Genomic DNA, 72,089 nt, shown 5'->3' with positions numbered 1-72,089 from the left:
TTGAGTTGTATTAAGTATTTAGTTTAAGTTTGATAATTTCATTTATGACTCTAAGAATTGAGATATGAGATTTTGATAGATTGATTTGAGCTCAAATAGAATATGAAATTCAGTTTATATTACTGTTTACAGATTTTTTTTTTTTTGAATTTTGACGGATTGATCTGTTTAACATGCAGCCCATAGCAAGTCGGGTCGGATTGGGATTTTTCCAATCTGCCAGTTAAATAGGCCAATCTGTCCCGACCTATTTAGAGGCAGATCGGGATGGGTTGGGATGGGCTGGCCCATCTTGACAGCTCTAATCCTTCAGCTAGTTACATGTTTTCCACATCACCCGCCAGCCATTTTCTGTTCATTTTATTTGTGCATGCATTGCTCTTTCCATCTTCCCCGAGGAAGAACATCGCATATATCTGTCTTTTGATTCTGAAATCCTCTTTGAATGACATTAATGAAAGGTATGTATTTCATCCACTTTGGTGTTCCATAGGGTAATAAGTTGGTGATTCTGGTCCTTTTGAAAAAGAATGTTCTAAGGTGAATGTTGATGATGAGCATCGGAAGTGAATCTTGGATGAGATTGTTTTAAGTGGATTCCTCTGTTAGTGGCTACTGGAGTGTGGGCCTTGTGGAACTTGTGGAGTTGTTCATGATCACATCAGTGAGATAATTATTTCAGTAACAGTAAACAGATGAGCATTAGATGATCAGATGCATGTTCCTTGCTTCCAGAAGGTTGAAAACCTTTTGAAAGCTTTAAGTTTCGTGTAAGGAAAATTCTGATATTGTCTTCTCTCTGAGAGAAGGAAAGTTCTGATTCTGTGCATGACTACCAGGCATGTCAAGCAAACTTAATTCTATTACAGTTAGAATAACTAGAAGAAGCAGCACGTCTGAAAAATTATTCATCACACACATTCTGCCAGCCTACTATTGTTTCACGGGTTTGGTTAACTTGTTTCCTTGCTGTGCTGCTGCACCTTTTGTTAATGTAATTTGTCTCAGATTTTGTTACGTTCTGCACAGCACCTAGTGGCATATACCGTCGAATATTAGGGGAAAGAATTGTCTTTTCTCTCTTTTCATTCAAAGTTACCCCCATTTTGTGGTTTAATAATTTGAATTTAAGAGTTCCTTGGCAATTTTTTGTGAATAATTTATGAATTCTTGCAGATGATTTTTAGATTATTTTGATTGCTCTGTGGATCTTGCTGATTCTGTTTATTGATTGGGATGGTGTTGCAACCAACCTAGACTCTCTACCATTAAAAAAAGAAGAAGGATTTGTTGAATTTTTACCAAGTTTTCTTTGAGCAAATAGATTTAGTCATCATTGCTGTCTCTTGTGATTTCTTTTTTTCTTAAGCAAAACTTAATGTTCTTGTTCAAATCAAATATCTTTCGATTCATGTTTGGCTGCACTTTCATCTGGAACTTGTTAGCTCAAAATATTTGTTGATGTTAGAAATCTTTACATCATATTATATAGTTGTAGACACATTAATTTCAGGATGTTAGTTTTGGTGAGAATTAATGATAAAGAAGGATCAACGAGCATCATAATACTTTACCCAATATGAGCTACCTGACCATTTGAATGTCTTCTTGCAGTCACAGGGACTTTGAAAGGATATGACCAGCTGCTGAACTTGGTTCTTGATGAAGCAATAGAGTTCCTTAGAGGTATTTGATTCTTGAAGGATGTGTTTTGACTATGCCACTAGTCACACTTTATCTTATTTCATCCATTAAAAATTTTTTAATTCTATATCACTAGTAATTGTCTCAGTGGGTTTTGATGGCGGCCACAAGCTTTGCTTTGATGCCCAGAAAAATAATACACGCTAACCCTTGTTACTCTTACCATTTTTTGGAGAAACATACTTGTTATGGAGATGACAAATAAATGGAAATCCTTGAACCCTATTCTGTTGATCTTCTTTGGCATGTTGCAGATAATTGACTTGACATTATGCTTTTCATTCCTCAGTTGTAAGTTTATATATATATATATATATATATATATCATGTGTAATGTTTCCTAGAGTGATGAGTTTCATTTTCCCTGCTAGTGTTGACAGCTGTACTCCGATGAGTTAGCCAGCTGCAGCATCTTCCAAGCGTTACGACCCCAAATAAGTACAGAAGACATTTTAATTGCCTTTTAAGATCCTAACTTTACTCAGAACTGTCATTTTTACGTTTACTCAGAAGAAATTTCTTCTTCAATTCTTTGCCTGCTATGTTTCACAAAACATGTTTCCTTTTTTTCTGTCATTCAACGTTTCCTCAAGTTTCTTTTGGTGTAGATATATATTGCAAAGTTCCAATACTAAGTGTAAATTTGAAAGACGTGATCTCATTTTTGCCAACCATTCTATTGTTGCAGATCCTGATGATCCATTGAAAACTACGGATCAGACCAGGCGTCTTGGCTTAATAGTATGTTCTTTCATTTTCTCAATTCTTCTGTCCTTTTTGACTTCTTTTCTTCTTCCTAGCTTTTAAAAATCTGTTTTGATGTAAAAATGTGATGTGACCATGTGGGGCATCTAAGGATTTTGTTGTCGTGATGACTCAATGCCTCTGTAACTACCTTCCTGGATTTGAGAGGCTACCGAAAATCATCAAAATTCAAGATTCTTGAATTACAAATTTTTTTCCCCTTATCTTTTTGATGATCATTTGAGTCCTCTTTTACATGAAGCTGAGGGGGAAAATGATGTTTTTGTGATAATGCTCTGTTTAAAGCACCTGGTTATTCTCCTTCAAGTTTGTAGGGGAACTGCAGTAATGCAATTGTATCACCAACTGATGAGATCGCCAACCCCTTCATCCAGCCAGAGGGGGCCTAAGCAGTTAGCTCTGTTATTCTTAAACTAAATGGCATGTAATCCTACATTATTTTGGCAGTGTGTTTGCTTGTGTTGGTTTAAGTATGCTGGAAAAGTTTGCCGAGAGTTTTGTTCAAATACCTAGGCTCCATTCGTTGCATTGGAATGTCGACACTATCAACATATATCTTGGATAAACGTTTCTTTTTGGTATTTCTTCCCTGTTACTCTCTTTATGCTTGATGTTTCAAAATATGAGTGACCACTTCAAATTGTTTTCCTGTACATTGCCTTTGGCATGCGTGCTGATAGCTCCTGTTGAAATTAGATTTGGTTAAATTGAATTCTAAGACATCCATAGGCGGCTGCGCGGGTGCAGGTGTGTAACAATATTGAGCTAGAAATATTGGGAGATATCTATGGCCGTCCAAACACGTTATACATGTTCACAAATTGGGAGACATATATTCATCGATACAGCTAGAAATATTTTGTTGCCTCTATGAAGAATCACTAATTATCTGGTTTCAGGGCCGGTGGGACAATTTTTTGCTGGTTGTTGTCACATCACATCGCACAGTAATCAGTGAGGTTAACTATTAGGAGCTACTGTAAAAGACAGGAGTTCAGGTGACATGCCAATAGAGATTGCTGGACTCAAAAATGGTGTGCTTTTGAACAGTGAAATTTGGCGTAGACCAGACTGGGTTTTTCTTTGCCCCCATCCTTTCGCTGTAAGACAAGCCTGACTGGGTTGTCTATTTTATAGATGGTAAAACTTTTTTTTTTTTTTTTTTTTTTTTGAGAATCTATCGATGGTAAAACTTACGTCGTCTGTATTCTGACTCTGATGGATGTATTTATACAAGAATGATGGAATATATCTAGCTTACCAAAAGGAAAAAAATGTTTATGTCGAGATGTTTTATGCTTCCTCCTTTTGCATGGAGGAGATTCTTGAGAAGAGAAGGGCTTGGCAAGAAAAACAACTGCAATGGTGTGGTCGGATGCGTAATTCGACGTCAAACAACATTTTCTTAACCTTCATTCTCAGTGCCAGGGGAAGCATATGAGGTGACTGATCTATCAGGAAAGGATAAACACCTGGGTCCTCGCTGCTATCTGAAGTCCATTTCATTGCATTACACTGTGAGTCCAGAGGTGGGGGTCTTGATGCATGTCTTTGAAGTGTCGTCATGTTCATGACAGCAGGGTAACTCAAGTCATTCTTCGATCCGTTCTGATTGAAAGAAAATGTTGTTCTTTTGTGGGAGATGCTGATGTGTCATCACTTTTAACAGTTTATTCTCAGCATTAGCATTGTAACCTGTGGAACTCTATAGTGGAGTTGCTTCCCTTCACAAGATAAATTAGGAACAGAGGGCCCAAGGGAGCATTGTGGGCAACTGGAGGGTCACAGGCCAAACAAAAGGGTGGCAAAAACTTCCAAAAGAAGAGATGCCAAGCTAGGTCTGTCAAGATAATGGGGATTGAGGCAGTTCGATGTTTTGCTGGCTAGTGAGATACGAAGGGCTCATCTCACCTCCATATATTCCTCCAATATATATGATTAGGGAGTGGAAGAAAAGCAGGGCTCACAAGGGGAGCTCCCTGGGGGTTGCCTCCGGGGCCCCCTAGCTTTCCCTCCCTCCCCTCTTATCCTCCCACGTAACAAATGCAAGAGAACAAAAAGATGCGAGGGCACCGCATTTCTTTTGAACCCGGTGGATATAGGACACCAAGAACGATGAGTCACGAGGGGATCTATCGGAGGATCTGTCCTCTTCTAAGGGTGCTGTGCCCTCAAGTGGTTAACTTGTTTTTTTATTTTTATCTCTACCGATCAAACCGTGGCACGCCGTGACACACCTCCATTGTCCATTTGCCTGTCTATTCTCTGCTTTCGAGCAGCGTGCCCCCGAATGATTAGAATCTGTTTTTTGTTTACTCCTCTTTTTTAAAACTTCTATGTGATTAGAGATGGCTCTCTGTGCATCCTCTTTGGTCCGTTTGCCATCCCCACCATTCCCAACCGGACTCCTATTTTGTCTGTTCTTCTAGTATCTATAACTTGTTTTTCTAGTTGGAAATGGTTTTGTATGGAACCAGAGGTATATATATATATATTGAATATAGCATGGAACAAGGGTTAAACCTTCAGACTTGCTGTCTCGACAACATTCAGTGTACAGAACGTTCACTTTTTTTTGATGGGAAATGTACAGAACGGTCAGTTGCTCTTTTGAATTCCTTTTGACACATTTACCTGTCCTCGGTAAGCCGGGTGTGATTTTTCAACTCAAAATAAGTTATACCGGCATTACCAAGAACTCGTATGGAACTATCTTTGTTTTATCTTTAGATCTCTATCATAACTTTATTGCTGCCCAAACTTAACCCTGCTGTCAAGGTTACGGCAGTGCCCGTGTTCTTTGGCTTTGAGTTAATTAGTGAGAACGCGAGCCTGTGCGTTCCGTAATCATCAAACAAACTTCACCTGGTGGTTACAGCAGGAATAGGAAGTCTATCATAAATCACTCTTGCAGGTGATGTTCTGCAGCTCCGATATGATGCTATGCTGTCTGCTACACTTCAACCGACCACACTGTGGTAGATTAAGACCATGAATTGATCATGCAAATATCAAGTAGTTAATAACAGTATATAACTGTGAAGTTATTGCAGACGAGTGAATTGATTATGTGATATTTAATCGTATAATGTACTATATCTCATAAATTAAATAGTAGATTAGAGTCTTTTCTCAAAATACAAAGACAGTAGGGGCGACTTGCCGTGTACTTTTTACTTAGGATTTTTTACAACTGTATCTTTTATATATATCTTTTCTGTGTATGTCACCAAATATGCACAATATCCACAAATAATACTGTCCACCACACACAAGTGTTTGAAAAGTAGCTGTAAGATATCCACTTTAATTAGTACGCATGCTTTTTCTTCATATTGGATGAAATAATCCAACCGTAAAAACAGAACGAGAAGAGGGAAATTTAAGGACCAGATTTCATCAAAATTAAGAGATCAGCTCACAGCAATTATCAAGATTTGTCCATCTAAACGCTACCCGCTGTAGTTGTTCATTCCAAAAGACGGGGAGGAATATTACACACAACATGCTTGGCCCTGGAAGAAGCCAGTCCACACACGTGCGCTATCGCACGCGCCTTCTCAAAATTGTGTGAGATAGACCCTAAACATTACCCCTAATTACAACCGCCGCCCCCTCTAACGAACTTTCCCCGAGTCCCCGTCCCCGCACGTCTCGGCCGCCCTTCGTTTATGTACACCCCAATACCGGGAAAAAGTCCTCCCTTCTCTAACAAACAAACGAAAGGTTTAAAACAAAAAAAGTAACGAACTAACGGTTACCGTCAGAAGTCCGAGAGAGACACCGACGACGACAACGGCGACGGCGCCGCCGGCGAGGCCTGCTGCTGCCGGAGCCGCTTGAAGTAGTCCCGGATGTCGAACCCCTCGACGGCGTCGGCGGTCCCGTCACAGCTCGGCGCGAGCACCTCCTCCTCAAGGTCCTCCAGCGGCGCGAGGAAGGGCGGGCGGTTGACGTCGGCGAGCAGATCCCACTGGACTCCCCGGAAAAAGGGGTGGGCCTTGACTTCCTCCGCCCCGCCGGCGTACCCCAGCCGGCGGGCAGGGTCCTTGGCGAGGAGGCGCGCGATAAGGTCGGTGAGGTCGGTGCGCTGCCGGCCGGTGAACTCCGGCTGGCGGGTGAGGACGTTCCGAAAGGTCTCCTTGCGGTTGCGGCCGCGGAAGGGGGTGCGGCCGTAGGCCATCTCGTAGGTGAGGATGCCGACGGCCCACCAGTCGACGGCGAACTCGTGGCCGTCGCCGCGGACGACCTCGGGGGAGACGTACTCCTCCGTGCCGACAAAGGAGTGGGAACGCTCGCAGGAGGCGACACCGGCGGAAATGCTGGGGCGGCGGCGGCTGACGGGAGAGACGCGGGCGGACTTGGCCTTCTTGAGCTGGTGCGGGAGGTGGCCGGTGACGTCGGGAGATCCGCCGCCGGGACTGGCGTGGCCACCGAAGAAGATGCGGGTGAGGTTGCGGCGGTGGTGGTGGTAGCCGCGTCGACGCCGATGATTGTTGTCGGGTGGGGAGGGGAGGGAGATGGGATTGATGGAGGAGGGGGAGGAGGGGAGGGGTTTGGGGGCGAGGTGGCGGGAGAGGTCGAAGTCGGTGAGGGTGACGTGGCCGGAGGCCTGGAGGAGGACGTTCTCGGGCTTGAGGTCGCGGTAGACGATGCCGAGGGAGTGGAGGTGGGCGAGGGCGGAGACGATCTCGGAGAGGTAGAAACGGATGGCGGCGGGGGAGAAGATGCGGTCGGAGAGGGAGTACCGGAGGGCGTTGAGGTCGCCGCCGGGGCAGAAGGGGACGGCCCAGGCCAACAACTCGGGGGTCTCCAAGGAGCCCAGCAGGGAGGGAAGGAAGGGGTGGGGCCCGAGGCGGGAGAGGACGGAGAGCTCCCAGCGGGCGCGGCGGTCGGCGTCGGGCTTGGCGGTGGGGGAGTGCTTCTCCACCACCTTGAGGGCGAACACCGGCGGCCGTGACGGGTGGGCCGACCGGTCGGTGACCAGGAAGACGGTGCCCATCGCCCCCTTCCCCAGGACCCGAACCGCGGTCAGCTTGTCCAGGTCCAGCTCCATATCACATTAATCCAATCAAATGATGAATTCTCTACTCCCTTTCCCTCTCTCTCTTATCTCCTGATATCCTTTCCTATTCCCTCTTCTCTTGTTCGTGAATGTAGTTATAATGGTGGCCTGGGGATTTGGGGGATGAGGAGGAGGATTCTTGAGAGAGGCCTGTTCCCAAGAGGAGGGATATAAGGGAGGGAGGAGGAGGGGAGGAGGTGGGGGAAGGAAAAAGGTGATGCGTTGGCTCCTGTGGGGTTGTTGCTTGCATTATTTTTAGAATTTATCTTTTATTTTCCCCTTAAAAGATTTAAGAGTTGATTATTTATTTATGTTGTGTAGTTGTCTCTGTATTTATTATTATTTAATTATTTAGCTGTCTCTTGCTTTTATTAGTAGGCGCTCTTAGCTTTATTTAGTTGGAATCCGATGACCCGTAGGTGGAGTGAATAGCTCGCCTAAGTTTTATTCTTGCATATGAGAATTGCCGGGTGAGATTTGTCTGGCCAAACACGGTGATTAGACTTTATATATATATATATGTGTGTTTTTTTATAGTAGAAAGGATCTTATGCAACTTTATTATCATTTTTTTTTTTTTCAAACTGTCAGAGGTTTTAATCCCATACGTAACTGCTTTGAAACTCGAGGCTCAAATTGTACCATCCAAAAGATGTTCGAGCATTGACGTAAAACAATAATATATATAATTAACTTGGTCAAATATCTTTATTTACATAGATACATCATTAATGTTCATGATGTGTTTCTTGTGTTGTCACATCACCTAATATCTGTGGTGTTAGACGCCTGTATCTATATATATTTTTGATGGATATTATATGCCATTTCAATTTACTTGCTGGGGAAGACGTTTCGACTTTTGAAGATATGGGAAGATTCAAAAAGTGTGAAACAAAAGATTGTAGAAAAAGAAGATGAATAAATCTCAAAGATAAATCAAAAGCAAACAAACAACACTCAAGCTTCATTTACAATATAAAAACATAAATGGGCTAAAAGTTGTGATTAGTTTCTCTGGTAATCTAATAGAAAGCGGCCACTCTTGGCCACAATCCTCTGCAATGGAGTTCGAGTACAATTTCAAATAGGTGCAACTCGGATGGTATTTGTTCAACGAAATTTGTTGTAACATATTTACTCATTTATTTATTGTTGGATTAAATATTTAAATTTGAGGCTTAATTAACAAGGAAGGGAATTAGAGCTAGAAGGAAGGTAGGGTAAACACGTGCGGGGGAAAAATTTAGAATGTATAAATTGGGAATGGTTAGGTTGGATTGGACGGGGAGGAGGATGAGAAAGGGACAAAAGTACGGTTTTTTTGGGGTAGGCGCACATGGGAAGGCTCCAGAGTACCAGATCCCTAAATACACGATGTACAGCGCTCATCAAACGGTTTACTTCGAAATGAAAGGCACCAGATAAGACTCAAGGCTCGCTTGTGCTTTTGCTAAGCGTCTTGGTCCCCATGTGGATCCATCTCTCCAGCTTGATCATCAGTGGGGGCCAATCAATCTCTCTATATAGACCCCATTCTGGCCTGTTGATTGGATCAGTGCAGCCGTTGATCAAAGCCATACCTGCAAACACTATTTAGGGAAAGAGAGGATGTAATTATGTGAAAAAGTACAGAATAAACTGCAAGGAAAGAATGGTTGAGAATAGATAACAAAGGAATGATTGGGTAATGCACACTTAATTGAAGTGTTTCCTTAAGGATGGTGTGATTTTCCCAAGAGATTCAGATGTTTAGTTCTAAGATATAATGTTTAATACCTCCATGATCTCCAGGGCTCATAATCCTTGAGAACTGTGGCTTGAAATTTTAACCGGAGAAAAAAAAATGCTGCATGCTTGCTTCTGATATTATTTGCATTTACCTAATATAAAAATTAAATTATTGAATATTAAATTAATTAACTTTAAGTGCCTTGAAGAAAAAAAAATCTTAGTTGAACTAGATCCACCTCTCAATTAATAGATTAGTCCAATTAAGAAATAACATGCACGGTAGTATGTTTATTGTACTTTTTTCTGTTTTGTATGTCCATCTGTCTGTTGCTTTGCGATTTTACCGATCCACCGGCTGAGCGATGGATTTGATTCAACTAATAATCACTTCAAACGTGGGATTTTGTTTGTATTTTTTCTTTAATCCTCTAAAATGTTATAAAAGACATCTCGTACTGAGATCGACAATTTGAAATGATGAGTTGACTTCTATATATCCTATCATTAACAGCCTACGAGTAAAATCAGCATGATCCAAAACAAGCAAAGTCGTGGGTCTTCACCTAGGTTTTATATTGGTTTTCAGATGAGATATTCTGGCAATCATTCTTCATTCATGGTTGCCAAATAAATGAACAGCCCATGCTGCATTGCACACTGCTTGGCTGCTTCTGAACATTTGACACTTCCAATAGTCATCTGCACGCCTCTTGTCTCATAAACTAGTGTTAATTGAATTAGTTTGCTTGATTCAGATACCAAAGAGTTGGTGGATGATTGGTCTTCAGCACCCCAACAAATAAATCAAGCAGGGCCTCGAGACAAGATCTAGATGTCACCTATCAACTTGAAGCCAATGTACTAGTGACATCCAGTAGCAGGTTAAAAAGTGCTCTATTTTATTCGAGGATATGGATTTAAATTTTCACACTAGAGGTGGAAAGGAACGCAGGAGCACCACCTCTTTTGTTTGAGTCATTTTTAAAACAGTAGAGATCTGGCAACCGTGGCTCATTATTAGGAATAGTGAGCTTGACTTGGCCTCAATTTGATTCTTGGCTACCATTTAAGCACAGCATTGCAAGTCACTTTCTGGTGGTGGCCTTTTTCTAATCATTTTATAATTGCCCCTTGATTTCAGGCTGAGATTGGGTGATCTCCTCTTAATTTATCATCATCCTTTTCTTTTAAAATTTTCTTTTGTCATGTTTCTTCTTTTCATGAACTGTAGGAATTGATGGATGATCATCTAACAATAGCTACTGGGACCATTTCTTGAATTGCTAGAATCATTCTGTGGCGGGCACTGTGGTGTGACCACTGGCCGATGACCAAAACAGAAGATTGATATACTCTGGGCAATACTGGGGATTCTATGATCTATTATGAGGTAGCTGTGTTTTCTCCACGTTCCGTCTCTTTTTGACTTTATGGGGTATGGTTTCGAATTTCTGTGACAAGTGATCTGATTTCCAACTTACAAAGTATTGAGTATACCTTAAGTTTACGAGCTTTTAGAAATACAAAAAAAAAAAAAAAATCTTTTTCTAGAGTAGAGTGAAGGGCAAATGATCCCGCGGATGGACAATATCTGTTTTATTTAGGCCACATGATTAGTTAGCCAAGGATGTGGAGGTAGAGCACCTAAGTGTCGGACTAATCTGATTATTGTCGGATATTGATTTCAGCTCGAATCTACTTACTCTATTATATATGTATATATTTTTTTCATCCTAAAAGAAGAAAGCAATTGAGTATTCTAGATATTAGATATATTGAGAGATAGGATATGAGAGAGAATCTTATATTTTATAATCTTCAATATTTTATAGTAAAATTTTTGCATCATTTCTATTTATGAACGAAGGTCTATAGATTGAACCACATAAGTATTGAATACTCCTGTTATTTTTCTCTTTTTTTTTTCCTTTCTTGTTTTATTTTTTTTTTCTGCCTAGCTCAATAAAAAGATTAATGATAAAAAAAAAACTCAAGAGAATTGGAGTATATTAATTAGAAGCTTAACGTCAGCTTATACAGTGGAGAGAGGAAAGAAGCTGTCTCCGTGATGTAATAGGTTCATGCACCTTGGTTGATCAAAACCACCGACCCTAGAAATTTATACAAAGTATTATAGATTCATACACGTGCAAAAAGTATATAAACAAATTCTTATAGATAATGGGGAACTACCATGCGTTTGATATAAGATAAGTGTTTATTTTGACGGCTACGGAATGCTTAAAGAATACAATTGTCAAGCAACCGCCCAACCATAATGGATAAATAAAAATTTAATGAGATGATGGTAAGAGAAAGAGACAATCAAACAACAAAGCAAAAATTAGTGAATTAATTGTCTAACTCTTCTTCTTTTCCTGAGCTAATTGGAGTGGATTCTGGAACCTTTAAGACAACCAAATTGGCTCTTGACTTCAATTAAACTAATATTAGCATTTTCCACACATATGCAACCAAGAATAATCTAACAAAACACACTTTTTTGTCATACAAAATAACTAAACTAGATAAAATTGGATAAATTTTAAAAACCTTCCGAGAGTTTATGTTTATTACATATGCATCCAATAATTTGTAAAACCTACACGTACATCTAGTTAAATTAATGGCGTTGGTGAAACCATTTTTTTCATGTGCAAAGTTGAAGTTATCTTTAAACGGAGAGAAGGATGCATATATTTTCTTATATATGTAAGTGGTTGTTACATCACTTAAAATTATTTTGGTTATCTTTGAAATTTTTCTAACATGATATTTGGGTTCCATTTAGGTTAATGATTTGATTAATACTCTGTTAAGTTATTGATTAAAGTGTTCAAATGGATTATATAAAAGCTTGAGGAATGTATGGGTTATCCCATATGTTAATCATCACTTCATTATAATTACCTTTCCCTATATTACATCATTGTACTTCAATCAGGCTCAAAAACTCTCATCAGTGTCTTGCACCACTGCAGCATGAACTAGCAGCATTTATGCATGGCCTTTAAATCAAAGATCATAACATGGTGCCCCACTGTGGCTGCAGTTCACCATGGGATGTGTGAATAGGGTGAGACATAGGCACACCAAAGGCCTTTAGCCCATCACTGTTGTCGAACATGCCGACCCTGTAAGCATCTATTTTGGCTCCACGTAATTAATTCTGCTCACACATTGAGCCAAGCGGGCATCACACTCCTGGACGCTTCTCAGAGAATCAAATGACGTTATACTTGGAAGGATAGCATTTAATCTTAATGTAGGCATACGGCCATATATAGTGGCCTACAAATTGGCACATGAAGCTATGTGGGGTGTCATGCGCATTCCGTATGAAGCCATGTGATGGTCAGTTTTATGCTGTTGGATCGTAGCGTGCTTGCAGTCCTTGATTATTAGTTCCATATATTACATGTATGTTATGAGCTTTCTATATTTGCAGATTGTAGATTGTTGTCTTTGTTCATCCAGTTATGTGATATAAGTAAAGCATATTTTAGAAAGAAGTTATGAGATGAATTGTTTCTAGCAAGCTAAAGCACTGGACTGTTGTTACACAAATTGTTTTGGGGAAATGATAATTAATTTGGGAGTTAATGCATGGTATCTTATGCTTGCTTGCCTTTCCAGCCATATCATCCTCTTGCCAACTGTATTTCAATGTTTCACCCGAAGCTGGTCTCTTATATGGCTGAAAGCAGGGACAGTACTGAAAAGCTTAGCTAAGAGTTGGTTTGCTTGGCTGGTCGCAGGCTTTAGTAGTAGTTGATCAGCAAAATACATAACCACAACTAATTAATTGTTGGAAAATTTTCTGATTTTTTTTTTGCCCATGATTTTCTTCAGAATCTCCTTTCAAATTAAATGTTGCAGTGAGAATTACATAAGAACTACCATGACATTAGAAGAAAAGTAGGGGATCAATTAGTGACGGTAATTTGCTTGAAGGTTTGGAAGGAAAGAAATAACCGAATTTTCTTAAAGAAGAATGGCTCTGTTCTTTCAGTTTTGTCCAACATTCTGCGAAGTTTTCAGAGTAAAAAGCATATTTATTTTTGGAAAACTATTGATGATCATGAGAGGATCTGAAATGCTATTTGTTATCTCCTGTGATGATGCAAGGATCAGCACCTGGCCGCATTTAGCTTACTCTATCGTGCATTTAGCTGTTTCTTTGATAATACTTCTCTTGTAACTTATTCTTTACTACAATAAAAAGGGGTAGCTTCCTGCTACCCTCTGTTTACCTCAAAAAAATGATCGTTACTTTATGCTTCTCATTAACAATCAAGATGGACTGTATTGGCTGCATTGCACGATCAGAATTTCATCCTTACTATTTTTATTAGCAGCTAAATTGCATTATCAACATTTAGTAGTATGTCATGGAATGTGCAAAATATGTAGCTTAAAGCTTTAGAAGATATTGCTCCTTTTTCTCCTGTTTAATTTCAAAATTTTCTCTTGTGAAATGATTTCCACAAACTGTCTTGTGACAACGCCTAGCTAGCAGACAAAAGGTTGGGTAACTTGTTTTCATGGGTCTTCTAACTTGCTAACATTTGTGGCTTACCCTATAACATGATCCGCCTTTATTTCATGACTGCCTCGATGAGTTGCAAAGCCTTCCAAGTGACTTTCATGTGCCTCTTATTATTCATTTGGTCAAAATCATAGCCACTATAGTTACTAAATCATATCTCCCTACCCAATCAACCCATCTCGACATTACAATCATAGCATTATGAAGGATAAGATCAACACATCCACTTTCCCTGACGCATATAATATGCATTTTGGTGATAACATTAAACCATCACCTAGAAAAATTAAATTAAACTCACTGTTATGTGCCAAGCACTAAGAGAGGCCGCTCATCCAACCAAAGAAACACTAATCATGGAGCCTCAAGTTAAACTCCATATTGACTGCCAGAATCCACAGGCGATTATGAAGCTAGAAAGTTCCAAACTCAAGTGTTAAAGTATGCTGGTGAAGCTCATAAAAATTAGAACATGTCCTGTTTGTTTCTATGAGAAGGCCATGTGCATGACTAGGCCTTGCTGAAGTGTGGATGCCATTTAAAGCTTTCTTTTAGATGGTTTTGGGGAACAACCTAACATGTTTATGATGCCTATTCCAAGCCTTGTCAAAAGGTCCAAAGTGCGAATCCCTTCTCTCTCTGGTCCGGTCCAAAAAGAAAAGAGAGATGGAGAAAATAAGATGAAGAGGTCCCCAACCAAAAGTTCCTGTTGCACCACTTTAGGGTACATGAAGACTAGCCTAGTGTTCTCTGCTTCATTCCTTCTTTTTGGCTGTTTGGCATGACATGTCCACAAGAATATGTTCTTTTTAGCTACACAAAGATCAGAAGTTCGAAGTCTCAAAAAGAGGTGGGGCTTGGTCGGCCATCATTTGGTCGTGTGAAAACCTTAAGTTCCACTTCTTAAGCGGGGGCAAAGCTGCCTTAGTTCCCTTTGTGTTGTTCCACCACTGCATAAAGACGAAGGCAGCAAGTATGATGCGCTTTAAAGCAAAGGGAGGAGGATTTCTTATGACCGACATGGTCGGCCATCATAGTCTGGTGACGATGGAAAGAATGGCTCTTGTTTATGATTTGAATATTGTTCCTTGATGATACAAAAGGGAGACATACATTGAATGAAAGAAAGGTATAGAATAAAAATCAAATCATTTATAAATGTTATCCTTTCTCTCATGCCATCGTCACTCTCGTGCGAGAGCAATCTTATTGTTCTAATTTATCAATTTAGCCGTAATAGAAGAAGAATTGCGACCATGTCATTCTCTAAACTTCTATGACTCCTACTCGGTTGTTAAATATTTTACACGCTGACTCTCATGATCTTATTTACGCAAGAATAATGTAGTAAATATATGGTTTTATCAAAAAAAAAATAATAATAATTGTGACCATGTCACTGACTTTGTTTTGGAGATATATTAGTTGTCCAAAATCAATGCCCCTGCGGTTGGTATGATGTCCAAACTAGGAAGACAGAATGCCCTTTACGTTTGCATTTTTGTTGGTCAGGTCCAGTCCGATCTACCTAACCCTTCAAAAATTGGTTCGGTTCTGGGTTTGCTATTAGGGTTGGTAGGTTTTGTTCTTATATATGTAAGATTTATGTCACAAACCCATATTTCTTAACTATAGTATTCTTTTATATACTTCGTTTTGTGGAAAGTCGATCATTTGGACTTGTGAACAAACTTAACCCATCATGACTTCGACCTTTCTGGACAAGCAATCTTTATTCCTTTTCAAAAAACTGAAGGTAATGCAGTTCATATCACACCATGCTTTCTTAGTGCACACTCTTGCGGAGATCTTCTGGACCAAGCATGATCACCTTTCATGTCTGTGCCATTGCTTGCTCAAGTGTTTTCCGATCATTCTAGCTTCATTTGCTAGCTTCTCAACAATTGCATATCCTTCTCTATAAATGTGAGCAACTCTCTGTATTGAAAAAAAAAAAGAAAGAAAGAAAGAAAAAGGTAATCAACCGTCAAACTCCTCAAATTCTCAGGAACTTGGTGGACCCTCCTGAAGACTTCTCTTGCACTCACATTACCAGAGAAAGAAACCGTGGTCAATATTTTGGCTTCTCCAATAGCGTGGATTCGATCATCTAAAATATGGGTTCATAACTTTCCTCAACCTCTACGGCTAACTATATTAGAAGACGGTCTAAGATGTAGAATTTTGAATCCAAAATATCGAAGTATTGTGCCCTTTTCATTGAGGAAAAAAAGGCATCAGCTACAGCACAAAACCTTGGCCCTATGTCATCCCAATGGCCATCTCCCAAAACCTTGAACCACGTTGATGGCGTTCGAGCACTCGAACTTCTAGTTAAATAACAAGTAGCCTAGTCTGGATCAATTGGCTATATCCAACGGTGAAGGTTCTTTATCCACATCTTAGAAGTTTTTCTCAAAATTCTCCATACAACTAATTTTTCAATCATTTTAATTTATGAAATAACTAGTAATGTTAGTGTTCCTTTCCTTTTCTTTCTCATTGAATGGTGCATGATTCAATCTTCCATCATTTTGACGAAAAAAATGAACTTTTTAAAAGATAAAAAGAAGGCTGGATTCGTAAATCCATGGAACCCTATAGCTTTAAACTAGATGCATGGTTCACACATGAAGAGCTCACGGCATGGAGATGTAAAGGCCGAGAACTGCACCACTACCCTGACCGAGTGCATTTCGTTCTAGATGTGATGTTGTTACTTGTAGTCAAACATTCCTCCTGTAAATTATTTGATGCACTAGCTACCACTCATTGGAGATGATGATCATTAGATATCATTTGCCACCTAGGCTAGAAGTCCACAATCGACTGAATTCTAGAAGCCCATCATTGGTGGGTCCACTGCCGAGAACCGTCCGATGGATCCATCGGCCTACCAATAAGTCACAACAATTGGATGATCAGTTCTAGGTATCCCATCCATCATTTTTCTAGTGGAAGCTAACAATGGTCCTCATGTATGGGCCACAGCTGAAAACATCGGAACCGTTGCAGTAACAACAATTCAACTAGGGCTGTTATATATTCAGAACTAAGCAAAAACTATGGAATTCTATGGAATTTCTTCTTTTTTTCTTTTTTTGGCAAATATGGAAGCTCTTTAAGAGCTTGAACTAATGAATGAAAGTTTACTACCATACAATCCCCCTTCTATTGATTAGGTATTCTGCCAGTTGATGATCATTGGTGCAATATTTGAGGGGCTACAGAAGTGTCATATGGGAATAGACCCATAGGCCGTTCATCAGGTAACATATTCCAGCATGAAACAGACTAACAAAGTGGTGCGTCCTATATTTTATGATTTTAAAATATAATGTAAGCAATTGAATACTACCGATATATGATATATTTACATATATCTATTCATCCACGAACAAATATTGAGAAAACACTAATTATAATGATTTTTATAAAAAATGGATTTTGTTGATAACGAATAGTATTCATCTTGAGTAAGACTTTAAAAGGAATTTTCTCTAGAGTGGAGCCTCGCAGGTTGGAATATTCTGATTATTGTAGCACATCAGTTTGAGTTAAAATCGACTAGTTCTATCATAGCAATTTTTTATAAGCCTAAGGAAAAAAAAAACTAATTAAATATTTTAGATATTGAATATATTAAAGATTTCAATTTGTGAAAAAAATTTATATTTTATAATTTTAAAAATTTAGAGTGAAACTTTAGCATTATATATCTGTAAATATACATCAATAGGACGAATCATATAATTTTTTTTTTTTTTTTGTTATTTACACCACAGTCCGCAACAAAAAGAAAGCATTGTTTATACCCAAAGGTCACAGATGGAGTTTCAATTAAATTAAATACCAATTTAGACATGGGGTGGTAATCCACAGAGCGTTGGTAAAAGGTTTCTTCATCAAGAACAAATCATATTTATTGGATGACATTTTTTTTCATCTTTCATAATTAAATTAAATATATTATTAAATCAAGAATAATCCGTCAAAGATCCAGAATTCATGAATTATCCACTAATTCTCAGATCCTTGATATCCTCAAAAAAAATTCTCGCCTCCTGGAATAATAAAAAAGAATAATTCAAGTGCACTTGGTGGAAGGCTCTGACAGTGATCTTAATATATCTTATCCACCGAGTGGTGGCTTCCACAATGGATCCCACTGGCAACCCCTGGTGATTGGACGTATAGAGTGGTCCATAGTACAAGACACTGTAGAGGCCATATTTTATCCACGTTCGGTGCTCGACTAAGATTGCGGTATCTCCATGTTGCACCGCCGGAGTGCAGGGCTCACGCCTTCTCCTTCTCCGCCCTAACCCTGCCAAGTTCCCACTTGGGATCCATCAATGATTTGGAACGGCAAACCATCATCGTCCGTGGGCCCTCTCCACCACTTCTCCCAGGTACATGGAAAAATATTTTGGCAGCATCACAAGTCACGGTTTATTGCTAAGTTTTTAATGTTATTTTTGGATCATCAAAAGAAAAATATTCATAATTTTTTCAATAAAAATTAGCACGAATCTTTTGGTTGGAAGGAACGCTGAGAAAAGCTCAACTAGTTGATTTTAATCCTTCAACATAAAGTGATCACAAGTAATGGAAGTGAATTCCGAGATTTTGAGTCCATGATGATTTATTTTAATGGCTAATCATTAACTTACCACAACCAAGTATAAAGAACTATATCCTTCAGCTTAATTGAGTCATCTCGAGACAAATCAAAAAATAGCCCAAGAGTTGCATCTCCCCTCCATTTGAAGCAAAATTATATCCTATACCACGTCCATGATCATGGTGTATCACGCCAAATACAGATGTTCATCTTTGCTCAAAAAGAAAATAATAATAATACAAACATTCATTTCTATAGGCCAATTATGGGGACAAAAGCTTAATGAATAAAGCATAGAAACAAGCATATATGATTGATTTGATGCATTGTCACGTACTCATGTAGTACATCTGGTATAGAATTTTTTTTTTTTTTCCGGAGCTTATACCCCAACCTTAGCAATATATATTTTTCGTACAGTTTTGCATGGAGCACTCGCCGGTTTTTTTTTTTTTTTAATTTACCCAGGGTTTTTCTTTAGGGGAGGAAAAGAATGGCACGATCGATAGCAATGATTAGCTTGAATAATCAGTATTAGAATTTTGAGGGAAAGTGAAGGATTCACACTGAAACCCACAGCCTCCGTTACTAGAACACTACCGTCAAAGTATTATTAATTGGAAAGAACCGTGCTGCTACTTTTAAGAAAGTAGGCATTGTATCAATAATAAAGCTGGTGGAAGTGTCTCACCTCCTCCTCCATCCCTTAAAGAGAGAGAGAGAGAGAGAGAGGCCAAGCATTTGCTACCGTAAGGTACTCCATCCGGGGGGACCAGGACCAACAGGACGTCAGCATCAGTCTGCATCGGGTCAGCACCATCAACTCACATAACATCATGAAACTACCCTGGATCATGCAACAGAACTTCTGCAAACTAATGATCTTGTTTCCTCTCATTCCATCCTCCATTCACCTGCAGCCCCGTAACCCTGCCAATATGTTTCGGTAATTCACGTACTCTAATTCCGTTCAAGAAAAAGATCAAACCACCCCATGGATATCCACTGTATCAAGAAGAAAAGTTTTAAACACCTCTTTCTGCTTTCCTCGTGGTTAACTTTGATGATAATATTTTAAATAAAAATAAATTTGATGGAAAAAATTTTATTATTAGAAATATGAATGGTATGGAGGTCACGATTGGAGATGTTAGTGTTAAAAAAATTATTATTTATTTATACATATTTATTTTTGCTGTGCTGTCTCAATTCAAATAGTTCTAATTTTTAAAAATTCAGCTATTTTATTTATGCAGTATTATTACTTAAAATTTAAGAAGAAATTTTTACACATTAGTTTCTATTTTGATGTTCTTTTGTTATGTATTTGTCTATAAAAATATACGTTAGTTCTTATTTTGATGTTTTTTTGTTATGTATTTACCTATAAAAATTACAAAAAATCTGAATAAATGTATCAATGAAAAATATTTTTTTTATCCAATTTTACTTTACACCTCTGCTTATTTTAACTATCAGTGATATCAGAGATAGAATAACTTCTGAAAATTATGTAGCCAACCATTCCACGCTTTAATGGTCACTATGACCATTGGAGCATGCTAATGGAAAACTTTTTGAGATCTAAAGAGTACTGGTATATTGTTGAATCTGGTGTAGCAGCACTTGTTGTCGGAGTGGTACTCACAGAAGCACAAAAAATAGAATTGTAGGGACTGAAGTTGAAAGATTTGAAAGCAAAGAATTACTTGTTCCAAATCATTGATCGATCTATCCTGGAAACTATTCTTAGCAAAGAAACTTTCATGGATATTTGGGATTCAATGAAGAAAAAATATCAAAGTTCTTCTAGAGTAAACCATGTATAGCTTCGAGTCTTGAGAAAGGATTTTGAGACTCCACAAATGAAGAATGATGAATCTGTTACCAGCTATTGAGTAAGAACAATGGCGATAACCAACAAGATGTGATTCCATGGTGAGAAGATGGAAGATGTTGCCATTATTGAGAAGATATTGCGATCCTTGGCGCCGAAGTTTGATTATGTTGTTTGCTCAATTGAAGAATCCAAAGACATAGACGCACTCTCCTTTGATGAACTCTAAAGCTCCTTGTTGGTTTACAAACAAAAGCTGAACCGAAGTTCAACTACAAAAGAGCAAGCTTTAAAGGCTTCTACTCATTCCTCAAACTCTAGAGGAAGGAGTAGAGACAGAGGAAGGGGAAATCGAGGCAATAGAGATGGCAGCAGGCATTTCAAAGCCAATGATGATCAATTTCAAGACAAAGGCAGAAGATGGGATCAACAATTCGATAAATCTAATGTAGAATGCTTTAGATATCATAAATTCGATCATTATCGTTCTGAATGTCATACTAAGCTGCCTAACGACAAAAAAAAAAAAGAGAGAAATCAAATTTTGTAGAAAAGAAGGAAGAAGAAATTTTGTTAATGGCAATTCAAGACAATGAGACACCTCAATCAAACTTTTGGTACGTGGATACAGGCTGCAACAACCACATGTGTGGAAGTAAGTATTCTTTTTCTTACTTCAATGAAGATTTTCGTTCTATTGTAAGTTTTGGTGGTTGTTCCACCGTAAATGTACTGGAAAAGGATGATATTAATATAAGAACCAAGAATGGTTTTGTAAAAATGATTTTCAATGTTTTTTATGTTCCTGACTTGCAAAGCAATTTATTAAGTGCTAATCAATTGCAAGAAAAGGGTTATGTAGATATATGATCCTTCTAGAAGAAATATTACTGTTGTTCAAATGAGTTCAAACAAATTGTTTCTTTTGAAGATCGAAAGTACTCAACCTTGCTTGCTGACTAATGCGAAAGACCCCTCATGGCTTTGGCATTTTTGCTATGGCCATTTGAATTTCGGTGGATTAAAGACTCTTCAATAGAAAAATATAGTAACCGATCTTCCCCAAATTATCATTCCTGCCCAAGTTTGTAAAGAATATGTTGTTAGCAAACAACATCATTCTTAATTCCCTCAAGAAAAGTCATGGAGAGCAAAGAATATCCTGGAGCTGATTGATTCCGACATTTGTGGGCCGATAAAACCAACTTCTAATGGGGGTAAAAGATATTTAATTACTTTTATTAATGATTACATTCAAAAAACTTATAGGAGAGTTATAATGCATTTAAAAGCTTCAAGGCATGTGTTAAGAATGAAATAGGAAAAACCATTAGAACCCTCCGCACTGATCATGGTGGAGAGTACTGCTCAAAAGAATTTAAATTTTTTTATGATGCTCATAGCATTCGAAGAGAGCTCATAGCTGCTTATACACCACAACAAAATGGTGTATCAAAAAGAAAAAATAGAACCATCCTCAACATGATGAGAAGCTTGCGAGCAAAAGAGAGCATTTCAAAGAGTTTTTAGCTGGAAGCAATGATTTGGAGCATCCATGTCTTAAACAAATGTCCTACTTTTGGTATCCCAAATATGGCACCAGAAGAGGCATGGAGTGGGCAAAAATTAGCTGTAGATCATTTCAGAATTTTCAGTTGCATCGCTTATGCATGTCCCAAATGAGAAAAGGATGAAGCTTGATGACAAAGATGAAAAGTGTGTCTTTCTTGACGTAAGTGAAGCATCCAAAGCATATAAATTATTCAATCCACTGACAAAAAAGATTGTAACCAGCAGAGATGTTGTTTTTGACGAGGAGGGTATTTAGAATTGGAGTGGGCAGCAGCCTATTCTAATCATTTTTGATAACGAATCTGAAGAAGAAAGGCAGCAACTCCTGCACCAATAAATTTTAGCAGCTTGTATATCTGAAAATCCACCAAATGTAGCTTCAACAGCCCCTAAAACTTTAACAACAGCAGCAGAAGCTACTAATGCAGTAGTTGAATCACATCTTCACCATGTTTGAAAGAGGCTGATATGATATTAGACTATGAGGTAACCGGGATTGACCAAACTAAAGATCCAATCATCCACTTTGCTTTATTTTTAAACTGTGATCCTACAATTTTGGAAAGTACTGTCAAAGAATCAAAGTGACGAAAGGAGATGCATGATGAAATTGAAGCCATTGAACGAAATGATACTTGAGAGCTATCTTATCTCCCAAAAGGGCACAAAACCATTGGTTTGAAGTGGGTCTTCAAGACAAAACTACGAAAAAATGTTAAAGTTGATAAGTATAAGGCGTGATTGGTGGCTAAAGGATACAAGCAAGAGTATGGGGTTGACTGTAAAAAAGTTTCACTCCAATTGCAAGACATGATACAATCAGATTGATGATCACATTGGCAGCACAAAATTCATGGCCTATCTTTTAGTTGGATATCAAATCCACATTCTTGCATGGAAACTTGGAGGAACAGATATTTGTTGATCAACCTCCCAGTTAAATTAAGATTGAAAACGAACATAAAGTGTATAGATTAAAAAAGACTCTTTATGATTTAAAACGAGCCCCACGAGATCGGTATTATCACATTGAGGCTTATTTTTTAAAAGAAGATTTTCAGAAATGTCCATATGAGCACACACTTTTTGTTAAAGTCAGAGATGAGGAAAAATGCTCATTGTTTGCTTATACGTAGATGATCTTATATTTACTGAAAATAATAGTGTTATGTTTGAAGAGTTCAAGAAATCTATGATGGTTGAATTTGAAATGATTGATCTTGGTATGATGCATTACTTTCTCCATATAGGACTAGTGTAGTGTGCTAATGGAATCTTTATTTTTCAAAAAAAATATTTGCGAGAGATTTTGGATAGATTTTAGATGAATGATTGCAATCTAGTAAACACTCCAATTGAGTTTGGCTTGAAGCTAAATAAAGATCATGAAGGAAAGAAGGTGGACAACACACTTTACAAGCAAATTATGGACAGTCTGATATATTTAACTGCAACAAGACCAAACATAATATATTCTGTGAGTCTATTAAGTAGATATATGGAAAATCCAACTGAGATGCATCTATTAGCTGTTAAGAGAATATTTTGCTACTTGTAAGGAGCTAAAGATTTTGGGTTGCTCTACAAAAAAGGTAACAAATTAGATTTGTTCGGATTTCTTGACAGTGATTATGCATAAAGTCAAGATAATAGAAGGAGCACTTCCGATTATGTTTTTATGATGGGTATAGGTGCTATTTCGTGGTCATCCAAGAAGTAATCAATTATCACCTTGTCAACTACAGAAGTCGAATTTGTTACAGCAATAGCTTGTGCTTGTCAAGCAATCTAGCTGAGAAAAAATCTTGAAGAGTACATTTCAAGCAAGTGGGAGCTACTACAATTTTTTGGGACAATAATTCAGCTATTAAGCTTTCAAAAAATTCTATGCTATATGGAAGAAGTAAGCATATTGATGTGAAGTATTATTTTTTAAGATATCTCAGTAATGATGGAGTGATTGATATGAAGTATTGCAGAAGTGAAGAACAGTTGGTTGATATATTTACTAAATCGCTCATATTTTTTTTGTTCTAAAATCTGAAAAGGTTGATGAATAAACTGAAGTCCGAAAATTTTTAGTTTAAGAGAGGGATTGTTAAAAAATTATTATTTATTTCTGTACATTTATTTTTGCTATGCTGTCTCAATCCAATTAATCCTAATCTTTAGAAGTTCAGTTACTTTATTTGTGCATAGTTGGTACCGATGCTTTAGGAAGAAATCTTTATACATTAGTTTCTATTTTGATATTTTTTTGTTATGTATTTGCTCATAAAAATGCACCTTAATTTCTATTTTGATATTTTTTTATTATGTATTTGTCTATAAAAATTACAAAAATTTTGAATAAATATATCAATAAAAAATATTTTTCTCTTATCCAATTTTACTTTACACCTTTGCCTATTTTAGTTATCAGTTATATTATTAATTTTACTATAATTTCTATAGCAAAAATGTATGCAGGGTGAGAAGGCATATCATATGCAATTAAAATTTGAAAAGTTCTCGTATCAAGAGAGACTTCTGTCAATTATCAAATAATTTTTTTATTTAACTTCCTCATATATCAATTTTTATCCTACAAGACAGGATTGTTTGAAAATAAATAGATCTATTCAGCTTTATAAAATAAAACACATTTGTAAAAACATAAATAATACTACAGATTGGATGGTATCATATAATGTTTATTAAGATTTTGTATCCCAACGAAACGAAAAGTGTTCCGACTATCGCATCTTATTTTTATGAAAAAATAAAATTAAGATAAATTAAAAATTTTGAAATCGATCTATGCAAGAAGAAAAGATAAAAGATGAAAAAAGAAAAGGAACAGAAAAAAAATAAAAATAAAATGATAGGAGAACATAAATAAGAAAAAAAAAGAAAAAAAAAAGAAAAAGAAGAAAAGAAAGATAGATAGAAAAAAAGATAAGAAGAAAATGAGAAAAAAATTTAAAAAAATAAAAAATAATAAAAAATAATAAAAAATATCTAATAAAATATATAATAAAGATTGTTATTGAGATGGGATAATAAGGCATCCTATGAGAAATTGAGATACGTCCGTTCTATTAGATTTAAAATTTTATTGCGTATTTGCAGACAACCGTGGCATATATTTATTTTGAATTGTTGGATTTTTTTTTTTTTTTGATACCCATCCGTGTAATCGCTCGTGGATTAATAAATTTGATTTATTTTATATATATATATATATATATATATATATATATGGTACATCATGGCACTTTAGGTAGAACCACGGAAGCATCCATTTTTTTCAAGCTACGGTAGGAAATGATACCTTTAATCCTATTAGCCTGACCTAGCTCCGGACGGTACCAGATTTGTACCGCCCATTTTCTAAAATATACGTGACAGATCAGATCAAAAGAATTGGACATGATTTAAAACTGAGGATGGTCTATGTGACAGACCAGATTAAAAAAATTGGACATGATTTGAAACTGAGGAGGGTCTACGTTTCATAATTTCTAATCCAGGACGACTTGTCCCATGCGTTATCCCACTCTAATATAATAACAGACTCAAATTTGATCGAGACTTGTTTAGCCCAATTAAAAAACTTGACTTAAATAAAACTCCTTCCTCCTTCTCTCCCAATAACTTTCCAAATGATCGAACGAACTCTCACCTAAACTAATTCCTCCTTTGCTTTGATTAAAGCTTCTTTATTTAATTATACTTAAGCATTCGCTGTTTGTTTTGATAAGTTCCTATATACAATATTCTCAATTATGTCAATTATTTATTCTCTAAAATTATGGGCTGTAATTTTTTTTCCTCCGAGAATGATCATTTATGGATTAAATCAAAAAATAAATAAATAAAATTCATATTTAAATTGAAATAATTTTAATTTTATTAAAATAGATAGATAATTTTATATTTATTAATTAATATTATTTTTTAATCATAAAAAAATAATCAAATATTCGATCCAAATATACTTCGATGCTATCAGATCACATCTAACATAACTCTTTGTCAGCGGTTAGAGGCCGGAGGGCACCGGCATTAATTAAAAGAAAGCGGGACAAATGGGGTTTTAATGGAGGCACATGTAGGGAAAAGTTCCTTCCAAGTGGCCATCTTCCTGCCCACTATAAAGACAATGGAATTAATTTGCTCTGTCTTTGGTTGCATCCTACAAAGAAAGTACTTCGCGAGTTCATTTCCCCCGTACTCGCATTTGGACGCAATGAAATCAATCGACGTCAGGCTTGCCTGGAATGCCGGAAGAGGTAGGCCTTTTTCTGGCTGTAATGGGCTTTCATATCTTAGTCGTTGGTTCTGGGCCACTGCGTCTATGGAGGCAGAGTCCAGCCTAATAATGACTTGCTGGGCCTGAAGCGGTTCCGGTTCAAATTTTCACCGATGAGAGGAACCATCAATTTAATTCTAAAACTGCATGCCCATGAACAAGAAAGCATAAACCAGCTGCAATGTCCGAATGAAATGCAAGATAAAAAAGCCCTCTAATCTCCTCTACTTTATGGACCTCCTCCTCTTCTTCTTCGCCTCCTCCTTCTTCTTCCGGTAACATATAGAGAAAAAGAAAACAAATACAGTAAAGAAATATCAAAATGGTCTAAAGTAAAGAGTTCCTCCGGTATCAATTTCTAGAAAAGGCAAAATCAGGATAAAAACTAGAGACATCAGCAACAAAAACATTGATACTAGTCTCAGCTAATCAATCTGCAACAAAGTTCGCTCGCTTAAATATATGAACTGCTTTAAAGTTCTGAAACAAAGAAACAAAATGGTGGAGCTCATGAAGCATGGACTGAGTCATAGACAAAGAAGATTGTTGGTTGATCTACTTAATAACTATTGCCGAATCGCCATTCAGAATGAGCTTGCGATGATGAAAAGTACAGATCGTTTATTGTCTAGTTTTTCAAACCGCACGGAGCTCGATAAATGATACAGAAGAAAAAGTAAAATCAGCACGTACGAGCATAAAATATTCTACCAGTATAGTTATGCACGAGAAATTCTGGACAAGCTACTTGACTTTTTATAGAACAGTCAAAGTCTGCCTTCAACCAACTCCAAGAAGAGGGCATCCAATACACTAAAAGTGAAGATGACGTGGAGCTTCTAGGGTTACAAATGCCCAAAGGTCAAGAGATAGAAAACGAACTGGTACCTTTTTCTTCTCCGCTACCAAATTGAAAGCGTCCCTGCAAACTGGGTCATAATCCAATAATCAGACCCCCTTGTGAGAGGGGCGTCCGGATGGGTTTGGACGCATGTATGCATGTATGTATGTATTTTGCATGTATAGACACACACATATGTAGCTCCATATTTTCGTTACTGCATGGATTCAATTGTTACAGGAGAGAGCTGCAAAGCAAACACTCGTGTATAGGTGAAGACCGCCAACACAAACAATCCCTTCTTAAGGTGATCCCAGCATTTGATTCACATTCAACAAGATGTAAAGACTATGTATGTATGTGCGCATATGTATGTATAATATCTTCCCAGGTACCAAAACGGTCCAACTTGAATTGGATCTGGGCGCATGCTCCACATCAACATGGAACATACTGATTATTAATCTCATGGGACCAAACTGGATTGCGTTATTGTTGCGTCGTGTACTCGATATCTTTAAGGGTAGATCCAGGATGATAAAGTCCAAAAACCGGTCCCAGCAAAGTACGAGATACTGTCGACCTTGTTTGGCAATATCATCGATCATTTGACATCTAACAGGGACATTTCAACTCCGTCCCAGCTTCTACTCTATTTTTTTCTATATTTTTGCCGATACCGCAGAGTTTCAGTGATATTTTGAAACATATATATATATATATATATATATATATAGATAGATATATGGATACATACATACATACATTCATACATACTAACATAGTGATTTTATAAATATAAGAGAATAGCCACCACAATTATAAGTTCCAATACAAAACAAACTATAAATATAATAATTTACTTTATAATTTAATTGAAGCAAACAGAAAAACAAATCAAACATTCAAAGTAATAGTTTAAATCATAATGAAGTGGAATAGTGAAATTATTTAAAAATTAATAATTTATGATGTTTAGAATGTTATAGGTATAGTGTTTAGAATGGAAAAATAGAAAGGAAATATCCAACATAAAATTATAAGAAATATAGAGAAAATATAGAAAAAATCAACAAAAATGAAGGAAACATGAAAATAAATTTAATTATCAGTGGAATAATTTGAGTCCCAAATCTTTGGATATATTTGACCTCTCCCAGCCTCCCATCCAATTGAGACTCCTGAGAATGAAAAATAAAAAAGAAATATCTAAAATAGATTGGCATATCGTTGCCTTGATTAATAATTGGTACTTGATATTAAGCTATATAAAAGTTTCAAAAAAAATCAAATTTAAGCTTCAATTATACTATCCATATCTGTTTGTATTAAATCAAATCAAAATATATAATCTATATTATAATGATAATTTGTACATACGTGAATATCTCTCTTTGAGCCGTGACACATTCAAGTAGGACCTATAATAGAAGGCATATCGGTTTCTATTGGAACTAAATAATCAAGTAAGATTTTGGTATGATATGAAGGCTGTTATAGGAGAAAATTGATATTGATCGTGTAATATTGTATTTCATTATTATTTTCTATTGATTATTTTGGATGAATTCTTGAATTTATGATGCCTTCATTTCCTAATTGATTTCAATGTAATGGTTATTCAAATGATTGATTGATTTGGTGTGCCGGTGTTCTACAGATATTGGAAAGCAAAGCTTTCCTCTTTATATCAAACAACTGATATTTTATTTGCAATGCTTATAGAATATATTCTACAAACTTATCTTATAATATTCTTGATTTTTGGATTTACTAACTATTGCTCTTGATCCCCTCACCTGAGATCGGACAGCTAAGGTGAATGTGACCGAAGTGATATTGCCGCTGGAGCTCTACTTGAATACTTGCAAAAAGTCCTCATATGGATATTCTTCATTGAAGACCCTCCGACACCTAAATCAGGAGATAGAGAACAATAAGAAAGAGAGAGCGGGAGTGGAGAACTTATTTCGAGGATCTTTATGCCTCTTTATTTATAGGAGAGAAATCGGAGTCGTATACATCTTGGAGTCATGGTAGCTTTTCGAATTTGGTGTGTAGATTGTTTCGAAGAAGTTATTTTCTTTTGCGGGAGATTTAATCGCAGATGAATCCTTCTTTATCCGGACTTTTCCAATTTAAGAGAGAGAAAGAGGTGGATCTGGTGGTAGAGAACTTAGCTCGGCTATGGATGATCTAAAATAGATTATCCAAAGCTAAGGTTTTGGAGACCGTGGAGCACACATTGTTGACTTCAGGTGATTTGAAATTAATCGGCCATGGATGAGCTAAAATAGGACATCCATGATCGAGGTGAAATCGTCAACAAAGGTGAAGGACAGATAGCAACCACAGTCAGCTCGATGGAGTGTATTCGACAACCATCGTAATTTGTATGCACGTGATCTGTCAAATGTCTATTTCTTGTATATCGGCCAGAGCCGAGGATCCTTCCAATCGAGGTCGAGGTATAGATTCACAACATTAACACTAATAATAAAAAAAATATTATCATTATTATCAATTAAATATCTGCAACGTGAGGGTTAAGTATTAATTTGGTCTAAGATAATCATCCCAAAATCAAAGATAATGTAGATGGAGATAAAGAGATCATTGGAAATATAGAAATAAACCTGATTATCAGGAGAATGATTTGAGCCCCAAATCTTTGGATATATTCGACCTCTCCCAGCCTCCCACCCGATTGAGACTCTCGAGAATGAAAAATAAAAAGAAAATACCTAAAATAGATTGGCATATTGTTGGCTTGATTGATAATGATACTTGGTATTAAGCTATATGAAGTTTCAAAGAAGTCAAGTTTAAGCTTCAATTATACTATCCATACAAGTTTGTTTGTATTAAATCAAATCAAAATATGTAATCTATATTATAATGACAATTTGTACATATGTAAATGCCCCTCTTTGAACCATGACATGTTCAAGTAAGACCTATAATAGAAGGTATATCAGTTCTTATTGAAACTAAATAATCAAATAGGATTTTGGTATGATATTAAGGCTATCACAAGAGAAAATTGTTATTGATCGTGCAATTTTGTGTTTCGTTATTGTTTTATGTTGATTATTTTGGATGGGTTCATGAATTTATGATGCCTTTTTTTTCTAATTACTTTCAATTATGTAATGATTGTTCAAATGATTGGTTGATTTGGTGTAACGGTATTCTATGGATACGAGGAAGCAAAGCTTTCCTCTTTATGTCAAACAACTGATATTTTATTTGTGATGCTTATAGAATATATTCTACAAATCTATCTTATAGTATTCTTAATTTTTAAATTTATTAATATTAATAATAAAAAATATTATTATTATTATCAATTAAACACCCGCAATGTGGGGGTTGAGTATTAGTTTGATCTGAGGTAATAATCTCAAGATCAAACATGATGTAGATAGAGGTAGTAAAATCATTAGTTGCACAAGATATTCTATATGATAGTCATCCCAAATTATCCCTACTCTTTCGATCATCATCTAACCTAATGATAGGATGTCTATCCTCGAGGTCGGATATGTAAGATCATTCAAAGCACTGATTTTAGGCTAAAATTTGAGGATAAAAATATCTTTTAGATTGAAATTAATATTTATTATATTTTAATATTATTTTAATATATATTAATATAATATTTTTATTATTATTAATAAATTTATTATATTAAAATATTAATATTATATTAATATAATATTAATATATTAGTATTATGTCAATATAATAAATTATTATGATATTGTGTTATCTTATAATAAATTAATATTATATTTATATTAATATAAATATAATATTATTATTTATATAAAATTTAGGGGTAAAAATGTATAATATTCCCTTATAGCCGTTCCAATTCTCTCATCCGAGATTCTTCAAGCATCTCGTCATGTGGCGCACAGAAAAGATACTCTAGAACCTTATGTGTCAATATGGAATGCCATCTTTAATTACCATGTATTGATTTACTATTATTATATAGATAAATAGATAGATAGACATTATGATGTAGTATTATTTTATAATAAATTAATGTTATATTTATATTAATATAAATATAATATTATTATTTATATAAAGTTTAGGAGTATAAAGGTATGATATTCCCTTATGGCAGCTCCAAGTCTCCCATCCGATTGAGACTCAAATATCTCACCACGTGGCGCACAGAAAAGATACTCTAAAATTTTATGTATCAATATGAAATACCATCCCTAATACCTATGTATTGTTTTACTATTATTATATAGATAGATATTATATAGATATTATGAGCGCTGATTTTAGACTGAAATTTAAGAATAAAAATATCTTTCAGACTGAAATTAATATTTATTATATTTTAATATTATTTTAATATATATACTAATATAATATTTTATTACTATTAATAAATTTATTATATTAAATTATTAATATTATATTAATATATTATTAATATATTAGTATTATGTCAATATAATAAATTATTATGATGTAGTGTTATCTTATAATAAATTAATATTATATTTATATTAATATAAATAGAATATTATTATTTATATAAAATTTATGAATAAAATGTAATGATATTCTCTTACGCCCACTTCAAGTCTCCCACCCGATTAAGAGTCCTCAAGCATCTTGCCATATCGCGCATAGAAAAGATACTCTAAAACCTTATGTGTCGACATAGAATACCATCCCTAATACCCATGCATTATTTTACTATTATTATTATTATTATTATTATTATTATTATTATTATTATTTTATATATATATATATATGGGCCACACTAGAATCAGATCGACTAGATTTAGACTCAAAACCAATCAGATCAAAACTCTATAATAATGATCCAAGTCGTTGAATATGATCTACCATCTTAAAATTACTTACACACAAAAAATCATATAATTTGGAGACCCCTAGCCTATGCATCATGTAGTCAAAAATTGGACAGCCTAAATAAAATTAAATTAGATGCACTTTTTGATCATTTGATACATAGGCTAAAAATTTTCAAATCATATGATTTTTGATAAATAATCAATTTTGAGATAGTAGATCACATCCAACGGTTTAGATCCTCAATGTAAGACCTCTATTGTGCAATTTTGATCTGACCAGATTTGAGCCCAAAATTTAGTTAATCTTACACAAGTCTGCCCCTATATATATATAAAGAGAGGTATTAGACTCCGTCAAAGAGGCGAGGAGGTTAACAGCAGGGGCACAGAAGGGGGCCTTGTGATAGTCGGTGATAGCGGCGAGGAGGCTATCGGTGAGATGTTGGGGGGAAGAGAGGAGGAGACGGAGGAGGGTGAGGAAGGAATGAGATCATGGAGATCAATGGGATTTTTTAGATTTTGATTGGGATTTTTCTGAGCATATGGGTTTTTGTGTAAGTTGTGGCAGCTTGAACGGTAGAAGACCAAGGAGGTTGAGGATAAAGATGCAGAGAGGGGAGCCTTATGGTGGCCGGCAAAGGCGGCGAGCAAGCGGAGGGCAATAAGAAGGCCATTGGTCGAGGGGAGGGGGGGAGGAGGCGGAAGAAGGCGAGGAAGGAATGAGAGCACAGGATCAGGGGGATTTTTTAAGTTCCAATTGGGGTTTTTTCTTGAGCATATGGGTTTTTGTGCGAATTATCACATTTGAATGACAGAAGGCCAAGGAGGTTGAGGGTTGGGATATGGAGGGGGTCTTTGTGGCAGCTAGCGAAAACAGTGAGGAGACGGAGGGCGATGGGGAGACAGGTGGCCGAGGGAGATAGAGAAAAAAAAAAAAAAAAGACATCGAAAAAATTACATCCCATATACGTCATAATTTCATAAGTTAGTTATTTTTAATAATTAATATCTCTACTAGGGCCGGCCCTGGGGCAGGTCAAACTGGGCGACCGCCCTAGGCCCCAGGCCTAGACCTTGTATTGATGTTCCAATAGGGTGCAAGGATGGCTTTCTACAATATTATAACAAGAAAAATAATTAAATAGATTAATGATGTGTTTTATACACGGCTTAACGAATATATCTATAAAAAATTATTGCACGTAGATTAATTTTTCAATGATAATTAATATTTAAAGTATGTTAATTTTTAATAGAGAAGGCTCCATTTTTTTTATTTAGTCTTAGGTCTAAAAAATGTCAGGACCGGTCCTGAATTCTCTACGATGCCACTCAGCTGCTAACACCTAGGTAAGCTGAAGTATTTATGCCGGCAAAAGTGTTTGACCGGAGATTTTTTTTTTTTAAAGCTACACCAACGTATACTGATAGCGATAAGTAACTGATTTAATTATTCTGCGACTAAACAGCTGATAACCATTCATAAATTAAGGCTAAAAAATAACTCAACTACATAACGACAGCCCAACCAGTATTTCAAGTCGATTAAGATGTTTCCTGGGGTCTAAAAGCTGAAGATCTGTTTCACAATTCACCCTTAAACAAAAAGGACAAAGACACCATCGGTAGTTTCTTGGGTGCACTTTAAGCGCACACATGACATAGCACAGCAACATGCAATAGGCTTGTAGATTGAGACCTTTCCGAGATACAAAGAACCAAGTTAAAACCAAAAGATACAAAGAACCAAAGTTAAAACCAAATGAACAAGTGGGCGTTCTCAGAGGCAATGAATCCAGAGAAGGAACAAATTCCTTGCACCAAAATAGGGGCAAAAATGGTATGAACATGAATATTATCGAGTCAGATTCATTTTCATATCCAAATCAATCTGGATATAGATAAAAAATTTGAAAAGCCAACTAGCATCTATATTCATATCTGTTAAAAAAAAAAAAAATAGATAATTATTTGATCCATATCCGAGTATCGAAATCTATATGTAATCCAATATAATATTATATAATACTTATTAATTTTTTAAAAAAATATATAATTATATAAATATATTATTGATTTGATTTATCATCTATTTAATAATACCTTTAATTCTATAGTCATAAAATTTTAGTTACTTAAATAATATCTATAGTTATATCAATACTTTCGGTATTCAAATTATATCCATTTAAAATGAATAAAAATATAAATTTTTACATCTGAATAATATTTATATCTATATTTATATTTATCAAATAAAATAAATATAAATATAGTGGTATGGATCCGTATCCAATTTCATCCCTGCACCGTCCAAATAAGATTAGATGTTTTGGCTGAAGAATGGGTCCCATTGTAACAGATAGACACGTCGGGCCATAGGGAGGGCTCCACGCACCGGCCCAAGTTTGGCTTACGCGGCCCACGGATGCCCAGTTTGACCGACGCGGTCAAAAAACAACCTGCTTTGGGAGTCCATCAAACCACCGTCCATTGACGGCGGATCGTCCGTTCCCATGGCGCAACACGACGCCCTCTACTCATAAACGTGGTCTGACGTCACCGCATACGCGATTCGGGTTCGGCCATACCGCCACCAACCTTACTTTTTTTATCACTAAACCAGGATTAGTTCCAAAAATCTTCGGTCACGAAACACAACATAGACATTAAACAAAAAAATACCACAGATTCGAGAGATGAGTTTTCTAATTTAATTTCATATAAAAAGGAAAAAATTAACAAGCTTCATCTCTCTCCGACCCTGGAAATTCCCCGTCGCACTATTTGTCAAGGAGAAGAGATTACCAAAGAAAAAAAAAAAAACGTTTTTTTTTTTTTTCAACGGAAATTTTCCCCCTCCTAACTCCTCATATTTTAACGAGCTTAGCAGCCCGGACGAGGGGGTTCTCGCGGGCGATGGCCTCCCGGCCGGCGGCCTTGTAGTCGAAACTGCAGTCGTGGCGGTCCGAGTACCGGTGCTCCGCGCAGAACAGCTCCCCGCACCGGCACCGGAACCCCGTCAGCCCCACCCTCTTCCGGCACCCAGCGCACCGGTTCACCTGCCTCGCCGGCGCTAACCTTGTGGCGGCGGCAACGGCCTTGGCCGCCGGCCCCTCCACCCTTCCCCTCCCACCTTCCGCCGCCGGATCCGGCAACCGGAAAGGGGCCGATCTGGGCTTCTCGTGGCCGGAACAGGACGGCGGCGACGACGATGAGGCGAATCCGGCAGCCTGGAAGCAGGCCTGGCACATGTTATTGGTGGCCGGATTTCCGTAGAAGCCGCAGTTGTTGACGCAGAGGGTGCGGGTCTCCGGGACCTGGAGCTCCTTCTCTCTCTGGGCCATCTCTATTCTTCGATTGCTCGCTGGGGTTAGAGGGCTACGGTTCGGGGGCGGAGGAATTGAGGGAGAGGGGTTTGGGCGTGGAGAAGAGAGGAGAGGGTGGAGAGGGATTTTTAAGGGGGAGGGGGAGGGGGAGAGGGTCGGTCATGACGTTAGGAAATGGAGCCGCGTTGGAACGCGTATGAGACGGCTCGAGCTATAATACCGAGATTAGCCCTAGATTGAGCTCTTATTTTACTAAATCGCCCTTGATTTAGACGGATATGGCGACATGATATCGGTATTGCGGTGGCTAAATTGACCCTGATATTTTTTATTTTTTTTTCTTTTTTTTGTATATTCTATGGAAGCAGAATAAAATCGAGTGGGCCGCCGACTATGGTGGGCCCAGATAGTAACCGCCGACTGAGGTGGGCCACGTTCAATCCCCAGTCCGCACGCAGGATTGATGAGAAGGAAAAATTGGAAATAGTGAAAGGCATCTGTAACAGTTCCTTCCTGATAAAAATATAAAAGCAATATGTCTTTCACTGTTTTTATGTGTCAAAATAAAAAATTAAATTTCTCCGGTGGTGTAAGTTGAGATGATTGGTTGCAATTTCCGATTTAAGTGTCCAGTGGTTATGGATTTTTTTGTTACTCCATCATCTAGCACACCGTACCATGCCAACTCGCAAGGTGTAATGAAAAAGTTTACACCTTCCGATTGTTGGAGGGTTGTTTCATGGAAGAAAGAGGTTGACATCTTTGAGAGTTGTGCAAGATATTATCCAACGGCTGACACCGTAGAAGATGATCAATCATCCATTCGTGCAAAAGGTACAATTCGAATCCATTGTTGGATGCCAAGTTATCCTAGCTTAGAATTCCACTTGCCTGACACAGCAGCTTGTGACAATAGCTAAAGAGGGAATACATATCCAATTTCCAGTGGAACATTCTTTTTGGCCCTGTAGGAAAGGATAGCTACCGAGAAAGGAGTTATAATTGAGGACACTATTATACTTGTAGCTGTCCAAAAGGATGTAAATGGGATTCTTTTTCTTTCTGTCGTTCCTTACAAAGAGAGATGGAAGCAAGGATGCGCAAAGGACCAAATTGCTAATTCTGCTTTTTCCAGCACTTTGGATTTACGGTTTTTAGAAGCTTACAATTTCAATTAATTCCAAAATGATGTGACTTCAGAATCTATATGTCATTTCAAAAAAAAAATTTGATAAGTATTCTATTATAAAAAAGAGAATATCAATTAGTTTCGTATCAATTATGAGTCAAAAATAATTTTGAATTATATAAAAAATAATAATTTTTTTCATGTGAGATGCCTTCTAAACAGAGCCACTTTTTGTGGTGGAGGTTCAATTGAACCCCCAAATTTTGATGCAATATTCATTATATCCTTAGAAATATGTAAATATATTTAAAAAATTTAGTATATATATATTTTTGAACTCTTATAGAACAAAAAATTTTAAGTTAGTTTAATGGTTTGAACCCTCAACCCTCCATCTTCCATGTCATAGGTTCGAATTTAGAATTCTCTTTTTTTTTCCTCTTTTCTTTCTTTCTCACTTTTTCTCTCTTTTCTTTCTCTCTCACTTTCAATTAATATAATATATTAAATTTATTTTTATTTATTTTAATTTATATATTGAACATCCAATATGAAAATTCTGACTATGCCACTTCCAAGTCATGAGTTTCTGGTCATAATAATAGCGCACTAAATAGAAGACCACTTTTATAATTGTGGGGCTCCTTCCATTTATATATCAGTTTATGATAAAAATAAAGAGAGAGATCTTTCATCCATGTATATAGACTTTTTTACTGAGAAATTGATAAAAATAAGAAAAATGATATCTTTCATTTGTACATCGACTTCTCGAAGATCATAATTGATCGGAGATGCAGTATTATTATAAGGGGTCTAGACTAAGTTTACACCAAATTTTACTGTTGCGATTGGGTAAGAAGGCTTCGAGTGGGTTAGGGGACGGCCTCGACCCCCTAGATAGCTTGGTGATTCCGAATGCTCTATTATTTATGTGCACTCTGCTGTGTTTGAATCATGTTAATTTGATCCGACCACTCAGCAAGCCCTAGAACATGTGCATCGGGCTTTAAGAAGCACACTAGGATAATAAGATATTAAAATCGCCCATTTTCGACTCTCCGCTCAAGAATTAGCTTAACGGCGGAGCTTTTGCTGTACTCAACTAATAATTATTATGATGATAATACATGTACAGAAATAAAATCAAAGCGGATAAACTCGTGCGTAGTTTAACTCAAAAAAAAAAAAAAATTTTACTGTAAAATTATGTTATGATATATGGAGGCGGCATCATTAATTTTATATTAATTATGAGATAAAAAATTTAATTTATATAAATAAAAATTATTTAAAATATTTTTTTAAAAAATAAAATTGTGAAGCTCGTGAATCGTCATGAGCCGCAACCTTTTGACCACGGTAACAAATATGCTAACGAACTGGTTTTAAAATTTCCGGCAAAACTTCTACACGTGGAGTGGCCCACCACCTGTCATATAGCACTTCATTTGCGAGGCAGACTTATGATTGTAACTTTTGAAATCAGTTGATAACATATCAAATATTCATTGCTCCCGAGGGAGCCTGTGTACAGCAAAGGAACCATATTTTTAGTTGATTTATTACAATATGGAATCTTACTTAAAAAAGCTAATCATAATATATTATTTATTTTTTAAAATTTTATATAAATATTCAAAATCTATCCTATATATATATATATAGTAGAACTAAATACATGAAATATTTGTATTTTCAACCCACAAGATGATAATTATTCTGGCCATGTTTTGACGCTTGCACTTTCTGATGTTAACACACAAAGTCGGATGGAAACAAAAAAAAAAAAAAGGTTTCCTCTGGCATGCAGGCGGTTAATCCATGCAGCGGAGACCACAGATTTGTTTCCTAAGATACAAGATAGCAAATAAAACCCACCCCTGAAATTTGATGGAAAAGCGTGTCCACAAGTCACGAGCCCCGTCCGAGAAAACGCATCCACCGAATCCTCAGTGTATCGGACGAAGCGAAGGGCAAATCCGTAACTCGGAAGGCACGAGACTACCCCTCAGCGAGCAGCTAAGGGCAAATCCGTAACTACACACCCTCTAATAATTTCCCCTACCCCTGGCCGCTCAGCCGCCCAATCTGACCGCCACCAGCGATTCTCTTTCTATCTAGCACGGGGGCTCCCTCCCACGTGTCGCCGGAGTGGCGTGTCGTCTTGCGCGTCCAGCTGGCAAACGAGACTCGCACGCCATCCTTGCCCCCTTCCTTCCCAAACACCAAACATGTCATTCCAACCAATGAAAAGTGCGCCACGAGCCCTGTAAACCGGGGAGATACCTAGAGGCATTCCAGAGAGCGTCGGATTTATGGTGTTTTGCGTGCGCATGGATCGGCTGATGAGATCCCGTACGGCCGAGACCGCGACCAGAGACGCACCCGTGGCCGTGGTTATTTATTCGGCGTGAGTCCTGACGTAAGTAATACCGGCGAACTGTACAACTGGAGTACACTGGAGACCCGGTCTCGTTCATGATAAGTTTGGAAACTTGGATACGATTCAGGATGTGGTCTCATGTGCTTCTTCCTCGTCAATCACACGGTTTTAATCTATCGACACAATAGTGATGATGTCGAATTGGAAACAGGGGAAAAAAGATATTGGGTGATTGCACCGCAACTCTCTTTATACATCCAAAAGAAAAAAAAGAAGCAAGTCTCCCCATTGTGCAAAGAATCTGGACTCTTCTACAAATGGTAGACCTAGCTAGCTCAAAAATAGCTAGGAACATTGTATGCAAGGGCTGCTACGTATGGCATGTCAAACAGCACAAACATGGGCAAAGGTGTGACATGCACTGACCGATAATTTATTATGGTCCAGTGCAGGATAACAGACGATTAACTTCTGCATAAGAAAACACAACTTTGTTTAAGTTTTACAGCTAACTATGTAGGTTAGCTTGAAAATATTATATGATAATAGCATAAGTTATTTTTATATAGTGACTGATAAAATGTAAGTTTTGAAAGAAAAAAAAAAATACACTGACCAGCATCATATGTTGCTGCTCATACGAGATCAATATTATGGATGTTTGTGATTGATTTTTTTCCTTCTTAATTGTTAGTCATTTGATTCTCCGATTCTCATGAATATATCTACCCAGGGTGGTTTAATAAATTTTAAATTTATTTAAAAAAAAAAAAACATGAGTCGTTCGATATTTTCTCCGATATTGCGTCACCTCATGCTGCACCATTGTCTTTAGAGTGATATCTATCCAAATAGAGCTGCATGGGAATAAAAGTTTAGGTCGACGACAATGACGCCAATTCATTATTTGAACAAATTCCGTAAAGTCTGCGGCAAGTTACAAAATAGCTCTGATTTGACCTCAAGCCCATCAACTTGCATCCATGAACCACTTCCCGTGACTGCACTTCACGGGCATTTTGCGTATCTTGCATATAGCATGAGTTAAGTGCAGCGAATGGTGCACATTGTCGATGAGGCTTAGGTATGCTGCTTGGTCATGCAAATTTGTGGGGGTTGATCCAAAGCCAAGCATCCAATCCTGTGTTACATGTCACTGTTTATGTAATTCATCTATTAATTTTGAGAAGTGGTTGAGATATCTCACATTTGCCATGTCAAAATCCAGCCAAACTGGACATTAATATGAAGAAGTGTTCCAGACTCGACCTTCTAACCTCGTTTTGTCAGACTGACGCAACCCGACATCAACTAGACCCAATCTGAACTTATCTTGAAACTGGGTTTGGTGGATAAATCCCAGCCCAAGGCGAGGTTGGGTTGGATTAAGATTAAAGCTACAGTAATTAAATTGGATTAGAATTAACCATCAACTCGACTAGACTCATCCAACAGTGTTACCATAGGAGTAAAAGTGATACGGATAATATTCGATCGAATCCATTTTTATATCCAAAACTATACGAAAATGAATATCAAAAAAAAATAATATAAATATAGATAAATAACTACTCAATTGGTATCCGAATATCTGATTTTATCTATAATTCTATGTAATTTTGTAAAGCACTTATTAATTTTTAAGAAAAATATACCAACTTATATACATATTTATATCCATACTTTCAATCCATATCTATTTAAAATAAATGTGAACATAAATTTTTACATCTAACTAATATCAATATCCGTATTTGTATTTATCAAAAAAATAAATATAAATATGAATATACTAATATCCAATTCGTATTTGATTCAATTTCAATCCTACTGCCAATGGGCATGCTTTGAAGAGAGGGCCCATGTTCAGAACACCAAAAAAAAAAAGTAGGCCTTTTCTCGCTGTGAATATCCAATTCAGGCGTAGCGTCCATAAGCTTCCAGCAGTCCACAATGAAGTATTATTAACAGAGTTAATGTGCCTCTGAATGATCAAACACTATGGCAAATTAATTTACATCTGAATCTTATTTTCCGAGAAGCTATATCTGAATCTTCTTTTGTCTAGTAAATGTCATTTCCACCATGACCATTAGTTTCTAGACATGCTACTGGAGTTCAAAACAAACGTTTATCTAAATGGATTAGATCAGATGATCCAAAAATTCTTGAGACCAATAATGAGTATTTCCTTCCAGGTGTGGAATTTTAAGCTGCATCCAGACGAGTGAGATGCTAATCGACTCATGGTTCACCTTTCCAATAGTCGTGGACCGACACAAATGGGGCCATTAGCAGAGGCTATGAACGTATAAGTCTCAATAATGAAAGCCCAGATCATGAGCTTCCGCCACCATGACATCTCCAGATGCTCCTAATCAATTCATTCGCCTACATCGTTACCATTTTATCTGTGACACCTATATCAGCAGATGCTTCAAGCTTGGACTTCCCACCTTGTTCATTTTCTGCTGTCATTTTCCAGGATGATGATGGTAGGATTTCCAGAATATTTCATAAAAGCAACAAAAGAATAACGCATGCCAATTTGCAAGATATTTGGAGAAACATATCCTTTAGAAGGAGCACAATCAATCATTTCATAGACATGTTTCTACTTTACATGGACTATGGGGAGAACAGTTGGAATAAGGACTTTGAGTCGATATGGAGAGGATTAGTCAGATAATTAAGAAGAATGCAAACCTTGAGGCCCTCAAAGAACTAAAGTATGATCACAATTCAAAAATGGTAGGGGAACAAGATGGAACAGCAACCTACACTTATCATTGCATTATTATTGATCTGTGTGGCTCAACATTTGTCACTAAAGCTTAAAGTTTTTATCTGATCTCTTACCCTGTCAGAGAAGATTTGGCTGCCATTTTGCTGAAATTCTGGGGATCCTATGCTTCTGGTTCTAGTTGAAATGGATGTAGTTGAGATAAATTATATTTCCAATGAAAGCTGTACAACAAGGGGAGTATTGCAGAATTTTGAGGTCAATAGATGTCTTACAACTTTAGAAAACAAAAGAACGGAAGAGCATTTCCTACTTACCTACTATTTCTTTAAAAAATCGATGTAAGAGTTGGAGAGCAACTGTAATATATATGAAAATCAAGAAGAACGTCCGTCTCTTCTTTATTGATGAATTTACTTCAGAATGAGAATAAAATATGGCATCATAATACCGAAAGATAACAATTATGAATTAAGGCAATGCTAGCTACAATTATTTATGCGTGACCAATGATGAACATAACACATTAACAAGAGACAAAGGAAACAGCACAAGAAACTGTTCATAAATGCTCCGTAGCACCTGCCACATTGCATTACTTTATTAACACCGTGTGAGTTTAATTCATGTTCTCCAATGAATATCCTTGGATACCATGAAGCAGACAGACATAAGACACTGTAGATGCGCATATATTGCTCTTTATTCTGAACTCTGATGCTCATGTAGCTTGTCTTTTACATAATAAACTACAAGGAGCACACCATCTTTGCTTCTCATTTAACAAGTCATACTCTTAGGGGCTGGCATACACATCATCAAAGATAACATGACACTCAAAAAGTGCTGCATAAGTCACTCAAAAAGATGAACATGTGCAGGATATGGTATGCATGCCACAATTAACAAACTTCTGCAATATGAAAGAATTCATCATTAAAAATATCAAACAGAAATCTTTTATATCATGAAAGTGGCGAATTAAAGAGGTCCAGATACGACAGTAGATTGCTATATTCCACTATACAAGGCTTCATAGATGAAGGTTTCAATCGAAAAAGTGCGAAAAGAAAATATAAATTTAAAAGGCCACCACCAAATGCTAAGATCTCGCGATAGACCATCTCGACCCATTTTTTGCACACTCGCATATAGAAGACTATGGTGGATAGTTCACTTATCATTCAGCGCTCATTAGAGATGGATAACTCACCTGCAAAAACCCCTGATGGCTGGGCGATAGGCTGAAGCGATTGCAATGACCGAACAACCTCATCCATGGTAGGCCTTTTCTCAGGCATGACTGAAGTGCATCGAAGAGCAAGATCTAGGGCTCCTAACATCTCGTGCTGGGCTGAGCTGGTGATTCTTGGGTCTAATACTTGAAAAGCTCCATCAGTCATGTTTACTTTCCTTCTTACCCACTTCACAACGTCAATAGACTCCCGGGATTCAGGCTGTTCGGCTTGCCTTCCTGTGATGAGTTCCAGTAACACGACTCCAAAGCTATAGACATCCATTTGCTCTGTTGGTTTCTTGCTACAGACATGCTCTGTGACCCAATATCAATGAACGTATAAGATCTCAATTCCATTTAGCATTTTCTTCTTAGTATTGGAACAATGCAATGTCTTTACTCTTAACACATTCAACGAGGACTTGGTTATCACCCAAAAAAATAAAAGGAGAAGACAAGAAAAAAAAAACTCAGGTACAGAAACAATTTTTGTTCATGCAATATGAAAAAACAAAACATTGCTATTTGATTTCAGAAACAAATTTCAGATACAGAAAAACAGTGTGACATAATCAGGATGTGCATGCATAAGATTAAATTAAGACACCATATTCCTTTTATCCTGTCATCAGCATCATATATGCCTCTGTCATTCTCGCTTTATCAAGGCAAAGTCCTTGAAATCCTTTTTCAAAACTTAAACCTTGGAATCCTCTAATCATGAGCTGAACGTTTTCATCCGTACAGTGAACGGGCATCTAGTCACAATTTCCCAGTCCAAATAGACATCTTAGGCAACCTACATTGTTTATTAGCAGATGCGTTTAACCGAATATATATAGCATCGATAAAACTGTCTGCTAAAAAAAAGAGGGGGCGGAAGGGGTATCAAAGCAATCGGTACACAAACCTTTTCTTTTTTGTTGTTGCTTTACATAACGATGTCCCTATGGTGACAGTAAACTCTGCACACTGGCTCCCATGGTGTGGTGTATCTATTCGACTAACAAGCAGGCAAAGGTCCTGATAAACTAATTTATTGATGAATTCATTTCAACTCAGCCTCACCTATGACATTGCACTATTATCTACTTCAAACTGATTGATATACAGCAAGTAACACTAATCACATCAACAAACAGCATAAATTGACGAATTCAGGCAAATAAGTAGCATATATATATATATATATATATATATATATATATATATATATATATATGCAGTTAGACTTGACTCACTATGTTTGGAGGAGATAACTAGAGTAGTGAAATGAGGAATTCTGCAAAGCAACATATAGACCGAACTGGTGGTAAATGTTAACTTTACTAACATCATACCTGGTGCCATGTAGCAACAGGAACCCAATTCAGAAACCATTGATGATTTAAATGAGGCCTCCCCGACAACACGGTCAAGCCCAAAGGCAGTAACCTTTGGCTCAAAATCATCATCAAGAAGAATGTTATTAGACTTCATGTTCCGGTGAAGCATATGAGGGACATAATCCTTGTGAAGGTAAGCTAAGCCTCGAGCAGCTCCTAAAGCAATTTGCAAGCGCACACTCCACTCTAATAGTAACTCCGATCTGCGAAGGGCATCTCCTAAGCTCCCTTTCTGCACATATTCGTGAATGAGAAGGACCACACCTTCTGAGCAGCAAAAACCCAACAACTTAGCAAGGTTCTTGTGCCTAGCCTTAGCCAACGTCTTAATTTCAGCCTTCACCATTCTGAGAGACAAATTACCACAGTTATCTAGCTTCTTTACAGCAACAAATTCTCCACCAGGTAGCCGAACCACATGAACTTTTCCAAATGCCCCTCTACCAATGGTGTTCTTCTCATCTAAAGCCATCAGAAGTTCCTCTTCAGTGATTCTGAGAGGGTAAAAGAACACTGACTTCCAACTGCTAGGAGGGGGTTTCTTTCTAGATAAGCGACGCACCACAAAGTATCCTGCAGCTAATATTATGAAGCTGGCAGCGAAGGATATCACGATCAAAGCAAAAATCAAACCTCTGGTTCGAGAGCTTCGTTTTTTTTGCTCACCATCGCATGGGTTGGGCAACCCAGGTCCACAAAGGCCAGGATTTCCTTCCAGGAATGAAGCTGGGAGACCAGATATTAGAGAGGACGGAACTCTGCCTGATAGCTGGTTATAGGAAACATTAAACAACGCAAGCTTCAAGTTCTGTAGCTCTTCCGGGATCTCACCAGTGAGTTTATTGTTGGAAAGATCGATATATGTCAGTACCGGCAAATGCCCCAGAGAAGGTGGAATTGATCCTGAGAAACTATTATCTGCCAATGATAAAGATACCAACTTTTTGCAATTCCTAAGCTCTGGAATCGAACCTGTGAGAGAATTATGGGAGAGGCTGATGATACTCATGACAGGCGAGTCACAGAAATTCTCCGGGAGTTCTCCGGAGAAACCATTAAGGGATGCAGAAAACCTGTACATGGTGTGAATCAGCCCAAGACCCTGAGGAATTCTTCCTGTGAAGCTGTTGTTATCTATCTGAACTTGCTCGAGTCGAGAAGACACCCCAACCAAATCAGGTATCTGACCCGAGAATCGATTGTTCTCAGCTCTAATAAGCTTTATCTCCGGCAATAACCATAATCCAGATGGAAAGTCTCCAGAGAATCCATTATCCTGCACCTGATACCTCTCAAGACTTGAGCATTTCTCAATACTCTCAGGCACCAAACCAGTAAAAGAGTTATCCTGGAGGCTAAGTTCCACAAGAGCCTTCCCATAGCAAACATCAGCAGGGAAGGACCCAGAAAGCTTGTTCTCGGACAAATCCAGAGAAGCCAGCTTCCCAAGGCCCGACCCGAACCCCAGAGGTATCTTTCCCGTTAGATTGTTCTGGGAGAGATCCAGGACCTCCAGTTCACCCAAACCGGTAAACGAGTCGGGGATCCCACCATAAAAACCAGAACTTTGCATTAAGACCCGTCTCAAACTACTTAGTCTTCCAATCTCTTCGGGCAACTCAGATGTCAAAGGATTTTCAGAGAGGTCAAGGTGGACTAATTTGCTCAAATTCTTGAAGACAGAAGGGTGGACGGTACCTGTGAAAGTGTTTCTCCCCAAGTTGAGAACTTGGAGGTCTTGTAAGGATCCCAAGATGAGCGGGATTTGGCCTTCGAAATGGTTCCTGCTGAGGTCCAGCACAGCGAGAGAGGACAGCTCAGAGAGCTGGTCTGGGAGAGTGCCCCAGAGGAGGCTGTTGCTTAGGTTGAGGGTGAGCAGAGAAGTGCACTCAGAGAGGTGGAGGGGGATGGGCTGGTTGAAGAGGTTATTGGCAAGGTTGAGGTAGGAGAGCTGGGGGAGCTGGCAGAGGGAGGTGGAGATCTCACCAGATAGATTGAGGCTGTGGAGGTCCAGAGAGGTGACTGAAAGTGTGGAGGGGTTGGAGCAACTGATTCCAGTCCAGTTGCAAAGGCTGGTGTGAGGAGACCAGTTGGAGAGGGCTGAGGTGGGATCCAATATGGAGGACTTGAAGGTGAGGAGAAGGTCTCCTTCTAAGCTAGAGGTGGAGGTTGTGGGAGAAGAGAGGAGGAGGAAGAGGAGGAGGAGGAGGTGGTGGTTTGTTGGTGGTGGAGGCAAGGTGGTGGCCATTGGAAAAATGTATGTTTTCTCTCTGGTTTTCCTCCACCCTTTGAAGGATTGTATTGGAATTGGAGTGGAGATTTTCATTGGTAGGCTCTAGTGGGGAGGTGCTAGTGGGGACTGGGGGTTTGAGAGAGGAGTATTTATGCACTGCAGCAGGCTATACTGGGATGATGCCTTTCCGCAACGCTTTATGCTTTTTATTTATTTTGCCTCTCGCATTTCACTGCTTGTTCACAGTAGTTTTCAGTCCTTTTAAAAGAAATCGGTAGATACACCTAAAATTCTTACCATAAATGCAGCCCAGAGAAGGACACACAAGGACGGTAAAATTGTCGATCATTTATTGCTTCAATATATTATTAGGTTTTATCAATAATCTGTCATCGAAGTATACATCATTGCTGAAATATGAATTAACGCTGGCACAGAAGTAAAACACATCATCTGTGATCTCCTGGACTATCACTATATCAGATATTCAGATTCCTATTGGTGTATATTTTGGACCCACAACCACAAGCATATATGCCTCGCTTTTATCTACTGATGCAGGATTGAGACATTATTGGATATGAGTAGCCGGAGTTAAAACAGCAAATTTGCTTCCTTAAAAACAAACTCCCTGTTGAAAGGAGCAGCAAAAAATTCCTTTTCTTATCTAAATAATGGTTCTAAAGCCGAGAGATGCATAAATCAGAAAAATTAGTTGTAAAAAGAGAAAAAAATATGACTCATCTAGTTGTTTCATTTTTTTTTTATTATCAAAATTGGGTTTCTGACATGATAAACTAGATGTGTATTATTTCTGCATCCACTAAATAATCAATACATCTCAAAAATAGTGGTGGCGGTGAACTACACAGCAAGAAAACAAAATAACCAGGAATCTTTTAGCACCTCCAATAAATTATAATGAGCGTTTCTCTGGTTAAAAACAAGCAAAATGACACCTTCCACAATGTCATTGCTATCATACTTGCATGTAGTGATAGGAAGATATATAAAGCAAGTGGCCTCTCAATTTAAGAGTATCATTCATAAGAGGTAGAATCATTGGTATAAAATACAAAATAATGGGTATTGTACTCTTTAAATTATTCATGTCTAAAATATGTTTATCTCCCTCTCTCCCCAGTTGAGCGCATAGAATACTGATAATCCAAGAAATTGATATTAATATAACACAAACTAACCTAAAGAACAGAACACCTAGATGTACTAAAAAAGAGCAACAACCTTGATATTAATAAAATACAAGAATAACTTAAAGAGTAGAATACCAAGATGATGTATTAAGCTATAATTAACTAATAATCAAATGATCCAAAGGAGAAAGATTAGTGTTTGGAAGACCCGTGATTCGGTGCTGACATGTCAGAAGAGCCCCCCACCCCACCCCTCAGGCGAAACGGAAGAGACAATAAGTCCACGCCTCGACCTTGCTTTCTTCTTTTCAACGACCGCCCGTGGTCCCCGAGGTCTGTCTTCTGACCACCGATCACCTCCCGTCCGTTTGATCTCCGAGGCCTTCTCCAGTCGGACGGACTCGATAGAGTTTACGAATCGCAAAGATCGGGGTGGCGGCCTTAAGTTCTATTTCGTCAAAAGGGCGTACAGTGACGTGGTTTTGTGTTGTTATTCTAATGCTTTGGATTCGATCCTAAAGTTAAAGAATAGATTACTGGTCAGGGTAGATGGAGGGCTCGGAATCAACAGGGAGAGATTGGAGATTATTTGTTGGATTGGACCTCACGAGGAGAGACACGAGTCAATGCACATTTAGATGTCTTGGCTTAAAGCCACCCGTGATCTCAACTGCACCTCTTCCACCAGGACCCACTGGAGTAAAAGTCCATGTGGACCTGTTTGGAAAACTACAGGGAACCGGTGCTCTAATTTAACACACAGACTGTCTGTTTAGTTGAAAATTTTCAAATGGGTGTGTAGAGTCAAGATCCAGCTACTCCGAGCAAACATTTTAAGATGCAATATTTTTTTTTTTTTTTTTTAGGGGTTTGGTCTGGCCACTTCAAACAATCCTTAAATAAACACAACCAATGAAAACAGCCATTAAAAACTTTCAAAGATAATTAGATGGTACAGAAAAGCTACCATATGGCCTGGATCTATTATGATCGACTATAAAAGATGCCATCCAATCAACCGATGTATTTATTTATCTGAAAACATACTTGATTCCACATGATGTGATGATTGATCTAAATCTCTAAATATATCGAACATTAATAGATGAATCGGGCTTTTCTGATCTTCTACTTTGATCAAGGAAGTGACTGTTCTAGAGTTCCTTTTCAATATGATATGATCCATTCTGCCTTTAGAATAGTGGTAGCATGCCGGTATAAGATGTTTTTTGAATTGCGTCGGACAAAAATAGTCAACTTATGCTGGCTATCAAACAGATGCTCCTTCACGTGGAGTCACCATCTTGATCGTACATGTCCACCGCCCTATTTCTCAATGCTGGAGTTGCATGCCAAGGATTGTATCATTTCTTCATGAAAAAATAGAACTTGATCTTGCATCAAATGGATAAACTATCAAGTATCACCCCAATTTTTCCTTACAGATCTATCAGAAAATAGTTGTAAGAGTAGTGTATTTTCACATGCCAAGCTATAGCCTATCTAAATTCTTTGTCGCAGATCAATCATGCAGTTTAAGCACCCTTCTTCACATACATAAACAGTTAGTTATGTGGAGACCACGTGGACCAATTGGGAAAACCTCCATGAGCAAAAAAATTCATGTGGTCACCTTTTAAAAAAAAAAAAAAAAAGTTGTGATGAAAACTCTGACCAATGTCAGTCATTTCATCTGGTAGATGAAATAATAATCCCATATGGCCACTTCCATCAATTGGTTGCAGGGCAATCAAACAAGCGACAAGGTAATTCATGATTAAAGCGACGTGTCATCCCCTCTTGCTTCCTTTTCACTGTGTGCTCACGGCTGGATCGCTTCAAGGAGCAAACTAGCTTTTAGAGGTTTAGCATGGATGGAATATGGGGGGACCTCCTTATCTCGTCTTTTTCTCGTCTATTTGTTGGTTGAGGATATCTTGGTGATCTTTCAGCCAAGAAAGGTACAATTCTTTCAGCCATATTTCCTTCTCTAGTGAAGTTTTGTACTGCCGTGCATGTTTGGTAGATAAAAGTTCACCAGCTTTTCATTAGCCACGCACTCGAATTCATGAACTCACCCCTTTCCAGGTCTCAAGAGGAGTGAAAGCAATTGACCACTACTGCTGTTAGTGGGCCAGTGATGAGCTCGTCTTTACTTGCTAGTTTTTGATGCCTTCATATCTATACTATATAAACTCTCACGATATGTATGTTTCCCTATTACATGGTTTGTAATTCCTCCTCTCTCTCTCTCTCTCTCTCTCCATCTCCTATTCTATGGTTCAATCATAAAATTTAAAATACAAATTCTTCCTCTAGCATTTATTTATTACTTATTTATATATTTTTAAAAAAAAATCAAATATTTGAATGTCTTTTGTATTTATTTACTATTTATATGTGTATAAATTATTTTTAATTAAAATACATGTCATATTCTGGTATATGATTAATACTTACCATGAATGAGAGCACATGCTAAATCACCGCGAGTACATTAATATTTGGCGTTGAAAATAACCCCCACCAGTATATTACATCAAAAATACATTGTGGTGCCTGTTTTTTAATGCATCCAAAATATATGACACTATATACACAAAAATAGATACAGAGATGCATATCAATACACGCACAAGTAGAAAAGTTGTTCTGGAATGAGTCAAATCCAGCACCAGCTATCCAAACATCAAACAGGAGCAAGGATATGACATCTACCTTCTTTTCTTGTGCCCTGGTATACCATAATGTCTATATCCATCCATTCTCATTTCTAGGCAACCTGGCCTCAGTGGAAGAAGAGCTTGATCAACCTGGGAGCCTGGGAGGTGATATTTGCTCTGATTAGACAGAGAAAAGTAGACAAAATGGTGAAAGTACCCAGGGGATCTCATTGTGGAAGAAAACCTTGAGCAGAAAATACACGGACCTATCCCATCTTAGCCTGTTTTTGTTAATGGCGGGGGCCGCCTTCATTTAGTTTTGCTTGCCATGTGTTATCGAAATGTATGAGATTGATGCAGTGCAGTGTCCATTGTAGGCCCCGGGAATGACATCCATTAGTCCAGGGCAAAATATTTCAACCAAAGAATCAATTCTCTGTGGTGTAGCCAGTGCGCTGTGGAGTGTTGTATATCCTTGGATGGCTACCATCAAAATATGAACAGCTATGCACTCGTGGACTGCCTCGTTTAATAGCCATTCATCTTCTGATGGTGGTTATCTATAACTGCACGGCATTCCGCACAGAGGATCCATGCTCAAATCATGGATATAGGAGGCTGCTCCACACTCGTCAGAATTCTACTCGAATGAGAAATAACTTTAAAGCAGTGGATGCACCAACTCTCTGCCACTTAGGGACCCAGAACGCAGAGCATTGAGAGCTTCCAACAGTGGTTGATGCCAATGTATCACCTGATATTTGCATCATTCCCAATTTCTTGAGGAAGAGATGGGAATAAGAGATTCATTCCAAAGTTTTTATTTGAATAGGGAACGTCCACTTAGTGGAGAGAAGGTGCAACCGCTAAGTTATTGTTGTGTTGAGCCTAAAAAAGAGCAACATTACAATCATAGATTTCTGATGTTCATACAATGTCACCAACCATACATGGATGAGCATTACATGGCTGGTTGTTCCATGAGGATCAGATGTTTCGTAAATGAACCAGTGTCACAAATCAAACAGCATCACAGATTTTTTTTTCCTTGGAGCATTATTAAGTTATATCAAATTTTAACAAAGATCCATGAATGCCTTAGGTGACATTGCCTTTAACTATGACATGAACTGTGCCACACGAATACAAGGATGAACGCACGTAGAACCATTCAAATCCGTTCCATAAACGGATCCACCAAGCAATATCCCTTTCTTTCCAGAGAAGAACCGGAAAGGACTGCTTAAATACGGTACGGCAATTAAAGCAAGGTCCTTGATAACAACGTGTGCCATGTCCGGTGGTGGGACCTTTCATATTTATTTTGTTTCCCATTTTTGCCTTCCTTCCGCATACATGTTGGTACGTCATCTGGCGTAATGGCAGTGCAATTCTAGCAGCTGCTTTCCCTGAGGGCTACGCCATATCGGGCTCGGTTTGTCTCTTTCACGCGAAAGAACGGATGATCTCCTTCCATGAACCGCTAGATCATATTTTCTACAGTTTTCCAAGCACAGCATAGCTTCATAGTCCATGCTGCAAATGGAAGGAAAAGGTCGGCATGCCTTAAAAATTATGCGAAGAGCAATTCGATGGCTCACCTTGCAAAAAAAAATCAATCAATCTTTCGCATAAAAGATGCAATCCGAATCACTAAAAAAGTAGACAATAGGCAACCGGCACAAATCACACAAAAAGTTGGACCCTCTCTCTCTCTCTCTCTCTCTATATATATATATATAGCCTAGTGGATCTCCTTAGATCTAATTTGACCTAGATCGAAAGAGATCTCGCATCAATTATTCAAAATGCTGAATGTTGTCTACCACTGTCAAACTATTTATATACAAAAAAAATCTTAAACATCAAATGTGATCTGCTATTTTTAAACTACTTATATACAAAAAAAAATTATATAATTTCCAAATCCCTTGCCTGTATTTTCAGAACCCCGAGCCTATATATCATTTCATAGACAAATTAATTTTTTGATCATTTGACATATAGAGTAGGTGTAAACAATATATAGTAGATTAAATCTAATTGTCCAAATCGTCGGCTCAAAATCTCATCATCCAAACCAGGCCTGATAGAATCTAAATGAAGATCCATCAGATAAGATCCAAATCTACCTTTATACATACATACATCTATGTATAAAAGAACGATAGAGATTGATATAGAAGGGAAAAAACGCAGAAAACGATTGTAAGGAAATACTATATATTACTTCAAGACTTTGCCGCAAGCCAAATGAGGAGCGATAAAATCATATATTTGAATAGATGCACTTCCCAACTCACAGGTTCTCAACTTGAACAGCCATGACACCAGATAGACCAGGATAACTTAATCTTTTGATCTATGGAAGATATTAAAAGAAAAGGTGATTTGTTTGATTGATTGAGAAAAATTAATCTCACACCCCCAGACTTCCTAAAAGCTCCCCTTTATTCACAGACCTCCCTCAGCACAGTTCTTTAATACCAAAAGCAACATGTAGAAAAGCTTGAACCTTGTCTCATTTTCTGTAACTACAGGCCGAAAGTTGGAGCTCTATACCAATCCCCATCCACAGGGCTACTCCAAGAGCAAGAAGTCGTAGGCTACTCCAGAAGCAAGAAGTCATAGGAAAGCCTCCATCCCCATCCTTGATGCTCCTTGAAGCTGTCTTTTGCATGCCAAATCATACACAAAAAGGGAAAAAATCTTGGATTCCAAGCCAAACCCATTGTCATCCTTTTCTTTCACTGGGAATAACTATGCTGGACCAGAATTCGCATCTGCCTTTGGTTCAGTTCGGGTATAGGTGAGACTTCGTGCAGTTGGAGAGAGTACACTGTTTCTGGAGCTTAGTGAGGAATTAGGAGGGCCTTTGGTGCCCTCAGTGGGCTGAGCAGTTGAAGCTTCACGCTTCCACTGTAGGCTCCGGGCTCCCGGTTTAACTGGAAGGCGGGCTCGGAAGGCACCAGCAATCGCACCCCTTGGATATGGTATTCTGGCGAACCTAGAAGGGAATGGGGAACCCCGTGAAACGAGGGGCCAACCCAACATTGGACCAGTCTCCCGAGCGCTGCTTCGAACAACCTGCAGCATAGCATGACATTATCCAGCCTCTGCATCAAATATTGTGACCTCCAAAAGCAAGATATGTAAGTGACTTCAAATGTTTCATGCAAGCGTTATTGAACAATTCCATAGACGCTAGCATAGATAACATCAGATGGTTTATGCTGTTTTTCCCCCTATTCTTTTTTTTCAGGGAGCTTTCCCTTAATTTAGGTTTTAAGAATTTAGAAAGAATAGATGATTCACTAAGAGCCAGTCTCCATGTGATATACCTCACAGGATGAATGGCAGAGTGAAGGCTGAAGGGGCAAGATAAAACAAACAGATATTAAGGCTGCAGATCATGGAAGCCCCACAATATTAATTGCTAGATAAAACAAACAGAAAGATTCTGGCATCCCAAAGCCTTAATCGCCAGATCAACAACCTCCACATTCCTCACCCACTTCTCTCATGGTCTCATCTTCTCAGCTGCTTCCCCAACATGCGAAGGATATCACAAAGATAGGAAACCCAAGCACCCAGACAGCCCTTTGTATAAAACAAAAGAAAAGGTTATCCTGATACATAAGCAAACTGATCAGCTTACCTTCAGAATACGAGACATAAATGACATGCCATTCAGAGATAATGCCAACTCTGCTGATTCTTTCTTCAAGAACTCTACATAGGCTGACCTGTTTCAGAAGGAAAACAAGAGTTAACCTGAAAAGAATCTTGATGAAAAATTAACTAAGACAGTCATAAGCCACCATAGGAACCTTACCCTGTGGGTTGGCCGGTTGCAGCATCAGTCACAATGATTACTTTCAGCACCGCGCCAAACTTATTGAAATGGCGAGAAAGACTATCTTTAGTGGCACCAAAGTGGACCTGCAAATCCAACAGCAATACTATAAGAATTTGTGCAGAGTTTCATCAGGGAAGTTGGTCAACAGAGATACTTGCATTGCTAACAAAGAGAGTTCGAGAATCAACACCATCGGAAGGAAGGCCAGTTGTATATGAACCTGCAATTGCAAGAAAAATGTTTATTTCACAATCTGCATGGGAAAAGAAAATCAGAAACATTAATACATGAAAGTTTTCAAGGTATGGAATTGGCTGTTTACTGTGAAATTACCATTACTTCATTTCAGATATGAACAAAAGAACCTTCCATCCCTTACTTATTATTACCTAATGCACCCAGGGAACAAACTTGGATTATTCATGAAACAATGAAAATGAAAAGAAGAATAATGACACTAATTATATTGCAGTAGCCTCAATTAATATAGCCAACCTTTTTTTTTTTTTTCTGACTAACAGCAAGCTGGCAAAAATTTTGAGATATTCTCAGCTCATGCAACCTGAATGGTCAATTTTGAATGTATTCTCATAATACTACACTATGCAGCAGATTCTCTCCAACATGAGTCTTTTAACTAACACAGGCTACAACTATTTTAGAGTTACACAACATGATCATAGATTTGAAATTTATTCCACAAACAATAGATGCAAAATAAATAAACTATCATATCGGTTGTTCAATCTGCAAGGTACTGTTTCCAATTATCAGAAACATCATGGACTCAGTTCCATTACATACCAGGTGCCGACATAGTCCTCCGAGACTCTTGGACATCCGCAAGCTCCATTTCCTGATGTTAAGGTGGCCACAAAAGTTCTTTATCCATTAAATTCGATAATTGGCAAATAATAACAAGAATATTGCTGGCTATCAATATATATAAAACAGAGTTCGACCTTAACAAAAGTAACAGAGTCCTGTACAGGTAAGCTGATTCATAACAAGATTTTTCTAAAAGCATTTTCAAGCACCAACAGATTCAGAGAGACCATTCTTCACACTACAAAGAAGAAACCAGCAAATATGTACACCAAATGTCTGCAGAAGTTTAATATAAAAGATAACCAGGATACCTATTTTAAATTTTTAATCAAAATAAAACATACTAAATGTAAATGTAAATGTAAACATAAACACTTCACTTGACTTATTCCTTTGCATCCCAGAGTAACAAAACACTAATCTCTAAAGAAGACCAACTGGTTTGATTCTAGCCACACCAATATGAGGAAGGCAAAGGTACTGGATGTTCAAAATGTGTCCCGATTCTCACTATTGACAGATATAATAATGCAGAAGAAACTACGGCACACAGGGTATGCCTGGTCACTGGACAAGATATCCATAGAATGTCCTGTACATGGATGGGATATGCACCCACGACAATATGCTGAAGGGGTGTTAATAACATTAATATATTATTGAGTTGGAGTATAAGTCCTCGAATAATTCAACACAGGAGACTCAGCAAGTGATCCAAAATGTGATGCAGCATCCAGAAAATTGTAAAATTGCAAAGATTGATCATCTCTCAATCATTTTTAATTCTCCCTTCGCATTCTCAGTTGAATCAAAGGTCCACGTCATGTTTCACACCCATGTTATAATATATGAATTAAGTAGCCGAACATCAAAACACCCCCTAAATTCTGATACAGAGATTTAACTTATAAAAATTACAGAATCTTCCCAGATCTAATAGCTATAAGAGGCATGCAGACAAGGATGCTAATCTATACAATCATGTTCAGATATGAAAGTAAAAGGACAAAATCTGACCCACTGCAAGCACTAGCAAAAAGGAAAAGCAGGACCATAGTAGCAATGGAATAATTCTTAGACGTCCAGCCAAGGAGATGGCAGCATCCATATTTTGCACACTGATCTTCATGGAAGTTTATCAAAGCTCCAGTTCAGTTTTTTTTTTCTTTTTCAATTTTCACTTTTTAAAGGTGACTTCAATTATGTGCAAATATATCTTGCAATTCAAAATCTTCATGATTTAGGTTAAAGAGAAAATATCACTATAATGATATGATTATACTATAGACAAGTAAACCAATTTTTTACAACCCTTGGCTAAATCTTGCCAAAAGAGCTATAAGACATTCTTACTGCATTAAAGAAGATGATCATTTACTAAAAGACTTCTTACTTTTATATTCTTGGCCATGGTAGCATCGTTCTCCTTTGGCAGCCTAACATTGGGCTTCCCTGCATTGATCTCACTCTTTTCTACAGTCATTCGATTCTCAGCCTCAGCAACATCCCTGGGCATTTGGTAATGGGGAGGTTTCCATGTATTCACATTAACAGAGATATTTACAATCTTGCTAGATGTCATTGCAACTGAACTAGCAGGTGCATCCTGATCCATCACTCTTGTTTTCCTAACTACTTCATCGGCATTCTGTGCAACACTACACGCCACCATCAGTGATTTTTTGTCCTTGTGAGCGGAAGAGGCACTTTGAGAAGCATCTGAACCATGATGTCTCACAATACCTACTTCATCATATCCATCATTATCCAAGGCAGAATCATCATCTATCCCAGTCTCTCTTTCTGCCATAGTCATATTTCCAGCAAACTTCCTGTTATAATCACTTCTTTCGTGATAACCAACATGGTTTGATGCTGAAACCTGGTCAAAATCTTCATACTCTCCATCTTCCATGTCTGGTGCTGTAAAATCCGCTGACTGATTAACTGGCTCCACAGTGTCAATACCATGACCCAATCTATCAAAAACACTGCGTGAAGGTCTAACCTTTATTACATCCTCAGCAGCTTCTGCTGCAGCTTTGAGTGCACTTGACAGAGCACCTGGCACCCTTGCAACTGATTTTGTTCTCTGGGGTTTCTTATCCTGCACAGAATCTGTAGTGGCTGTGGAAACCACAGAACGAAGTCGTTTCAGAGCTGGCTCAGTTTTAGAGCCTGACTGTTGCACAGTCCTCACAGCATCTCGAACAGCAAATTGAAGAAGCCGGCTCGAAGCACCAATCATTGGATGGGAAGCTGACTCTCTCTAAGAACAATTTAGACATGTAATAAGTAGTAAGCTAATTAGGAGAGGAATGAGGACCTGAAACAGTACTGCTGATATGCTAAACTTCATCTCATTAATCACATGCTTCACATACCGAGAGTCTTACAGGAGTCAGAATGATAAAATCCACCTGCACCCCAGAACATATGAACATACATGCACTGCATACCACCAACCCCAACCCCACCCCACCCCACCAAAAACACAAAACACACACACAGACACACACAAAAAGCATGCACACATGTGCATAAGCACGGATGCATGCACAGATACATGCATACATATTACATTGACAATTACTCACATAAAGAAACAAGCAAAATATTTTCTTTTACCTTTTTATATACTTTTTAAATAGCAAGAAATCATACATGTCTAAGATGAAGCTTGTAATAAGCGGTAATGTGAATACTGAAAACTGTCTCTTCAACAAGGCATAAGTTTGATTTTTTGATATCTTAGTTTCAAAATCTATTAAAACAGAAAAGTGCCATTTAGCTTGAATGTGACAAGCAAAATTCACGTTAACAGAAAAAGTGCCACTTAGGCTTGAAATTCGTGCATGCTCATAAATTAGCTGCACCTTCAAAATCTTACCAAAGTAACTTAGCGAATTCAATCAGTTGCAAAGAATAAGCATCAAAATGATGTGCATGTATTTCTGTATATGTATGCATACATATCCTCTGTTTCGTACTACAAAATCTAACTGATGCCGTATGACCATATGTTAGTTATTGAGATGTCAAACATGCATATGGTCCATCAATTTAATAGAAAGGAGGCATGACTAACCTTAGTTTGTTGTCGTCCATCCTCTCTGCTCCGTTTTTTGTGAATATGAGGCTCAGGAGAATGAGATCGTCTATCAAGATTAGTTCTGCAGTCAGTTTTTTCCTCGGAGTGCAAAATTTCAGTCACAATGCTTCGAAGAGGAAGTACTTCAGTATCCTCTTGCACCAATCCTTTCCACTCCCTATTGTGCCGACTTCTAGGCACTTTAATCGACTTTTCTCTCTCATACTCACGATCAGCCTGCACACTACCAGTCAGACACTCCTGTTGAGAATTGTGTCTTCCCAATAGTTGACTTGGTATGGAACTGGCCCTAATCACTTTATCAGGAAAAGGTTCTTGTGGCCGCACATATAGATACAAATTTGAAGAGAGATGATCCCAGAGCCTGCAGCAAGATAGTTTCAACAAAATCATCTCAAGCAAGCAAAATATCATACGTTACACCTATCCTTCAGAACTGGTTGCATCCGAAGATATCTAAAAGAAAAGGATAGAATTACCAGGATACAAAAGTGACACTATCGTCACCCAAAAACACATCCAGTTCCTTCCTGGCCTCACCTTTGCACCTGCCATTCCTGAGTAGGACAATAACATATTCCTGCAAATGTGACTTAAAAAGTTAAACTCTTCCTACATAATGTGGAAATGTTTTGTCAAATTGCCTAAAATTATTTTAAGCTTACATCATACAATCACTAAAATTGTGCAAAAACTAAGCAAAGCATGAAACCACTAACAAAAATCTCAAAAATTCAGCAAACTAAACAAATTTAGACTATCATAATGAGAACCTACAAGAACATGAAATAATAAAATGACCAATAATCCAGCATTGAAGAAAAGGCAAATCATCAACACGGAGGAAGGGAAAAAACACTTCTCATCCTTATCTAATCCCACACGAAACAGTATTTGTTACCAACAAAAGAAAACCAGGTCTGACTGTCGAATCCCATGAAGGAGAATCCATGTCTTCCACCACTCTTCTTGAAATACCTAAATTCAAATACATCACCCCTCCAAGCAAGTTAATTGCACATATTTGACCAAGATTCCTTCACTATCACTTCATCACCCATAGAGGCTGCTTATATGATTTTCTGAGAAAACTCATTTCTTAGGCACATTCCCCATTCTATCCCCTAATTTCTCAATTGCATCCCAGTCTCTTCCACAATCATCTTATGCAAAGACAGCCAATATTGTGCAACAAACTAATGCAGACAATATTATTGTACCATCTAATGAAATTCTTCTCTTGAGCCCAGTTGCTACAAGGATGTATGTTGAATTGTAGATGTTAACTCTTGGGGTGTCAGCTCGTAAAATTAGGAGTTACTTCCCATTCTGTTAAGAATACTAAAAGATGGGTGAGTGGCCTTGAGGATTTGCAAAATACATAGAAATCTGTTTGGGTTTGTTTCTTATTTTGGTTGAGTTCTCATGATAGATAGGCACCAGAAAGTGAAAAGATCCTGACATATATAACTGCTTAACTTTAACCAAAGCACCACTCTTGATCTATCTCTCTCTCTTTTTCATTTTTACATTTGGGAGATTGGGTTCTAAGAGAACTGTTTCAATTTTCTCTCACAAAAGCTCATGACAAGACAAAAAGAAGCAAATGACATCTTTGGTATCAGAGACCATGGATTTTGCAACAGCTGATGATACTGGAATGACCAAGCTAGATAGGGCCGTGGATTCAATGTTAAAGGAGGAAGAGACCTGCTTCATGGACGCACCTTAACTAAAGTGCAGGAGCGTGCTGCTTGCCAACATCAATGCCTTCATTAACTCCTCCAAAAAGATTTCAGCTATAAACTCCAAATATGATCACATTTACATCGCAAAAATGTAAATTAATGCATGGGAATCTTCTACCACCAATTCAGTTAACCATCTGGAGAAGTATCCTACGCAGTGGCATGGTCGAGTTATTTAAACCTGATCAATACCAGAGGAGGATGTACCTCACATAGCATTTTTTTTTTTTTCAATTATCATCAAAATCCCAACATACAACTAATGCTCTTAGCTTCATTGTGCTAGTATATCCAACGGAGAAAATGGGTGTTGTACAAGGGCAGGGAGATTCAATGATGCTTTTGAAGTCCTATATCCACCCATGGATCATGAAGATCTAACAATTTTCTTGGTGAAGTTTTGGCAACTCTCATCAGATCAAGTTGATTGGGATCAGTTCCAGGCCCTAGACAACTGCATGGAAGATCCAAAAAGACTTTCATGACAAGCTTCTTTGAAAGGAGTTTGAAGAAGATTCACCTAAATGTCCATATATCATAGCCCTTGTCGCTCTCAGCTACAATTAGGGTAGACAAGATGCAAGAAAAAAAGCTGGTGGCCAGGAGATGATAAAGTTGTGCTAAAGATCAGAAAATTTACCCCACCATGGGATAAGTACAACAAAAATTCACAACTCCCATCAAACGGATGCCTCCTACCAAGAAGCGACTAGGCATGGTCAAGTGCAACAAATGTCATCCTCACCATTCAAGGGCTCTCAACCACCACTAACTTGTATTTGTCTCCCTTAAGAGGATGTCATGCAGTACTTGGGCCTAATGGCTTTGCATCTTGAGGCTAATCATTTCAGACTACTCAAATTTGAGGCTAAAGTACACCTTGAATGGGAACCCATGCCATCTTCATGGCATGTACATCGATGAGCTAATGGAAAGAAATCTTGAAGAAGACTATTGAGAAAAGGCAAGCACACCATGATCCTTCATTATTCAACTTGGCACCAACTAAATTTGATGATGTGCTTGGAGAGTCCGTTAGTGTGCCCTCACTACATATACATAAAACTTAAATTCCTCTCTTGGAAGAGGCCGACTAGTTAGTGTCGGATCTTACTATTATGCAGAATTTCAAAAGGCTGCATCGAGAGGAGAAAAGTAAACAAGAACCAAAAAGCCTGGATCATCCAATTTGGCCAACAACCATCCTATCTCCAATCTTGTTGGTTTAGAGAAGTGGCAGAAGTTGATGGATATGTGTGAATTTATTATGCCTCTAACCGAGGAAACTGTCAACTACCTAGAGAATCATCTAGGGTGTTCCACAAAAACGTGACTAAAGAAGTGGATTAAATTGGTTCTTGCAGCAAAGTTGCGATTTAATACAGTTCTTCATATTTGTACAGAAAAAACTCCGTTTTAAGAAGCCTATGCAATATGTTCCCCTTGTCTCTAACCCAATGTTGCAGGTATCATGAAGGTTCGTTGATGGAGGAGGAAAGTCATGATCATTTTTTTTGACAAATTCTCAAGAAAAATTGCATGCCACTTAAAAGCTTGCATGAAGCAGATGGTTCACTGAAAGGCTGCGCACAGATTTTAGGTGGGATTTTCAACCACGTCAGCAGCATTTAGTGGCCTCACAAGAGGCCCATCAACTATCTCCAGGGAGTTATGCTCCCTATCAAGTGATACAACGTATTGGCACCTTAGCATCTTGCCTTGATATTTCACCATGATCACTTAAGAAAAGTTGGGAGATAATGTTCCTAAACTAACATCCGTTACCTTGGATGCATGTTATTTAGTTATCTAGAATTATCATGAGGCCATCCTGGACACAGAATGGTGCTGAGGTAATTGGTTATTAGGTGTCAAAGAACAGCGAAAGAAATGCCACACAGGAGCTTTGTCAAAATCTATCAGAATGGTTCTCACGACAAGGACAAAATTGTTTCAGGAAAGGGCAAGTGATACGTTCTATGTAAATAGTTATGGATTACCTGGTTAGTGGTTATAGTACCTGGTAATTTGGCAGTCCACTACATAGTGTTTTATGTTGTAGTTGCCGTCTGTTGTGTTGATTTGGTAAGGCTTCCTATTCTGTTAGGAGTATTAGGAGATTGGTGAGTAATATGACATAGTAAGGTTGCTCTCGAAATAGGTCCTAGTTAGGACTTTATTTGCATTTGTTTCTCATTGTAGTTGAGTTTCCTTGATGGATATGGGCTGAAATGCTATGGGGCCTTGCTATAGATGTTTGCTTGTCTTTAAAACAAGGAATTCTTCTCTCTCAAAACTTTCTCTGTTCCCTCTCAAAATAAGCTCATAATAATATAAAGAAGAACAGAACACCCGCTGCATCCAACCATCACATGCACCTCTAAAAAAAAATATAGAATCTTCACTTCAATTAGTAGAAAACTTTGAGAAAAATGCATTACAGGAAACCACTCAGATCTTGATTGCTATAAATGGACCTCCTGTGACATACATGACCAACAGAACTGTACAAATTCAAGACCATATGACTGGTTAGTTCACTACGCTTAATTGAGTAAACAAGCTCGTTCATATAGTAACTTCAACCCATCAGACCAGTCTCAAATCAAAATTTAGAAGTTAGAATGGTTTCCAGAACCATAAATAACAGCAACAAGAGCTATTATACGACCCAAAAATCTCTTCTTTTTATTGCAGAACATATTAACACATTACAAAACAGCATTTTGAGGTCCAAACATCTCCACAAAAGGGGAGAGAGATAAAAAAAAGAAATAGGCGAAATTATACCACAAGGGTGTCGTCGGTGTAATCCCCCATGAACTCCTTGAGTTTCTCCTCCACCCTCTCCCGGAGCTTCGACACGCCCTCAGCCGTGAAATTCACCTTGAAAGTCAGATCATCACCGGCCCGATCCGGCCCGTCCATTTCTGGAAGCGGAGAGGAGATCCCAAAAACCCTAAATCGGAACTTTCTTGGGGGAGGGTGCCAAATTTCCACCGAGAAACGAAACGCCAGAGAGAACCAGACGGGAAACCTAATCAGGGATTTATTTTTCTCTCGGATTAGAAAAAGGGGGCATTCGATCGCGCGTTTCCACGGCGACCGTTTTCGTTTCCCCCCGGAAGGGGAGTGCACCGTTACCGGAGGTCGGATAACCAGCGCCGGTGTTAGCGTTTTACGGAGGTGGAGCCGGGGGGCTTTTATAGATGGTGATTCTATTAGACCGTTTTGCCCCTTACTTTTCACGAAATTGCTCGGTAAGAGGAGATCATTGATTTGTTTTCAGGAGCCTTGCGAGGGCGATTAAAGATTCGAGGAACGCTTTATGCGTGCGAGCAGCGTTTCCGTGGCTGCGGATTTCCGGTGGCAGCCACAGAATTATTTCTGTGCGGGCCGCTGGCCCGGTGACGGGTAGAAAGCCGGATGCAAGATTGTAGCCCGGATAGATGGAAAGTATTGGGAGACGGCGATCATTTTGTGATTTACATGACAATCCATGCATGGAGTGTTCAAAGAAAAAACAGCTGGAGATCTCACATTGTCAACCAAAAAAAAAAAAAAAAAGGGGGTTACGTCTCCATATTGAAATTTTATACTTGCATTAGAAAGTGTTTTCTTTTGTTCAAGTACAATAAGTACTTGGGATAGTTTTAATATGATTTTATATGCATTTGAGCATCTATTTGAACGACTAGACTAAAAATTTTATTGCATTCATGGGTTAAACCTGTACAATTGGTAAGATCATTAAATTACATACTTGACTAAACCTATATTCATAAATACGTAAAAATAACTAGGGAGTGAACGGTCAGAATTTCATAGAGAGAAAAATAATCAGGACCGGTCTTAATGGCTTTCCCCCTTCTTCTTCGGGCAGTATTAATCTTTCATTGGTGATGAGATAGTGGTAGCAATTTAGTAGTTTCTTTACTACATGATTGATGATTGATGATTAGAAGAAGATCTTCATTGTGCTAATTCTGAAGAGGCATGACACTTCTGAGCCTAGTTATTATAGGCCTATCAGCTTATGCATCACTTTATATAAGATATGTGCCAAGATTTTGGCGGATAAGTTGAAGTCAGTTCTTTCCCATTTGATCAGTCCTAAGCAAAGGGCATTTGTTAGAGGCCGCAGTATCTCCGATAGTGTTATGATTGCGTAGAAATGTACGCATGATTTACAAAGAGCCTCAATCTAAAGATATCTTATGGCTATTGTTGGGTATAAAATACCCACAGCCGAAGTTCTCAGCGGGATTGACCCTTGCAGGCTTCGTCCACGACTCCAACCGCAAGGAAGACTCTGCCCGGACTTCTACAGGAGCTGGGCTCTGCCCACGACTTCAGCCGCAAGGAGGACTCCGCCCGGACTCCTACGGGAGCCGGGCTCCGTCACCAACTTCAACCGTTGGTAAGCTCCGTCCGGACTCCTACGGAAGCCGGGCTTCGTCGCCAACTTCAACCGCTGGTAAGCTCCGCCCGGACCCCTACGGGAGTCAGGCTTCGTCGCCAACTTCAACTGCTGATAAACCCCGTCCGAACTCTTACGGGAGCCGGACTTCGTACCTGACTTTAATTGCAGGAAGACTCCGCCCGGACTCCTACGGGAGCCGGGCTCCGTTCACGACTCCAACCGCAAGGAGGACTCCGCCCGGACTCCTACGGGAGCCGGGCTCCGCCCACGACTTCAACCGCAAGGAGGACTCCGTCCGGACTCCTACGGGAGCCGGGCTCCGTCACCAACTTCAACCACTGGTAAGCTCCGCCCGGACTCCTACGGGAGCCGCGCTTCGTCGCCAACTTCAACCGCTGGTAAGCTCCGTCCGGACTCCTACGGGAGCCGGGCTTCGTCGCCAACTTCAACTGCTGATAAACCCCATCCGGACTCCTACGGGAGCCGGACTTCGCACCTGACTTTAATTGCAGGAAGACTCCACCCGGACTTCTACGGGAGCCGGGCTCCGTCCACGACTCCAACCGCAAGAAAGACTCCGTCCGGACTCCTACGGGAGCCGGGCTCCGCTCACAACTCCAACCGCAAGGAGAACTCCGCCCGGACTCCTACGGGAGCCGGGCTCCGCCCACGACTTCAACCGCAAGGAGGACTCCGCCTGGACTCCTATGGGAGCCGGGCTCTGTCACCAACTTCAACCGCTGGTAAGCTCCACCCGGACTCCTACGGGAGCCGGGCTTCGTCGCCAACTTCAACCGCTGGTAAGCTCCGTCCGGACTCCTACGGGAGCTGGGCTTCGTCGCCAACTTCAACTGCTGATAAACTCCGTCCGGACTCCTACGGGAGCCGGACTTCGCACCTGACTATAATTGCAGAAAGACTCCGTCCGGACTCCTACGGGAGCCGGGCTCCGTCCACGACTCCAACCGCAAGGAAGACTCCGCCCGGACTCCTACGGGAGCCGGGCTCCGTCCACGACTCCAACCGCAAGGAGGACTCCGCCCGGACTCCTACGGGAGCCGGGCTCCGTCCACGACTCCAACCGCAAGGAGGACTCCGCCCGGACTCCTACGGGAGCCGGGCTCCGTCGCCAACTTCAACTGCTGGTAGGCTCCGTCCGGACTCCTACGGGAGCCGGACTTCGCACCTGATTATAATTGCAGGAAGACTCCGCCCGGACTCCTACGGGAGCCGGGCTCCGTCCACGACTCCAACCACAAGGAAGACTCCGCCCGGACTCCTACGGGAGCCGGGCTCCGTCCACGACTCCAACCGCAAGGAGGACTCCGCCCGGACTCCTACGGGAGCCGGGCTCCGTTGCCAACTTCAACTGCTAGTAAGCTCCGTCCGGACTCCTACGGGAGCCGGACTTCGCACCTGACTATAATTACAGGAAGACTCCGCCCGGACTCCTACGGGAGCCGGGCTCCGTCCACGACTCCAACCGCAAGGAAGACTCCGTCCGGACTCCTACGGGAGCCGGACTCCGTCCATGACTCCAACTGCAAGGAGGATTCCGCCCGGACTCCTACGGGAGCCGGGCTCCGTCGCCAACTTCAACTGCTGGTAAGCTCCGTCCAGACTCCTATGGGAGCCGGACTTCGCACCTGACTTTAATTATAGGAAGACTCCGTCCGGACTCCTACGGGAGCCGGGCTCCGTCCACGACTCCAACCGCAAGGAGGACTCCGCCCGGACTCCTACGGAAGCCGGGCTCCGTCGCCAACTTCAACTGCTGGTAAGCTCCGTCCGGACTCCTACGGGAGCCGGGCCCCACCCCCGGCTGTGACTGAAGGAAGACTTCATCCGAACTCCTGCGAAAGTTGGATTCCGAGATTCTCTTGGACAGATGGCTAACCACCTCTCTCCGCCAAACACTCCAGCCGGCAGACCTTCGCCCCCTGGCGCGCTGCAGTAACAACCGCGATTCTGCTCCATTCCCTGCGGCAGATTCCATGCGGCTCCATCACTCCACGACCCTGCTCCACCTCCTGCGACAGATTCCACGCAGCTCCATCACTCCTTGGCAGGCCGTAATAATGGCCACGGTCCTGCTCCACTTTCTGCGATGGATACCGCGCGATTCTCCTATCCTCTGGCAAATCGCGACAACGGACGCCGCTCCGCTTCTCGTGGCAGACTCCACGTGGCACGCCCCGGTAATAGCCACGGGTCCACCCCACTACTAGCCGCAACAAACTTTTTCTGACCATTGGCGGCCCACTATCAGACGGTTACAGGCGTCACCATCAGTTTGTTGCCCCCTCCACCTATAAAAGGAGAAATCCCAGATACGTTATTCGATAAGCTCTCATTTTACCTAGAAACTCTGCTAAAATTTTCGTTCGAGCACTCCATTCTTGTTGAGGTAGAGAACTGACTTGAGCATCGGAGGGTCTTGTCGGAGCAACCCCACCTCCGATTTAGACTTCTTTTGTAGGTCCCGATGGCGACCGCGACTCCCTCGACTCCAGCTTCTCTGGTGCAAGCAGATTTTTGCACCAACAGGATTGACGCTAGAGGAAGGGGTATGTCTTCGCAGTATCTTTGTTCTTAAAGGAGCGCTCAACGGGACCGCCCCCGGGCATCTCTTCCGGCATCCCCTCCCCCCTCCTTTCTCCATTTGGTCCTTGCTCGATGCCTCCCCGCAAGGCGTCCATGCGACGATCCACGGCCTCCACGGCCAGATCTCAGGCTCCGGCCTCCCCTCCTGTTTCTCAACCTCCTCCCCCTCCTCCGACGACGGCGGTCGGCGCGTAGCAGTTTGATCTGCTAGCACAGCAGGTCAGAGGCCTCACAGAAGCTGTGCAGGTTATGCAGCAGCAGCAGTAGCCGCAGGCATCAGTGCGCCTGGAAAGGGTGTCGCCGGAACACCAGAATCCGGCGGTGGGGTGGGCCACTTGGGCCAGCCGCCCCGTCCTTCCTGAGAAAGCGAACTCGAGGGTGGAGAGCCCTCAATCGGATCACGACTCCACCCCTGGAAGATCCCTGCCTCTATTCTGCCAGAGGACCCTCGAGACTCGAAGTCGAGAGAATTTTCTAGACCAGAGACTCCAAGAGATGAACCAACGGATCGAAGAACTCCACCATGCTCCCCCGCTTATGGTGAGGATATTTGCACTGACCCTCCCTTCTCTCAAATGATCATGCAGGAATCGATCCCGCCAAACTTCAAGCTCCCCCAGTTCGAATGCTACGACGGGACTTCGGACCCGGTTGATCATCTGGAAGCCTTCCGGACGATGATGCTGCTTCACGGCGCTCCCGATGCCATTCTATGCCGAGCCTTCCCATCCACCTTGAAACGAGCGGCGAGAAATTGGTACTCGGCTTTGAAGCCAGGTACCATCTTTTCCTTCGATCAAATGAGCCACCAATTCGTGGCCCATTTTGTCAGCAGTCGGTGCCCCCGGAAGGGTTCGGAGTCCCTCATCAATATCAAGCAGAGGGAAGGGGAGTCCATTCGGGCCTACATCAAGCGTTTCAACGTCGCGGCGCTGGAGGTCCGGAACTTGGACCAATCAGTCGCAATGGCCGCTCTGAAGGGCGGCCTTCAGAAGAATGACCTTTTGTTCTCCCTGGAGAAGAAGTACCTCAGGGATTTTGCTGATTTGTTGGCTTGGGCTGAAGGATACGCCCGAGCGAAAGAAGCCTTCAAAATGAAGGATGAGGAGACCGCGAGAGAGCGGCAGGCGGGAGACTCGAGTAAGCCCGCAGTCGAAAAAAGGTCGAGAGAAGCTCGGCCGCGTTCTCGATCCCCTCCTGGGCACAAGCGTGCCCATACTCCACCCCGGGTGCGTAGGCAGAGGAGTCCGGATCGCGGGGTTCGGTGGGGTTCTCCATCGGGAAGGTTCCGCAACTACGCCCCCCTCAATGCCTCGAAGACCCAGGTACTGATGGAGGTCAGGGAGCAGCTCCCTAGGCCGGAGAGGATGCGCACACACCCCGGGAAGCGCAACCCCAACAAGTTCTGTCTCTACCACCGCGACCACGACCACGACACTGAGGAATGCATCCAGCTCCGAGATGAGATCGAGGAGCTCATCCAGCGAGGTCGACTCGACAGGTTCATCCGACGTCAGCCTGAGGGTAGAGGAGATCGGCCAAGGGCCCTGCCGCAACCTGAACCGCCAAGAAGGGAGGAGCAGCCCGGAGATCGGCCTCCCATCGGGACCATCGACTCCATCGCCGGAGGGTCTCAAGGAGGAGCAGACCTTCCACAACCATGGGACTCGAGAAACCTGTAAATATATCGCTTACGATTTCGCCTTGAATCTAAATTCCTTTCGACTTGACATACTCTTCCCATTTGGCATGGATTTGTCACGACTGGGTATAATCCCTTCAAATGCTTAAAACAAAGCCATGTCAGGAACAGGAAGAGAACCTCATCCTGGCATGAGCAAAGTCAAAGGCCCGGTTCTTTTAGACCGGATGGGGGAGAGGCCTTAGAACGCCCTAATGCACCCCCACAGCCATGTCAGGAACAGGAAGAGAACCTCGTCCTGGCATGAGCAAAGTCAAAGGCCCGGTTCTTTTAGACCGGATGGGGGGAGAGGCCTTACAACGCCCTAAGACGCCCCCACAGCCATGTCAGGAACAGGAGGAGAACCTCGTCCTGGCATGAGCAAAGTCAAAGGCCCGGTTCTTTTAGACCGGATGGGGGGAGAGGCCTTACAACGCCCTAATGCGCCCCCACAGCCATATCAGGAATAGGAGGAGAACCTCATCCTGGCATGAGCAAAGTCAAAGGTCCGGTTCTTTTAGACCGGATGGGGGGAGAGGCCTTACAACGCCCTAATGTACCCCCACAGTCATGTTGGGAACAGGAGGAGAACCTCATCCTGACATGAGCGAAGTCGAAGGCCCGATTCTTTTAGATCGGATGGGGGGAGAGGCCTTACAACGCCCTAATGTGCCCCCACAGCCATGTCAGGAACAGGAGAAGAACCTCGTCCTGACATGAGCAAAGTCGAAGGCCCGGTTCTTTTAGACCGGATGGGGGGAGAGACCCTTGCGATGGCCCTTATGTGCCCCCGCGGCCCCGTTGGGAACGGGAGAAGAACCTCGTTCTGACGGTGACATAATCCGACCGTCCGACAAGATCGGATGAAGGAAAAAGGCCCCTCAGCAGCACCTTCACACTCCTACGCAACCCCGCAAAAAGCGAGGGGAGGGCCCTCACTCTGAAAAGAGGAGAGAAATTAAAGAGGAAGAGCGACGAGCTACGTCGGAAATAGATGAAGGACAAACCACACCAAAGACCTCAGGAACCTCATCTCAACAAAGACGGGAAGTTCCTACCAAACATCCCCGACCTCTAAGAAGGCTCTCGACACAGGTCAAGAAGACGGCGACGTCTCCGAAGTAATGCAGAGTTTGGACCACCAAGCTCGGGCCTGCGGCCATGAACGACGGGGAAAGCAAACCAGTGCATCGATGACTGGGCACCTCCCAACGATGTCAACGTCAGACAAGTCGAACGACAAGAGAAGTTCGGCGGACGATAATTTAATACAACGTGCGGATGAGGTAACACAAAATCTCCTTTTCATTCCATTTGTGAAATGTACACTACAAAGCCCGGAAGGCCAAAGAAAGAAAAGCAAAACGACAAAAGCGGGACGAAACAACAAAAGGAAAAATGTATACATGAAAAGACAAAAGGACAAAAAGAGCCCTAGGAAAGCTCTGCTCCTTCCGACCTAGAATTATTCGCTCCACCCCTCATCCAGGACTGCCTTAGATTCTCAATCTCTTCTTCTAGCTCTCTCCTTTTCAGCAGTGAGTCCTGGAGCACCTGACGAAGTCACTGGCTCTCGGTCTCCGCCTCTCGACGCTCTTTCTCAGGACCTCAGATTCCGCCTCCACGTCCGTGACGGCCTGCTGCTCGTATGCCAGCTGAATTTTTAATTGCTGCAGCTCAGCCATCCTTTCCCCAAGGGCGACAGAAAGCCCTTCGACGGTTTCTCTCAGGGACTGGAGTTCATTGGAATCCCGGGCAGAAGTCAGCTGAGCCCTGTCAGCCAGCTGCCTCTGAAGATGGGCGACTTCGTCGGTCGCCACCCTGAGTCTCCCTTTATATTCCTCTACCTGCCTGCGCCAACCGGCCCGATGCACGTCGTAACTCACCTCGGTGTCCTGAAGCTGCTGCTGAAGGTCGGAGACCCTCTTCGACCACTTCCGATCGCCGTCGGCCCGAGCCAAGAGCCGGGATGAACTTCCTCCCAGCTGGCCGATCTTCTCCATCGCAGCCGACAGTTCCACCCTGAGAGCGCTAATCTTGGCAGCTTGAGCTCAAATTCGGCTGCTGGCGCTCTTCTTGCATTCCTCAAGCTCCTTCGCGAAGTCTGCCTTCCTCCAGCTGTACTCCATGATCCCCTTCACGTGGAGATTCCGAAAGCGGGTGGCCTCCACGGTGGCTTCAGAATGACCCTTTCTCAATCTGCGAAGCTCGCCTTCCATCTTCCTTGTCTTTTTCATCAAGTGAAGAACTTCCTTCTCCAGCCGCTGGATCGTCGACTTCAGCGGAATCCCCAGGGGCAGGGGAAGTGCTTCTGCAGAACATTGCCATCGGAAGGCAAAAGTGTCAAGACACGACCCATCACAGAAAGAAAAGCAGAGAGAAGAAAGGGAGGAGGGAGAAGCCACCCACGATAAGAAATTCAACTTTATTGATTGGATGATTCTTGAAGACAAAAAGGAAAAGAAAAATTACGGTAAAATGAAAATACAAGGTCAGAGGTCTCAGACCTCGGAGGCAGGGGTTGGAGAGCTTGGCGTCCCTGGAGGGGGGGCTGCGGCAGCAGGCGAGGGACCGACCTCGTCTTCGGACTCCTCACCTAGGAAGCTGAGGTCGAGCTCCAAAAATTTTTTGGTCACCTTCTCCTGGCAGAGCTCAAACCCCTTGATGAACACCTCCTGGCCGAATTGGATATTCAAGTCCCTCATCTCCGTGGAGGTCTTGAATTCCTCTACCGCAAGGACCCTGGCCTCCGAGATCAGGACTGAAATCTGCTCAGCCAAGTTGGCGACCTCGGCCTCCGCCTTTCTCACCGTCTCCTCCAAGGTCTACTTCTCCTCCTCCCGGGCTTGTTTCTCTCTTTCCAGGGCCTCTTGGAGGCGACTACTTCGGCTGTCTTTTCTTTAAGGCGAGCGACCTCGGCCCGACAGTGCTCCTCCACCTGGACGGCGTCCCTCCTCGCCCGGTTCGTCGCCTCGATGTTGGCGAGGAGCTGGTGCGCAATCTGCAAGGGCGACAAGGGGATCAGAACAAGGGTCGAATAGCCGGTTAAATGAAGATTTGTTTACCTCGAGGAAGGACCCTAGGGAGTCCCAGATCCGCTGCTCAGGATCGACGCGGTCGATCCTCTCGATGACTTCGGGCAGGATGCAGCTGTCGATCAACCGCCTGATCAAGTTCCTGTCATTGAAGGGATTCTCCGGCTCCTCTTTGGAACAGAGGGACTCGTCAGCGATGGCTCGGTGACTACTCACCCTGCGGGCCACCGACTTCCTTCTCTTCCCCCTCTCCACTACTGGTGCCTCCATGGGGCGGACCCCCGAAATGGGAGCCCCAGTCGGTGGACTCCTCGAAGAGGCCCGGGGGGCCGTAGGTTCGGCATCCGAGGGAATGTCAATCGCTGAAGCCGCTTGGGCGGGTGCGCCAAGCTCGACTCCTCCGCCCTGGCCCTCTTTGCCGATCCGGAGGCCGTGGCACCCTTTCTTTTGTTGGCCTTGAGGCTCCTAACAAGCATCCGTACTGCTTCGGCGTCCATTCCTAAAAAAAAAGAAAAGAGATAAAGAGAAAGAGGAGAGAGATCAGAAATCAATAATGGGATAAAAAAGGAGTGGCACAAAAAAAAAGGGAGAAAAGAGAAAGAAGAAGGACAGAAGAAAAAGAAGAGAAAGGAAAAGGTGAAGTACTCGCAGGATCCTGGGGGCTCAGGCCAATGTTGAACAAAAATTGCTCCCTCAGAAGGT

At 40.1% G+C, this 72,089-nt stretch overlaps 4 protein-coding genes across 4 annotated transcripts; all 4 read right to left on the bottom strand.

The window, feature by feature from the left end:
* Nucleotides 1–5,757: 5,757 nt before the first annotated feature.
* On the bottom strand, nt 5,758–7,750 carry LOC105038914 (serine/threonine-protein kinase UCN-like). Its single transcript, XM_010914834.4, has one exon. It carries the CDS (start codon nt 7,523–7,525, stop codon nt 6,233–6,235), a length of 1,293 nt encoding a protein of 430 aa, XP_010913136.3. The 5' UTR covers nt 7,526–7,750; the 3' UTR covers nt 5,758–6,232.
* Nucleotides 7,751–34,529: 26,779 nt separating this feature from the next.
* LOC105038915 (zinc finger A20 and AN1 domain-containing stress-associated protein 11) lies at nt 34,530–35,298 on the bottom strand. The gene has a single exon (XM_010914835.4). The coding sequence runs from the start codon at nt 35,183–35,185 to the stop codon at nt 34,709–34,711; it is 477 nt and encodes a 158-aa protein (XP_010913137.1). The 5' UTR covers nt 35,186–35,298; the 3' UTR covers nt 34,530–34,708.
* Nucleotides 35,299–42,346: 7,048 nt separating this feature from the next.
* Nucleotides 42,347–46,437, bottom strand: LOC105038916 (uncharacterized). The gene is made up of 2 exons (XM_010914836.4): nt 44,003–46,437; nt 42,347–42,977 (listed from the first exon to the last, which is right to left on the bottom strand). The coding sequence occupies exons 1-2, from the start codon at nt 46,371–46,373 to the stop codon at nt 42,610–42,612; spliced, it is 2,739 nt and encodes a 912-aa protein (XP_010913138.1). The 5' UTR covers nt 46,374–46,437; the 3' UTR covers nt 42,347–42,609.
* A 6,005-nt stretch (nt 46,438–52,442) lies between these two features.
* LOC105038918 (uncharacterized) lies at nt 52,443–62,832 on the bottom strand. Its single transcript, XM_010914837.3, has 9 exons — nt 62,435–62,832; nt 58,376–58,476; nt 57,873–58,260; nt 56,178–57,053; nt 54,761–54,812; nt 54,115–54,176; nt 53,933–54,039; nt 53,756–53,843; nt 52,443–53,184 (listed from the first exon to the last, which is right to left on the bottom strand). The coding sequence occupies exons 1-9, from the start codon at nt 62,570–62,572 to the stop codon at nt 52,858–52,860; spliced, it is 2,139 nt and encodes a 712-aa protein (XP_010913139.1). The 5' UTR covers nt 62,573–62,832; the 3' UTR covers nt 52,443–52,857.
* Between the last annotated feature and the right edge of the window lie 9,257 nt (nt 62,833–72,089).

The sequence above is a fragment of the Elaeis guineensis genome, chromosome 1 (genome assembly GCF_000442705.2).
Source record: "Elaeis guineensis isolate ETL-2024a chromosome 1, EG11, whole genome shotgun sequence".
NCBI lineage: Eukaryota > Viridiplantae > Streptophyta > Magnoliopsida > Arecales > Arecaceae > Elaeis > Elaeis guineensis.
This window is presented reverse-complemented; position numbering and strand designations above follow the sequence as displayed.

Bases quoted from the DNA above. Each gene is read 5' to 3' on its own strand.
- LOC105038915 (XM_010914835.4), bottom strand. From the start codon at position 35,185: ATGGCCCAGAGAGAGAAGGAGCTCCAGGTCCCGGAGACCCGCACCCTC.
- LOC105038914 (XM_010914834.4), bottom strand. From the start codon at position 7,525: ATGGAGCTGGACCTGGACAAGCTGACCGCGGTTCGGGTCCTGGGGAAG.
- LOC105038918 (XM_010914837.3), bottom strand. From the start codon at position 62,572: ATGGACGGGCCGGATCGGGCCGGTGATGATCTGACTTTCAAGGTGAAT. The intron at 54,040-54,114 runs GCAAGTATCTCT...TTGGATTTGCAG, and splicing joins GAACTCTCTTTGTTAGCAAT to GTCCACTTTGGTGCCACTAA. The intron at 53,185-53,755 runs GTAAGCTGATCA...GCTATGCTGCAG, and splicing joins TTATGTCTCGTATTCTGAAG to GTTGTTCGAAGCAGCGCTCG.
- LOC105038916 (XM_010914836.4), bottom strand. From the start codon at position 46,373: ATGAAAATCTCCACTCCAATTCCAATACAATCCTTCAAAGGGTGGAGG. The intron at 42,978-44,002 runs GTATGATGTTAG...ATTGGGTCACAG, and splicing joins CTGTTGCTACATGGCACCAG to AGCATGTCTGTAGCAAGAAA.